Below are 64964 nucleotides of genomic sequence, written 5' to 3' on the forward strand. Positions count from 1 at the left end.
AGAGGTTGAAAACCACTGGTGTAGATTATATTGCCAATTCTATCTCTGCCTATAGAAACTTGTCTGCCCCTTCCAAAATGCCGTTGATATGGAACTTATGAAGCATGAAGCATGGCTTGAGTCGAATCTGTGTTGAAAGTGATCTGGGGGGCTGCCTCTGGTGTTGTAATTGTGAACATCCTTGGAGTTTTGGAAGTATTTTGTCAGATACATCTAAAGGCAGTTTTTAACAATGCAGATTCGGCCATGATTTGCCATTGAAAAGCGTCTTCTGCCGACAGGGAGCCATCGGGAGCTTGTCGGCAAGAGATGGTCGCCGTCGATAGGGCTGTCGGAGCCCGATGATGAAAAACTGAACCTGCTCAGTCTTTTGCCGTCTTTTGCAAGGAGTCGGTAGAATTGAGGCAACTTCTGTAGAGTGGACCTTTAGTTTGCTACTGCTGCAGAACCAAGCCTAAACAAGCAAGAGACATTTTCCCGTCGCACATTTTAACTAAATAGCATATTCTCAATCTCAACTCTCAATTCCTAAATCAATCGACTCCAAAGCAAAGCTAGTAAATAGTGTTGTGTTGTTTTGGTGAGAGAATCAGAGAAAACACTGCAGGGAGAGGAAAACTCACTCTACGGTTGTTAGATTCTGTGAGTGAAACAAGCGACTAGGTCTATGGAAACAAGCCCAAAAGAAGCGACCAGTTTCACCACTTGAGCTCTATTACTAAAATTCTATTTTCTAAAATAATGTTGAAAGCAAGGCCAAATAAGCAACTACCCTTCAGAAACAAGCCCAATTAAACAAAGGCAAACTGCAACTAGCAACATTATAGGAAAACAAGATCAAAGTCACGTATATTTAGTTATGATATTTAACTGGCCTCGATCGGACCCTCTCTGATTAATCCAGGACATTCGTTTTCTTGGGCAGGATTTATGTTGGTTGAAATCAGGTGATATTCTAGGCCAGATCTGACTAGTCATGGTTTGACTTGATCCCAAGTAGTAACGGCTGCAGCCTGCAGGAAGGGGTCTGCAGGGATTTCCCCACCCCCTCCTTGTTCTGGCCCCATTCGAGATGTCACTGATTGGTCCAGGTCCTGACCGTGCTTGCTGGGTAAGCTCAAATCACAATCAGGTTTGCTGGTTGTCTTCGCGTGAATCCCCAACCCACCAGGGTTCAGTTAGGTTCTTGTAAAGGAGCACTTGTTTTTGGTGGAGATGATGGAGGCGCGCTGTCTCAGGCGACCATGAGCCACGTGAGACACCGCCGAGCGAGCGGCTCACCGTGTTGAGCGTTGCGACGGTCAGAAGCTTCCGAGGGGCGGATCTTAACTGAAGCCTGGAGGGTATTAGATACACGCGTTGTCTTCACATACATTAGTATAGCCTACAGCAGTGTAGGTAGGCCTACTAGAAACTTTACTTGGTGGGTGGGTGCCTGGGTGGTGTAGAAATAAGAAATAAAAATAGCTTACAAAGTAGAAAAAACTTGAATAAAGAATGAGAATGTGATGACAGACAATGCATTCAATCAATCCATTCAGTCAAGTATTGTCTCTGTAGCCTAGGCTACTATAGGCCTATATGGGCCGATAATTGGCAGCGGAAAAGCCAATTTTGAGAAGACAGATGTGTAGAATAGAACACTGACTGATTGTAGCCTTAATGAATTAATAATCATTCATAAATAATTGACAAAGAATGATGTGCTGAACTTTGTAAGCCAATTAAAATGAAATACCATGCCATTTTCTGTTTCAAACAGGCGAAATAAAGGCTATTTGAAATGTATTTTCGATATGGGCAATCAGTGCAAACATGTATTGACACAACGTAGCGTGCTTCCTAAAAGGGGGGCAGTGATTGTTTTGATAAAAAATGGGTGACCGATACCTCCCTCGGCTCTCTCTGTACACAACCTGCCGACCCTTGGCACAGGCCTGAGCAAACACAGTCTGCACGCAATGCTGCATGGGGCCGCGGCACAATAGCCTATATTAACCCGTAGATAGCCATGTCCTCCTGTCCACCACACACACACACACACACACACACGCACACGCACACGCGCACACACACACACACACACACACACACACACACACACACACACACACACACACACGACACTGGAGAATGAAAGCGAGGCAAGTGGAAGAGGGGCGGCGAGGTTCATTTGTTTCACGCATGACTTGTTTTGCGCGTCAACCAACCATATCCAATCCATATTTCAATGTATCTTAAACACACACTTTTCTAACCTACGATGCACAGTGAGGAACAACTTCAAGTGAGGAGAAATGCTCCTGTCCTCCATGATATGACACCTTTCATATCCCGAAATTCCGAATAGAGAGAGTGTCAGAGAGAGAGAGGGGGAGAGAGGTATAGAGAGAGAAAGAGCGCGCACGCGAGAGAGAGAGAGAGAGAGAGAGAGAGAGAGAGAGAGAGAGAGAGAGAGAGAGAGAGAGGGGGGGCGTGTAGGTGACAGAAAGATGGATGGTCGAGATATTTCCGCACGCAACTATTGTTGTTGCATGCAGAGGGCAAGCGGCTTGCATTGTAAGGACTTTTGCGTGTCTGTGTGCGTGTGTGGCTGACTGACTGACTGTGTGTGGCGGGGGGGGGGAGGGGGGTAGGACGCAATTTAGCTCAGTTACTAATCTGCTATTCACGCCTGGCCTGGTCATGAGAGGAAGTGTGATGATACAATTGGCCCTGACCCATCCGAGTCGAGTCGACCATCCCTGTCTTTCCACATTGAGTTTTTTTTGCAATGCTGCAAAGCTACTTATCATCATCATCATCATCATCATCATCATCATCATCCGTCTGTTCACTATATTGCTATTTAAACCCAAGCATAAACCTATTCATGGTAGGCTGGATAATACCAACTTGACGTGCAGCCTATATTTCCAAAGGCACTCCCATGGCGAGTGTCACATTCTCTCCATCCCGGCCTCTTGAAGGGATGACCGACGATCGTGGGTCATTGGTCAATGGGGGGAGTTGCGTGTTGCTGAAAGATAACAAGAACAACTGCTCAGCTGGTCCTCTTGACCGACGATAGGCTATCTATTATCTACTGATTCTCACGCTAGGGCAGTTGACCGCATGCAATGCCGACCGTGGCTACTCTATGCTATAGCCTAATACATTGCCTATATACGCTACAGCCAATCAATCACCTATCTGTCTGGATGTTCATGTTCTATCAATCAACAACTTTCTTTATTTTTAATAACTTAATAATAACTTTCTATAGGCTAAATACCATTTATTTTTGCATTGTGTTTAATTTTTACGACTGTTTTTCTGGTGATATCCTCTGCATAGTAGGCTACTGTGTTCTATCTGTCTGTCATTCAATGTTATATGAGTTAAAAGAAATAGTGCTTTCTTGCGCGTATCTTTTTAGTTGACTTTGTACCAATGAACTGTACTGTCATGAAACTGTGCCTTTTCCTATGCAAACTTCTAATAAATTCTTCAATCAATCAATCAATCAATCAATCAATCAATCAATCAATCAAATTTAACTTGTATAGCACCTTTGAAGTGACCCGGTGCTAATAGTGCATACTGAGTCTCCTATTGACCCAGTTGTCAAATTATTGGCTCAGGAATGTGAAAAAAAGAAAGAAAATCAAGGCTTCATGGGGTGTGTAATTGTTGATAGAAAATAAATCCTTTTTTGGCTGAACTACTCCTTTAATTACGGTTTTATATTATGCTATGCCTATTGAATGCCTATTCTCAACTGTGACTGTTTTTTTGGCTAGTGCTTTGTGATCAAGGTGTGGTTGCCTATACTTGTCCGACTTTATTCCATCCATCCATCCATCCATCCATCTTTCCCGTCACTTTATTTTGCCGTGTTACTTCTCCCACAGTTTTGGTGGCACCGCTTGGGCCATATGTCAAATCGACCGGCTTCATCGGGAATCGATTCCTAGCATTTTGCTATAGGAGATATAGATATGTTGCATAGTTTAATTTATTGCGACTGTAGGGAGCATTTACTATCAAACCCGGCCGATCCTGGCCGTCAGTGAGTGAGTCAGTATGTAGGTAGGTAACGCCTCAATGTCTATAGCTAACCTGTGTTGTGACATCACATTGTTGACTCAATGACCAAGGCAGCTTAACGCCTCAATTAATGACATCACGTTGTTGACCCATATTTGGCAATGCCCATATATGGACACTCCATATGGCCAAGACAGAATTCATTTACAAATGCCTCAATGTCTATAGTTGACCTGCCCATTTATGGAGATCCCTGATGTCATCAATATTAAGCCCATAGCTTGGAATGCCCATGTATGGACATATTGTGACAGCAGTCTCACGTGGTCTATAACATAAGACATCTATGATGTCAGACGTCAGTCATAGGCCTATCCATATTTGGAACTCGAATCACACTTGAAAAATGAATTCCATCCTATGATAATTCCGTCCTGCGCAAGGTCGTTTTTCTTACTGTATAATATATACATTTATTTGTGAATACATTTTCTCCATTGACTTATTTAAAAATATATACCGTACTCCCAAATATGCAGATGACTGACATCGAGATGTCTGACATCATAGACCATAGATTGACACAGTATGTCCATATGTGGGCATTCCCAGATATGGGCTTAATATTGATGACATCAGGGATCTCCATATATGGGAACTCATTTGCAAGTGTGATTCGGGTCATGGCAACCACACTTGCAATTTCCAATTGCGTCTTTCTAGTTTTGTAATGCCCTGTTTGCCTGCCAAAATAGTTTTGAAGATTCAGAGGCTTCCCAAAGTGTATTTGAAGAGGTGAAGAGGTGTGTAATCTGCAACACAAGGGGGTCCCTGCATGTTTCATTTCTCACTCAGCTAAGGGGTCTTTGGCCTGAAAAACATTGAAGACCCCCGCTTTCGGCGCTAAATGTATGGGCATGTTTTTAGGGGACACTTTCACTTTTCAATCTAAATCAAACCCGGATGGCAGTAAAGTGACAATTTAAAGTATTTTAAGACTTTTTAAGACAAACTAAATAAAACCTGGTCAAACATTGGCCAAATTGTCAAATATACAGTAAGAGGCAACATTTTTGAAAGAAGCTGATCTACAAGCTTTGCAATGCAAGGTATTGTGAGCTTGTAGACCAGCCATTTTCACCGCATTTATCTGTGGAACCCAGTCAAACAAAACAAACTCCTACAATTCCAAGTACTTGCCAGGTTAAAATATGATTAGAGGTTGAGAATCACTGCTATACACTACTACACACAATTAACTTTGACAGTATAGGCCTACTTTAAGTAGATCTATTCATGAACACAATCTACACATCTCTTAAAGTTTAGAGCAGGGGTCTTCAACAGGGGGTCCGGGAACCCTAGGGGGTCCTCAGGGTTAAGGGGGTCCTCCAAATCTTTGTGTGATATAAACTTTTGTTCTCCTTTTTTATATTAACCACTTGAACCCTAGTGTCCATATTCTGAGAACTTTAGCCAAAAATAGCAGATCTACAAGCTCACTGTGAGCTTGTAGATCGGCTATTTTCGGCAAAGAGGTTTCGTGTAGAGGGGAAAAAGAGCAGACTAAGTACAGAGTGAAAGGTCAAGTTTATGAAGTATTGACAGTTCAAGTGGTTAAATATCTGAAGACACAAATTGACATGAATCCAAAATACACTGATGATCGCGCTGTCAAACAATGTAACTATATGGAATCTATGAACTGGTTGTGGGGGTCCCTGCTTCATCTCTCTCTCAACTAAGGGGTCCTTGGCATGAAAATGTCCCCTGGTTTAGAGCATAGACAGAATTCATTTACAAATGCCTCAATGTCTATAGTTGACCTGCCCATTTATGGAGATCCCTGATGTCATCAATATTAAGCCCATAGCTTGGAATGCCCATGTATGGACATATTGTGACAGCAGTCTCACGTGGTCTATAACATAAGACATCTATGATGTCAGACGTCAGTCATAGGCCTATCCATATTTGGAACTCGAATCACACTTGAAAAATGAATTCCATCCTATGATAATTCCGTCCTGCGCAAGGTCGTTTTTCTTACTGTATAATATATACATTTATTTGTGAATACATTTTCTCCATTGACTTATTTAAAAATATATACCGTACTCCCAAATATGCAGATGACTGACATCGAGATGTCTGACATCATAGACCATAGATTGACACAGTATGTCCATATGTGGGCATTCCCAGATATGGGCTTAATATTGATGACATCAGGGATCTCCATATATGGGAACTCATTTGCAAGTGTGATTCGGGTCATGGCAACCACACTTGCAATCCAAAATACACTGATGATCGCGCTGTCAAACAATGTAACTATATGGAATCTATGAACTGGTTGTGGGGGTCCCTGCTTCATCTCTCTCTCAACTAAGGGGTCCTTGGCATAAAAATGTCCCCTGGTTTAGAGCATATAAAGATGGGCAAAAACTCTCAAAGGGCTACACTTTCCCCAGTAGTATTTTGGCCACACTACAGTGAGTGGGACATGATTGCCTGAGTTCACAGGCAACATTCATATTAGGTGTCATGACTTGTAGCCCAGCTTAATCCTATTATGCTTGGCCCGATCAGTGCACACGCAAGCCCAGGAGTCAGTTCACTGCTGTCCTTAATTCTGATCAAGGCATCAATCTCCCTAGAGTAGGCCTACTAGTAGGACGCATCAGGGCGACAATTCTTGGCCATCTAGCCAGTGATGTATATCGGACCAGTTACCCACATATGGAGACCCCTGCATGATAGTCAACAATGTTATGTCAAAACATGCCCATATATGGGCATTATCAAATAAGGGCATTCCAGATGTGTCCTTAATATTGATGACATTGGGACAGGAATCTCCATATATGGGCATAAAATGTATGTTAATTAGTAAAGCCAAGCAGGGCCATGGCAAGTTAGGGCCTGGGTTTGATGCCTAGGGATCTCCATATACGTGCATAACAGGGCATAATAGGCCAGGGGCCAATTCTGATATCTTCACAAATTGGTACCACCCAAGGTGACCGTACATTTTTTACATTGTTGACTTCCTACATGTCTCTAGTTTACATTTTGGTATGATAACCCTTTCTGAGACCCAGCTTAATTGATGTTATCAGCCGCTAGAGTCGGTCTCCCATCGACTTTCTATACAGGAAAATTCCCAGAATTTTTTTTTTTCTAGGTATTTAAGTAGGATGTGAGGGGGTTTGTCATGATGCTGAATCCATTGCAAGCATTTGTTTTGCACAAAAAACATTCCTTGGGCTACAAATGGCCCCAGAAAACGCCCACAAAATTGATGAAACTGATGAAAAGTGATGACTGATGACTCATCACTTTTCATCACTAAACCATCGTTTTCTGGATGTTGTATGGAAAATGTATTATGGTACCTTTTGATGCATTTCTGGATTACTGATTTATGTATTTTTTGCATAATACGTACCGGTATGTATATACGTATATACTGCACACGCACATGCACACGCACACAAATATACCGGTACACATACATATACAGTACATATACATATACATATATACATATACATATACATATACATATACATATACATATACATATACATATCATATACATATACATATACATATACATATACATATACATACCGGTATACACACACACCACCACAAACTACCTAGTACCTATACCACCACCTATACCACCACTGCATAGTCTTGTGGTGCATCCAGCTTTGTTGAGCGTCTATAGTACTCTATACGAACACAACTGTCCCGTGTTCAGGGGAGGGAAGCCGGGCGGGGAAGGTGATATTTGTCACATATACTTCTATAGGCTGCATGGGGTGGGGTGGCACCTGCAGCAGGGAGGGTTGGGCGGGAGGAGTAGGACGGAGGCTCCTCCCGGTGGGGGCTCCTCACTGGCAGGTGCTGAGCCAGTAGGATACAACAGCAGTAATAACATAGAAATGTGTGTGGGGAGGAATTAGAATTTAGCCTGCATGGCATTGACAGACTGATCAAATTCCGTATCCGAAATGATCAGTCTGGCAGTGCCAGTCAAAATGTAAGTGGCATAATGACTAAATTGGGGAGAAAAGGGTGGTAAAAAAAGAAAGACGGGTCCATGATCCAATGTTGGGGAAACACTGGCGTGTTCAAACCCTATACTTACCGGAGTTCCCATGCAGGGATCTATACACGGCCCTCTGCTGCTGTTTTTGCTCTACACAAAATATATATTTATAGATCTACAAGCTCACAATTTGTCGTATTGCGACCCGTTGTGAGCTTGTAGATCGTCTGTTTTCGCAAAATGTTGGACAACAGGGTTTCATGTGGTTAATTAATGTCACCCTTCTTCAGAAAGCTGCTCCCCCTCAGATGTTATTGTTAAGGCTGATCAAATTGCTTGGATGATATAACCTGGCATCACCTCAACCAGCTGCTCACAACCACTTGAAATCATCAACACTCATAAGGTTCACATTCAGAATCTCACATCAATAAACAGTCAGGAACCTTTTGTGCCATTGGTGAGGAGGACATCATGTGTCACGTATGCCTTGCACAAAGGGACAGTGCAAGGCATACTGTGGACAACAGAGCATACATTCCATACATAGGGGCACACTGTTGGCCCAGTATTCTCATACCACACACATGCACACAGACCTAATTGCAATGGCATGAGTTTGGATTCAGCTCATGTAGTACACGCACAGTGTATGTCATCGCCTCAATTATCTAGCTGCTATTCTCAGTTGTTCCATCCAGTACGAGATGCCATGAAGATAATCTTTGTATAAGACATGCTTCCACACAGACAACTCAAGCACTAGGCTACAGTGCATCATATAGAATCAGAAACACTTCACTTTGGTAAAACATTTCTTGCCAGGTTTGATTGAAGACTTTATTAGAAGTTTGCGTAGGAAAAGTTACAGTTTCATGACAGTACAGTTCACTGGTACAGGGTCAACTAAAAGGATGAACACCTCAAGAAAGCTTTTGGGCTTGTTTCGGGGGTCCTTTTAAACACTGTTTCGGGGGTCCTAACACTGAATGACAGACAAAGGGGTAACACTGAATGACAGACAAAGGGGTAACAGTATAGGCCTGCCCTACGTGGCATATAAAGCCTACCACCATGACTGTAATACATTCATACAGCTCAGTAATGTGTTATAACTACGTATAGCCTATACTTCCATTAGTCAGGGAAAATTAGCAGAATACCTGTCAAATCTGGGAATAAATTCCTTACCAAACAATTTCTTCACCAATGTGTTCGTAAAGGTGTCTAGTAACATATCTAACAAAGATTGAAATTCAATAGAGTAATTCTGGGTCTCATGCACTTATACAGTATATAAGGGGAAAAAATCACACCCAAAAATATGCTTTAAGTGGGATGTGAGGGGTCTAACTAGGTGTTTTTAATTATTCTGAATCCATTGCAAGCATTTGTTTTGCACAAAAAACATTCCTTGGGCCAAAAATGGACCCCATACATGCACCTTCTCTTTTTTGGTACTGTACTGCTCTTGTTTTTACTCTTATCTATTTTTTCCTACTTCTCTGTAACTTTGTAAATAACTGTATACTGCTGTGCTACAACTGGACAACTAAATTTCCCCCTTGGGATAATAAAGGTATCTATCTATCTATCTACACCTTGTGAAAAGTGATGACTCATCACTAAACCATAGTTTTCTTGCGTCTGTTTTTGGCCCAATGAATGTTTTTTGTGCAAAACAAATGCTTGCAATGGATTCAGAATAATTAAAAACACCTAGTTAGACCCCTAACATGCTACTTAAAGCATATTTTTGGGAGTGATTTTTTTTCCCTTATAGTGTATAGTAAGTGAATGAGACCCGGAATTATAGGCCTAGCTGTCAAACATTTTGCTAGGGATGTTGAATTTCAATCTTTGTTAGATATGTTACTAGACACCTTTAAGAACACATTGGTGAAGAAATTGTTTGGTAAGGAATTTATTCCCAGGGTTTTATTAAAATTCCCTGACTACATGGGTGGCATACTGTTTAGCTACTTTATTAGGTGGGTTTTTCACTAGCCGACTCCAGCTCAGCCGTTTGCATGCTTGCAGGATGCCTGAGTGGCAGATTGCATGACTCAAAAGCTCGAGATCCTCGCATTTACCGAAGCAACAGCGCGCAAATATGCACCTCCGTGCCCAACGAGAAAAATGGTCTCACGTCTTGCACTTCTCTTTGTTCTGCTAGTTTAAGACCCTTGTGTCTTTCCAGAGGCCGTTGCCTTCGCGTGACTGACCAAGCAGATTTAGGATTGTCCCGAAGACCGAGCCCAGCCCACCCCTCTGTGCCGGAGCTCCACTTTCTCACGCGAACTGCAGGAGCAGCGGCGCACCGCGCCGAGCGGAGCGGAGTGGTCGAAGGGGTCCGGGGTGACTCAACAATTCAGGCTTGTCAACTCTCCTGGATTTCTCAGGAGTCTCCTGGATTTTGAACCCCTCTCCTGGGAGTCTCCTGGATTTCTCCTGGATTTGGTATCAAACTCCCAAAATTCACCAGAACACAGGACATGACATCTACTATGTTAAAAATGTTCTGGGGGAGGACCCCCAGACCCCCCGCTTTAGGGGTGGGGGCAATGCATGCAAGAAAGATCATACAGATATTCACTTAAGTAATGACTTAAAGATGAGAAATCATTATTAAAGATAAAGATTAAAGTCCTTTTGCTTCAGTCATCAAATCTGTACACCAACATTTGGCATTTTAAGGCTGAAATTGTACCCATGCATGCTAGTAAAGCAAGCCTGATAAAAGTATCAAACGTGCACAAAATTCACCAGAACACAGGAGATTATCTCTACTAGGCTATGTTAAAAATGTTCTGGGGGAGGACCCGCTTTAGGGGTGGGGGCAATGCATGCAAGATCATATAGATATTCACTTAAGTAATGACTTACAGATGAGACGTCATTATTAAAGATGTCTTACTTTGCTTCTGTCATCAGATCTGTAGATCTGATTTGGCATATTAGGCTGAAATTGTACACATGCTAGTAAAGTAAGCCTGATACATGTAGGCCTATCAAACATGCACAAAATTCAACAGAACACAGGAAAATATATCTATTAATAAGTTTTGGGGAGACGACCCCCCCCAGACCCCGGTTGGGGAGTTCCGCGCACCCCCCAAAAATAAATCTCCTGGATTCTGACAGTCCAATGTTGACAACCCTGCTCAACATGCAACTCCAATGAACAGCCTACGGAGAGAGCGACCGCGCAGCATTACAGTATACACAGAATAAACAAATAGTGCTGAGTCTGCTAACAATCATCTTATTAGCTGGTTGATAACGCCATATAACTTCTAACTGGAGTTTGAGATGCGATTGCATCGTGAACCTTTCAAAGTAGCGTATATCTGATAGCAACCTGCGCTGGCCACACGAATAGCCACGGATCATAGATTATAGTATGGCTATGCCATAAAAAAAAAAAAAAAAAAAAAAAAAAAGTCTAGAACGCCACTGATTTTTAATCAAGTCACATTCATTCATATCATATTCATAATAAAGTGGCCTTTGATTGATTGATTGGTTGATTGATTGATTGATTGATTGATTGATTGAATACTTTATTAGAAGTTTGGATAGGAAAAGGTAGAGGACAGTTCACTGATACAAGGTCAACTAAAGACCAAGAAAGCTGTTGGGCTTGTTTAAATTGGGGTCACTTTTTCTCATTTATACAAACAAACTCACGAAGTTTTGGACATGTCATTCTGTGTGTGGAAAAATATAAACCAAACAGGTTTGGCTTATGCAGATCGGGCAAAAAGAAAGAATAGGCCTATCTGATTGACAATGATTCATCATCAGTTGGTAATTGGTAGGCCTACATGTCAACAAGCAGCAGTGGCCAGTGTTAATTAGCCTAATATGCTGATAATATTGCAGGGTGCGTTTTATTATTTTGAATATAAATAATATTGAATCCTTATAAATTAGACTATAATAGCCTATCTCTTGGCGGTCCGACAAGTGTAATTAATTGGCTAATAATAGGCTATAGGCTATTACCTATATGCATGCCTTCATATAAACCTTGTGATATTTATTGATAGGTCAAATCACTTGGCTTGGCTGTGTGATACACTAAACCAACTGAAAGCAGCCCTCAGCTGCCTTGCATGCATGACAACGTGTCGCTCTAGCTTTATTAAATAATAAAATTCCTCTACCCTGGCCAGAAGACTCCTCACACTCAGCAGCAGCAGCACCACTGAGGGAGCCTTGAGTGACCGAGCTCGTCTTTTGAGCCGTTTGTTTAGTTTATTCCGGATGACCGGATCCATTTAACACATTTTTCATTGTCCGTTAACTTATCCTTCATATTTCTTTCTCAGAGTGGATTTGCCAAAAGTTGTACTATATGCTATGTTTCTTTGTCATCATGTCACTGTCTACTTTGGTGACGTTTGGGATACGTTTTATAGACACGTCTGATATAGAGGCTGAGAATATGTATTGGTCTGGATTGAAATTGATGGTGGCTTTCGTGCGTAAAATGCCGTGCGTAAAATCCCCTGGTGGAGTTAGGAGTAGGCCTATAGCCTTCACACAGGGATATCATTAACTATACATCATCATTACATCATTACACTACAAGTGCAATGTTCACAGCATAATTATCTTCATGGTTGTTGTGCCTTGATAAGAGCTTTATTTATTGTAATTCAGCTTGCAAAGCCATCTGGAAAGTAAAGCCCTGTCCGCTTGATTGAGCAGCTTCTCGTTACAAAGCATATCACGCATAATGAACAGTTCTCCCAAAAGGTAATGAACTCATCTGCCATCCATGGACTCCTGCAGCGTTGGAGCACCCCCCCCCCCTCCCCTCCCCTCCTACCCCCCCTCCCCTCCTCCCCTCCCATCCTCTTCAAAGAGCTGCGTGAGGGAGGCGAGGTCTCGATCACTTCGCTCTCACGCAACGTGGTCAATCTTTAACCCAAGTTGGAGAGTCAACAGGTACAAGCACGCCATGGCGGCATTTGACTTTTTATCGGGACTTAAATCTGACTGCACTTGTAAACTCATTAGCCTATAATTCAAACCGTCGTTGGCAATGCAATTGCATATAGACAAAACAGTGATGTAAGTAGGCCTAGTGCAGTTTTGACTTTGAGGTATTTGTAGCCTACTTTACTGGAGTAGCCTACTTCCAATTTCCAATACTTTTTACTTCTACTCCATTATATCTCGGATGCAAATACTGTAGGTCTACTTTTACTCGACATTTATTTGCAAACTTTAGTTAGGCAACTTGTAGATTTTGATTTATTACAAAACATATATAGCCTATATATTAACATTTCAGCCCTATATATATTTTGGCCACTTGAAAATAACCGATAACGCCTGACCCTTTGTGAGCTTGTAGCCTAGCCCATATCTGCTATTTTTTAAATATTTTGATACTGTATACATTTGAAAACTTTAAATGGGACATAATGAGTAATTTTACCTTTTGGTAGGCCTACTTTAGCCTACATTTTGATGCCAATACTTTTGTACTTTTACTTATAAGTATTTAGGTTACATTTTGAATTCCAAACTTTTACTTGTAGAGTAGCTATTTATACATTGCAGTGTTGATACTTTTACTCAAGTAAAACATGTGAGACTGTGGGTAGGCCTATAGCCTACCTTTTCCACCACTGTATCTAAAACATCGCAAATGGCCTGCATTTTAACACTTGATTAATAATAGACCAGAGGGCAATGAATCAATTAACACGTACGGTGTTTCTTGATTTGAGAAAGACATGATAGGTTGTTTAATTGAAAATAGGCTACACGTCCCCTAAATCCGACAAATAGGCTAGCCTATATCATTATGCATAGGCCTATCTATATCTATATCTATATCATAATTCTGACTGTCGCATTTTTGTGCTGTAATTAAAACATCATAAAGAAAACGTAAAAAAATAAATAAATAAATACAATAACTTAATAAAGATATAAGAGAATAAAAATGAAACGCCTACATCAATAATAAATGGAATATCTAAAGCCACACAGCCACGTGGTGCATCTTGGCAATATTAAACGACTATTTTATAAAATGCGATTAACATCAATACGCCTATAAGTTAACACATGCCTACACATGAACCCCAAATAGCCATTCTAATAAACATCAAGCCTCGAGAGACTTCTCCTTTATTAATTTTAAGGAGCTTGGCTGGGGACCTTCAAACTGTCATGTTTCTAATTTCTCATAAAATGCAATTTGACAAAAACCTTGGTATTTTTATTTATTTTCTGTGTTATTTCAGATAGTTCTAACTATGACTATGTCCTAGGTCTTTTTACATTTTAACTATCATTCGTTCAAATAGGATACATTTTACTCCTCCCTCTCTTCTGTAGTAAATTGTCTTCGCTTTGAAATATTTTTATGGCACCTCTTTCAACTATACCGCAGAGTGAGATGCGTGCGTGCGTGACACTGCCGCTGCGTGTGTATATGAGAGAGAGAGAGAGAGAGAGAGAGAGAGAGAGAGAGAGAGAGAGAGAGAGAGAGAGAGAGAGAGTTACGTCATAGACAACAACCAATGAAACCAAGGAAGGCTGTATATAAGAAGTGCCCATTCTCTGTTTTAGAGACAGAAAGAGAGTTAACTGGGACAATACTTAGCTAATATTGTTATTAACTTGGCATACCTCTGTTCACCTGAAAGGATTACACATTTTTCCTCCTTTAAGGTAGGTTGTGCAAATCATAGCTGAATGCTTTATACTACAGAATGTGGAAATGCATTTTAGGAGAGTTGTGAAAATGTGAAAATAGTTGTTTATAAGAGGCTACTTCTTGCAGTTGGATGTTTAGCTCACAATATGTTATCAGTGTCTTTACGTGGTGTAGGAGTAAACTACAATGGTTTGCATTATTGTAAGGTTACAATCTGTTTTTCAACATGCAATATAGTCAAATGATTACTAAAACCTGCAGGGGAATTCTTGAATAGACTGTTTGCTTCTAATTTATAGCAAGAGTTATTCTCTCTCACTTTGACCACAGTAACGTCCCACCTGTCTACTTCCAGGTTGTATTGAAGGTGAAAATCATCATGGCACTCATGATCCTGCCCTTCATCGGTGCAGTGTCTGTGTATGAGAGTTTGGTGGCAACGGCAACTGTTTGTCTGGTTTACCTGATGCTCAAGTGCTTCCATACGGAGATCCCCAAGGGGCTCCGTCGGCTCCCAGGACCCAAACCCCTGCCCATCATCGGAAACGTGCTGGAAGTGGGCAGCAAACCCTACCTCAGCCTCACTGCCATGAGCAAGCGCTTCGGCCCCGTCTTCCAGATACAAATCGGCATGCGTCCAGTGGTGGTCCTGAGTGGGAGTGAGACAGTGCGGCAAGCTCTCATCAAACAAGGGGAAGACTTTGCCGGCAGGCCAGACCTGTACAGCTTCCAGTTCATCAATGACGGAAAGAGTCTCGCATTCAGCACCGACCAGGCTGGTGTGTGGCGTGCCCGCCGCAAGTTGGCCATGAGTGCCCTGCGTTCCTTCTCCAGCCTTGAGGGCACGACCCCGGAGTACTCCTGCATGTTGGAGGAGCATGTCTGCAAAGAAGGAGAGTACCTTATCAAGCAGCTACACAACGTCATGAAGACCGATGGCAGCTTTGACCCCTTCCGTCACATCGTGGTGTCTGTTGCCAATGTCATCTGTGGAATGTGCTTTGGACGGCGCTACGACCACAATGACCAGGAGCTGGTCAGTTTGGTCAACATGAGTGATGAGTTTGGGCAGGTGGTCGGCAGCGGAAATCCTGCCGACTTTATGCCCATTCTGCGCTTCCTCCCGAGCAGTACCATGAAGAAGTTTGTAGCTATCAATGACCGTTTCAACACCTTTGTGCAGAAGATCGTCACTGAGCACTATGCTACTCATGATAAGGTACACATTTAAACTATATTTTACATTAAAGAATAGTGCTATAAAACATGGTTGACAAAGCCGTCTCATAACATACATTAGCTTATTACTAAGCTTAGCTGACATTCAGAACTTACCAATGGTCTTTTTTCACTTTTCAGAACAATATTCGTGACATCACAGATTCCCTCATTGATCACTGTGAGGACAGGAAGTTGGATGAAAACTCCAATATCCAGATGTCTGATGAGAAGATTGTCGGCATAGTCAATGACTTGTTCGGAGCTGGTAAGTTCCAGTCCTCCACTTGTGAATGATCATACACAAACATGACAAAATAGAAAGAAAAAAGATAAGGTGGCATCATAGCGGTTCTGTTTCTTTTACAGGTTTTGACACAATCAGTACTGCATTGTCTTGGTCTGTAATGTACCTGGTGGCTTATCCAGAGATCCAAGAAAGGCTTTACCAAGAACTGAGTAAGTGTAACTGTATTTTACTCAAGACTGAAGGAAACATCAATAGGATTGATGATATATTAGTCACCTATTCAACCAAACTGTCATTGGGGTCTCAACCCCTCCATTATGGACTATAAGATAAGAAATTGTGGCATGTGTTAACCGTGATATACTGCATGCATTTCTGACATGAAAGCTATTCTACACATATGTATGTGCGGCAATTGACAAACATTAATCTAAATAGACAATTTAAATTCATTTATAGTATATACTTTATAGAGCTCAAATGAAGGACATAATATGTGTCCTAATAGCTTAATATACAGTAGAGGTTTACTATTTAATTGATAATAAATGGCAAAATCATAGCACTGTGCAATGCATTTCCCACCCTGCCTGATGATAATCACTGTTATCTCATTGTTTCTCAACAGAGGATAAAGTTGGATTGAATCGCAGTCCTCGTATCTCTGACAGACCGGGCTTGCCTCTCGTGGATGCATTTATCCTTGAAACCTTCCGACACTCTTCCTTCCTACCTTTCACCATCCCACACTGGTAAATTTAAGTTACACTATAAAACAGGTGTGGTCTTTTTGATCTGCCAGGTGATCAGATTGAGTTGATCAAAAACAACCCAGATAGTCAGAAGTTATTATATCTTTTTATATATTAAATTATTGACTTTTTAGGTTTATTGTGTGCTTATTATTAACCACTTATGCCCTATATACTGTACTTCACTGTAGCACAAACAATGGAAATAGCCAGTCTACAAGCTCACAATGCATTGCATTGCTATTTTTGAAATATTTAGAAGATTTAGATCTAAATGACAGTAGGGCCACCAGGATATGTGTGGTTACATTTTTGACTTATTCTAATTAGCAGCCTATAATAAGATGTAAAAGCAAAGGTGGTTTTCACTGTCTGGCACTGAGTGATCACGGCAGTGTTGAAAAACGGACCAAAAAGGTTGCCCACCGCTGAAGTTATCAGAAATATATGCAAAATATGACATATATGACAGAAAATGCTCTTCCTTGTATTTTCAGCACCACTAAAGACACATCCCTCAATGGCTATTTCATCCCCAAAGATACTTGTGTCTTCATCAACCAGTGGCAGATCAATCAGGACCCGTAAGTTTGATGTCTAGTACAGAGCTTCTAAACTCCTCAGTTTCTCAGAAACTTGAGCTTGTTTTGTAGTGGGATCCAAACTTTATGTTAATCACAGTTCAGACTGGACATGATAAAAAAAATGATTACGGAACCTATAGAAGTGATATTTGGTGAATTTGTTGTACTGTAGCTCAGGAAATGGAACACAGTACTTCTCCAACTGGATCCTGCACTGCATGTCACTGTTCTTTGGTAAAATACCACTTAGATGCAGTCTGTCACTCGATGTCATTTACTATTGAATGGTCATGTCTGGTCTGAACACAACTTAAGTCTTGACAAAATTATTAATTTAATAATAACACAATAACACATAATTACAACAATGCCTCTTTTAGAGCTTCTGTGACCCTGTCAGAACATTTCATGATCCAATGCTGAGTGTCGACCCCACCAATTAAGAAATCTTGATGTATCATGGTGACAGTCTCGAGTCTGTGACTCTCTCATTTCTCGAGCTTACCTTAGTTATCTCATTCTTCACAGAGAGCTGTGGAAAGACCCATCCTCTTTCGATCCAGGCCGTTTCCTGAGCGCCGACGGCACAGAACTCAACAAGCTGGAGGGCGAGAAGGTGATGGTGTTCGGCATGGGCAAGCGGCGCTGCATCGGGGAGATGATCGCACGGAATGAATGCTACCTCTTCTTGGCCATACTCGTCCAGAGGATCCGCTTCTATGCTCTGCCTGGACAACCGCTGGACATGACCCCTGAATATGGTCTCACTATGAAACACAAACGCTGCCACCTGAGAGCCACCCTACGACCAAGGAATGAGGAATGATACTATTGTTCCACACTATGTTTGTAGGTGGTTTATGTTGACTCTGATGATATGAGTCCAGTTGTGATTAAAAAGCCGGGACGATGCTTCCTTCACAGACGGAGGATATTTATTTATAAAGCCGCTGTGGCACTGAGGCTATTGCATGGACGGGCATGTTTAGGAATGGCAAACATGAGAATCATGTTGAGAAGTTCACATGAGAGCTTTCCATGTTTCAGTTCCTACGGGTAGCTGGTGTTTCTACCAGCAGAGGCTAGACACAGATGATTAGCTTTCCTGTCCACTAGTTAATTGCTTCCACTCAGTATTAAGTCCCAGCTCATGTAACACATCCTCTTGGCTCAATACCACTCAGTAGCCGTTTTAAAACACTTAGCACCCGGGACGGGAGACTTGCTGTTGGCTCTGTGTCGGGGATGTCATATGATCTGCACATAACAGGCATGTTTGTTCCAACATGATCTGCACATAACAGGCATGTTTGTTCCAACAAATTTGACAGTTTTGTATAAAAAAAGAAAGCTAAAAGAAATGTGCCTAAAGCTGTCAATCAGGTGATACTGGAAACTGATTCCACTTCTAAGCTAACTATATTTTATTTCACTGTATTTTGTAAGACACTGAAGCTATGTTTTTATCCCAAAATGTGACCTTTTTGTGTTTTTAAATTTTGTAAAGTCATTTTTATGTTCCTAAAATGTGTATATATTTGTGATGATATGATTTTAACGTGCAGCTGTATGATTTATCAGAATACCAAAAGAGTTTTACTGAATATAGCAGTGAAGTTTTTTTTTCTTTTGTAAAATATAATGGCGTAGCATTGATTTTGTAACATGCAATGAAGGACTTGTGTACAGTGCATCATTTAGTCCTTCACAGGAATAAAAGAAGTGTGACACATTACCTGCTGTTTCTGTTGTTTTCTTGCTTCAGACATTTCTGGGGATAGTGTGGCCTTGGCCACTATTTCATTCATACACACACGCATACACATTAGGGTAATTGGAATGTACAGTATGTCATAGGAATTAATAACCAAAATGAATGAATTGATTGAGAAAAATACATACAATATTGCAGACTATTAAAGCAGTAAATCATTTAAATATAATCTATAATTGTTTCACAATATTTTACAATACCTAATAAAGAAAAAAAAGAAACATTTGAAGAGAAGAAAACAACCTTACAGAATGAGATACTGTATACTAGACCTAATGTATGTTTCAATACACATTTAGGCCCTACTGCCCACACATAGGACTGCAACCTTATTTATTGATATGACGTCATAGACGGTTATCTGCGGATAACCGCCCACAGTCCAAAGGTTAAACATTTACCAATAATGGCCCAAATGCTCATCCCTATGCAGTATGCACTACTCACACACACACACACACACACACGCACGCACGCACGCACGCACGCACGCACCCACGCACGCACCCACGCACGCACGCGCGCACGCGCGCACGCGCGCACACACACACACACACACACACACACACACACACACACACACACACACACACACACACACACACACACACACACACTAAGAAAGGTGGAAAAAGTACTCTAATCCTTAAGTTAAATAAAATTACCAATACAGCAATGATAAAAGTCAAGTAAAAGTATTTTTTTATCCCATGATTTTTGTAACCCATTCTTTCACCCAGTGCCAATGCCTAAACTGTAATCCTGGGCACTACTCTCCCTCTGCCAACCTGGGGAGGAACAGACTGAGTTGGTGCTTCCTTCAATGCACAAGGATTCCAAGCTGCTTCTTTTCACCTGAAAGGTGGGATTTTCCCCTGTAGGACGTAGCGTGTGGAAGGAACACGTTAGTTACTCCAACCAGTTCTTTTCCCCTCCATCACGACGACTGCGCTACCGACTGCGCCACTGTCCCCCAAACCATGAATACTGTATGTAATGTAAACTTGACCTTTGGCGTACTAGCCGATGTACAATTGACGCGTTGTGAGCTTGTAGATCGGCTATTTCCGGCCAATGTTCGCCCCAGAAGACCAAGGAGCCACTAGCAGGTCCCGGACCCCTGTTGAAGACTCTGATAAGCAGTACAATAAAATGGCCCTGTGATAAGGTGTATATGTTGGTAAAAACAACACTTATTTAAAAATAGAGGATAGTGAACACAAACGTTCAGAAGACATGCTGCTCCCAATTACCTGTCACTTTACACCTTCCTCCATCCCATCCCATCTCTTCCCTTCATTTTTATGGAATTGAAGAATTGTCAAAAGGAGGAGATACTGATAAAAGGCAGTGTTGAGATAACTATTTTGGATACACACACTTATTCAATGGGTAATGGGTTTGATTATTGATTTTGATATGGGTGTCAAATACTGTAATGGAGTTCCTGTCCTGTGAGAGTTCATCTTTATCTGATAATTGAGGGATTTACAGTAAGAACTGCACTTTATGATGGGTTAACCGTCCCTTGAAAAAAAAAAGGAATCATTCCTTTTGGAAACTATAACTATATGTGTTACTTATACACATATAATAATATATATTTTATTATACAAAATATAATAATAAACACATTTTGGGAATATCTGATGATCAACAGTTCAGTTAACTAAACCCCAGCCCTGTTTATTATGTTCTCATTATTGCAAGGAAGCTTCTTATACAAATAAGGAAAAAATATAGGCTACACTAACCACAAAAATGTGTCCCAGTGACCTTATAGACACATTACATCTTGAAAGGATTAGGTTTACCCTTTATTCATCTTGGGGACAAACTCTCATATTTTGATATAGTATTATGTGGTCGCCTCTCATAGAACACCTTACATATCTGAACAGGGCTTTTAAGTTTGGTTGGATAGATATGTGTCACTGGCAGTAGATAGGGTGTCTCTCAGACATATTTGTAAAGGGGAGAATGAAGAGACAATTGGTTCATATTATATCATTCCTTTATTTGATAGATACATATCGGGACCATGACTTGTATGTTTTGTGTATTTCTAATATGATTTCTTTTTTATATAATGTGCAAAAAACTAAACACTGTTCCAATGTTCCAGCTACATATTATATACAGTTGTATTACGGCATGTCATTAAATTTGCAAAGAATGATTTTAAATAATAAATGAATAAATGAAACCAACATATAATAAAAAGGAAATTATCTATGATTTGACATTTATTTTTAAAGTAAAGCACAAGAAGGCTACCTTAAAACATTGGTTCTCGTGATGCTCCTTAATGTCTAGAAAGACTGGTAGGCGAGGTTATATGTCAGGTGAAAAGAAGATGGTGGCATGATGGATCGGGTATCGGAGGAGACCCGTTGTTGTCTTTACCCTCCCAATGAGTACTATGGGGATTAGCAGGGATGGGTCTAGCGTAGAGTATGGGGAATGGGGGAATTGGCTTAACACTAAATTGGGTATATGGAGGGGAGAAAATGTTTTCTTTTATTATCTTCTATGGGCAGGGTTTCTTTTTTTATACTACATGTGTACGTACCGTGATGGCCTCAGATCTCGTGCTAACTTATATCAATGACTACTGTGATGGGAATGGGACTTGGGATGTCATCAATATGTGTATGTACCTGCCTCATTATGACACTGTACTTTAATAAAAAAGATTAAAAAAACAAAACAAACATTGGTTCTCAAAGTGGGGTCCGGGGACCCCCAGGGGTCCTTGAGGGAGTTCCAGGGGGTCCTCAGCTAAATGATATAGGAACCAAATGTACCCTTATGTGTATGAGAGTTGAATTAATATAATCTGGGGTCTCAGAGATAGACATACCATTAAATGGGGTCTGAAGCCTAATATAATGTAAAATTTGGGGGTCCTTGACATGAAAATGTCTGAGAACCACTGCCTTAAAATCACCAACATTGACAACCTCCCCCTCCCCCCCCCTACCCCTCCCCCTCCCCCTCTCCCACCCTCTCCCTCTCCAGACTTCACTACAAACAAACCCACGTGAGTCACAGTCACCGGAAGTGACGTTCAACCCGGAAAACAACAAATAATCCCACTGCTCATCAGGCTAAATTGGAAGCAGATTGTTTTGGATTTGATTTCCTCATTAACTGGGTGACTATTGTTGTTGGCATGGTTGTTGGTCTTTTGTCTGCGCCAGGTTGAATTTGTGCCGTCTCTTTTTCGTTCGAAAGAAACGGTTAACGCCTGCAACAGGTCAGTAACGCGGTGCATAGTAGAAGGAATCAGCTAGCTAAAATAGTGTTAGCGGTATGTTGTTAACCCAGGTTATTATTATGATGGTGGCTGCTATACTGTTTTATCAGCGATACGGAGCACTAACGTTTTGTGTGACTTTCTTTAACATGTTCTTATTTACAGCTACATTTTCTAACGAAGCTTGTGCGCAGTGGTTCTCAAACATGTTCATGTCAAGGTCAATGACCCCCAAATTGACACTTATTAGCCCCCAGTTTGACATGCATTTAGGCTACTACCGACCCCATTTAAATGCATTTATAACTACGGTAGCTATCAGCTGGGGTCCCCCTGGAACTCCCTCAAGAACCACTGGGGGTCCCCGGACTCCACCTTGAGAACTAATCCAAGAGTATCAACATTGGACCATTCACACAGATGACACTGACAGGTCATTATGTTTACTGACGGGTCATTATGTTTACTAGTAGTATACAATATATGAAGACAAGGGAACATAGGGGTCAAATGCACCAGGAGGAATTCTGTATTGTGGTAATCTTTTATCAATATTAATTTGTAAAATATGGCGTAGCATTGATTTTGTAACATGCAATGAAGGACTTGTGTACAGTGCATCAAATCATTTATTATTTTAGACTCTTAATAGGTTCATATAAAAGACATACAGGTTTTTTTTAAGATAAAAGAGGTACATCTACAAAACATATATACCCCTCCCTCTCCAATGTCTCCAAAAACTAGACGAATACCCAGTGCTGCTCTTATTAGGCATGGTTAAGGCTTCAGTATAAACTAAAGCCATTATAATCGTTTCCCCTCATTCAACGTTGTTATAAAACTATCAGATTTCTGAGGACAGCATCTAGAGTGGGAACATCACCACTGGGAGCCTCAGCAAGATTCTGAAAGCATCATTACATCCTATGGCACATTGGCACATTATGTTTTAACATCTTTATTGTGTGTGTGTGTGTGTGTGTGTGTGTGTGTGTGTGTGTGTGTGTGTGTGTGTGTGTGCTTTTTTTTTTGTGTGTGTGCTTTTTGTTTTGTTTTCATGGTGTAGTCATTGTGAAGAAATGGCCTCTGCAGACTGGCTGGGTAGTGTGGTGTCTATATACTGCGGGCCAACCCTGGGAGTTTACCAGGGAGAAGTGTCCAGTGTGGACCAGTCCAAACAGACCATCTCTCTGAGGGAAGCGTTCCACAATGGGGTGAAGTGTGCTGTTCCTGAGATCACCTTCAAGTAAGGACTTATTAATGACTATTCAAAATTTGAGACACAGACAGATACAGACACCCACCACCCCAGTGGGTAAATTCATGGTTGTTAACCTTTTTGGGCCGCAATTGATAAGCACTTGAAATTGTATCCGTTGAGGCCTTACATTTAGTTTGACTCGGTTCCCTGGACTTTTTTGTGTTATCCTTTTAGGCCGGCTTTACACTGCCACTGAAATCTAGCCTGAATCATATCTGAGTCACATCAAAAGAGAGAGAAAACACGTGAGCTAAATAGATAAAACCAGTGAGAAGAGCGAAACACAAGAGTAAAGAAAAGAAGAGAGAAAAAACAATATTTTAACGTGTTTGTTTTTGTTGTTGTCGCATTTCCTGAATGTAATCAACTAGCGCCAACGTTGAGACTTAACGTCATGACGCCTACATCGTTACCACGGTAACCAAAGCAGATATGTCGCCGCAGGGCAGCTTTGGGCTGACGCTGTTAAAATCAGTCTGAACACACAGATCAGATCTGTGTCACTTGCAAATGCAGTGTGAAAAGTCGGGCCAAAAGATCGGATTTGAGAACCAAATCGGATTTGGGATGGATTTGACTGCAGTCTAAATCCGGCCTTAGTCTAAATGTCTGACTTTACCTATTCTATTAAATCAATCCATAGATACATATTGTGAAAATGGCAGATCTACAAGCGTCGTAAGCAGGGGTCAACAATATGTCCGTACACGGATGAATGTGTCCGTGGCAAGACTTGGAAAGGAAAGGAAAAACGCCTCGACAGCAACATTGTACAATATCATTATTTACTTAATTGTAGGAGCACTTGAGTTCAAAACCGTTGTTCCAGGATCATTTAGTCACTGATAGGCACAATTATTACATAATCGCCTAATTGCAATTATTTGAGATATTTTTTTTTTGCATAATCATTTCCATGTTGAAAAATGTTAATATATTCAAACATTTTCAAAAAGAATGGAAATGGGGGGCACTGTGGCGCAGTCAGTAGTGCTGTCGCCTCACAGCTAGAAGGTCCTGGGTTTGATTCCCGCCGGGGGACACTGTGGGTGCTGGGGGCGTGTTCCCTCCTCCGCGTCATCAGTGCCCACACCCTAGGTGGGGTTGGCAAAAGGGCCTTTCTGTGTGGAGTTTGCATGTTCTCCCCGTGTCTCCTAGGGTAGATACCCTCACAAAAACATGCAGTAATCCTGGTCTCTATAAAGCCTCCCCCTGGCCAGCCGGGGCGCCTGATGGAGGGGAATGGAACGGGTTGGAATAACGTGTTCCTTCCACGCGCTACGTCCAACCGGGGAAGCTCCCCCTGTCAGGTGATAAGAAGCGGCCTGCTCACTCCTCATGCATTGAAGGAAGCATGAGATCAGTTCGGGGCCCTCCCCAGGTTGGCAGAGGGAGAGTAGAGCCCAGGATCACAGCTTAGGCAATTGACACCGGATGAAAAAATGGGTTACAAAAATCGTGGGATAAAAATTAGGAAAAAAAAAAGAATGGAAATGGCAGATCTACAAGCTGAAAACGCATTACATCGTGATGCAATAGCTAAAATGCAGTTGTTGTGTACCTTATTTTGTTTCTCAATTCATACATACCTGCAGCTTATTTTTTTATTGCATATTTGTTTTGTGTGTTCTTTAGTTTTTTTTTTATTAATTATGAATGTTCAATCACACTTATGTCCAAAATGCATATATCTGACACCCCATGGGGAATATGCAAAAAATATACTAAAAAGATTATAAAGTTATTTATCATATCTGCTCTTTGTGCCTTTTGTTTTCAAAGCCTAAAAGCCAAACAGATGTAACTTTTATTCATAATGCTCCAATGTTCCAACGACAAAAGCACAATTAAATCATTAATTGCAATTATTTGAGCAACAATTAATCGCCAAGTAATATTTCATAATTGTGACAGGCCTAGGAACTGACCAACATCTTTTAGACAGCTGGTTGCTCTGGGTCAATGTTTTTTTACACGTATTGTGCTTTGTACCAAAGCCCACCTAAAGGTCAAGATCTCAAGACACACCTGTATTCATATCCGTGGAAATTGGCCTCTAACACGTGTTATCATTCTGTTCCTTATGCAATACCAAATAAAAAGTGTAACCGCTGAAACCCTATATCATACTTTAACAAATGCAGTTTAAGAAAATTGCTAAAATAAGCATTTACTCTGACAACATGTCGTTGAACCATTTGCGCTTTGAGCTTGTAGATCTGATTTAAGGCAATCCTGCAGTGACATACTGTATATTGTACACTAATTGGGAACCACAGCTAGCATGTTGCAGACATTTCTTAATTTGTCAGTTTTCAGACTTATATCCTATTTTGGAAAGCAGGTCAAATCATCTTATGTGTCTTCTTGATGTAGTGCCATGGACATTAAGGAGCTAAAGTTCCTAGACGAGAGTAGTGCCAACAGGACCAATGATGTTTCCCAGCCAGCTACAACAGAACCTGGCCCCACATACTCCGCACCTGCTGGCCAGAGCAACAGGACCAGTCACTCTGCCAACAACACTCCCAGTGCTCCAGTTGCCAGCCAACGTAAAGGTGAGTGGAAGGGAAACTTGGAGCAGTGGATATGAAAATAGCCAAATTATTCGATACCCTAACCCTGTGGGTGAATGTCATAATTTGGTAATTTTTGCTGATAATAGAAAAATCTAAACGGTCCACACACTGGATCAGTGGACCGTGCTTAGTTTGAATAAATAACCTAGTTGCGTGATGTTTTAAGCATTTTGGCTCTTCCTCATAGGACAAAACCTATTTTCTTTTGTTTGTAAAACTCAATATGGGAGCATATTTAATCCAGTGGTTGGACTCTATTCTAGCTTGTTCTTCTGTCTAGCACCTGGGATTTAATCTTTCCAATGTGCGTGCTTTGTTAACTTTTGTACCTACCAAATCATACTGTATCAGTACTGCTGAGCAGTAAAAAGAATGTTCACTTCTGACAGATGTGTCATATCAGTACTTAATAACGGTTGAACCCCTCAGGGATAGTAAAGCTCAAGAAATAACAAATGTAAATGGTGTAGGCCTATTTGTGGCATTGGATATCATTGCTGTCGGGCAGAACCTGTAACTAAATAGTTGATCTGTTTATTCAAAATGAATGCCCCATTATATACTTCCATCGTATGACTGTCACACACACATAGCGAAAAATAACTAGTCTCTATTGGCACTTTCGCTACTGGCATTTGCCAATGCCAGTTATCACAGAGAAGACTGTAGTGTGAAACTGGGTAGTGGGTGACTATTTGCCCAGTCATGGTCATAACAGCTGTCATCTGTTGACCAAGCAAAACATTTATATTGTTCTGTGGTATACTGTTCCAAGAGGAAAGTTACTGTTACCTAATAGTTGTCACATATTATCTAACGCTCTTCCTCGTTCCATGTCCCTGCACATTATGCAAATGCCACTGTGAACCTAAAGATGCACTGACATACGACGTACGCACAGACTGGGCAACAGTAATCACTCAGAATCACACTATCCGATATAGATGATGAACATTGTGGCACATGTAGGTTACTGTAAAGGTAGTCTCACACAGCCAGACAAATAATCCTCAATCTCCAATGCTATATATATATAGTCTGGCACTACACCGTTCCGTTCACAAAAATATATTTTAAAATATCTTTAAAATCTATTTTTTAATTTCAATTTCTGCTAAGCAGCAAGCTACTGTATATATGTCACGTTTTTTTTGCGTCTCAGAGAATTAGAGAAACGGAGCGCTTGCCGTGCCGCACAGGGCGGAACAAGCGGTCGCCACAACAACGTCCTCCAGGCGGAGCCACTCGATTGTCCACGACATTGCAAGCGGCGCGAAGGCCAGCAGGCGCTCGGGGGCGAAGAGCGGGCCAGGGCCGGCCGCGCGAGTTACGAAGCCGTGGTGAATGCAATCTTTACGGCCTGGGCAAGCCCACGATAAACGCCCTGTCCAAGTGACTACAATGGAGCTAATGGCTAAGCTAGGCTAGGCTAGGCTAGTAAATAAAGAAAGGCAGTCGCAAACGAGTGACGTCAGCGCCTTCACTATTGAATGGCTGCGTCGCCATCTGGTGGTGATTAGTGTGTGGTGAACTACAAAACGAGCGCTCTTACCACAGTCTCCCTGAGTTACCCAAAATGACTGTAACATATATATGCTTGGATGAATTTGATTTATATTAGGATATGTTTGTGTGACTGTAAAGCTGAAACTAAGTGGGGAGGAGGCGTCACATCTGCTTTATCGCTTGTTCATGATCAGGGCTTTCGTCCTCCAGACTGTATGACCGGAAGGAAGCATTTGAAAATTGTGGGAGGCAACAATCTGGCCACGCGAGACTACAGTAAAAGCAACAAGTTATGGAGCACCTGTGTCCTAATTTGTAGATCACATTGTAGTCTCCACGATCATGACATTTTACTTAACAGTTCATTTTCAAACAAATAATGGTGATTAATAATTTTAACCTATTTTAATGATCTTAACTCACTTAGCGCCGAGCGACTTTCGGGGCGACTAACTAATGATGGCGTTTAGTGCCGAGCGACTCGGAGCGACTTTTATATAAAAGCATTGTTTAAGCTTTTAATTTGGGTTGATAGACGGAGCGGAACGGTTAGCTTACCTTCGACTAGCATACAGATGAAAACCGTGAAAAAAAAGGATACGATTATGACGTCACCTTTAAGCCATAGCTTCCTGTTTACGTAGGCCTCTGTTAGCCGCTAGGCTCAATGCAAACCATCCGACCCTCACGTAGCTTCACTAGGTCGGATTTTGATTCGGAAACTTTCTGTGTGGCATCTATATACGTTCCGATGCCCATACCAATGGTGGTTTGAGACGATCAAGCACGAATTGAGCAGTATTGAGCTCAAATGGCGGCCCGCGGCCTGTCCATTGAATGTCAATGGAGAGCATGTCATTGTACCATCCTGTTATGTCCTGAACCTCGTTTTTTATTCTGACTTAACATGGGACCACTCTAGTGGTCATCTTGTGGCATTCGCAGGCACGTGTACCTGGTTATGTAATGTGATTTTGGGGATTCAATATAGCTATTTCCTGGCGTTATAAGCGCAGATTCATATTGAAATCTGGCTCGCTCGGCGCTAAGTGAGTTAAGACCTGAGGCCGATAGTATAAATCTTCTAAATCAGTTTAGAGGACAGTTTTCAGAAAAACCTATGTTGCTATGTCAATGGTTCTCAAATCATTTCATGCCAAGGCCGCTCAAAATATTTTGTGCTTGGAACCGCCAGATCTTTTTCAAAAGATTTGCACAAATGTTCACAAACTCATTTAGCATGAAGTGACGTGCTATGAGCTTTTATATCTGCAATTTGTGAAGAATCGTGACACGTGTGTTTGTGTGTGTTGGTGTACAACATACTGTATATAAACTTGCCACAAAAAGTCTGGAAATCTAACTTTGGTCGATTATATCTCCCCTTTAATAAACCCAAATGGTATTGTATTTTTATATCATTTTTATCGTTGATTTGTCACCTTTACAACGAAGTACAGCTTGTAAGCATCGGGCATTCGAGGCATGAGCTACACAGCCAAACGTGTGGGTAGCGCCGACCAGAATTTTGCCAAAATGGCTTGCAATATACTGTTCTGCTGGCATTTACTCTCGTTTTGGGCTTCCCTGACACTGAGCTTAACATTAACAAAGTGTAAAAATTGACAATATGTGTTGTTTTTTTCGTTTCCTTATTACTGTGAGAGAGTGCAATCATTCAATGCCCCAAGTAACAAAGGTGAACACCAAAAGAACAGTATTGCAGGCCTGCCAGGTCATTTTTGGAGGGGCGCTACGCCGCTACCCACACGTTTGGCTGTGTTGCTCATTCCACGAATGCCAGTTCCTGACAAGCTGTACCTCATTGTAAAGGTGACGAATCAACGATAACAATTATATCAAACACAATACCATTTGGCACAATTAAAGGGGGGATATAATGGACAGAAAGTTGGCAAATCTTGGGTCGGCGCTACCCACACGCTTGGCTGTGTAGCTCATGCCTCGAATGCCCAATGCTTACAAGCTGTACCTCGTTGTAAAGGTGACAAATCAACGATGAAAATGATATAAAACACAATACCATTTGGGTTTATTAAAGGGGAGATATAATCGACCTAAGTTAGATTTCCGAACTTTTTGTGGCAGGTTAGATGTAAAATGACAAGACACTTTCCCGGTTTTAATGGATTAATTGTGTTTTGTGATTTCAGCTTTGGGAGATTTTATTTTATAATTCTGTTGACCTTTTAGGCTTTGTAAGGAAATATTGCAGACAAATTGAAAATGTAATACTTTTAAAATATAAATGTATATATTTATTTTGCTGAAATAGCTAATCTCTAAAGGTGGGTAACATTCTTTCAACATGGAAACGACTGATGATTATGCCTTATTTAACTAGACAGCAGTGTAATGGCAGCATATTGACAGTATAATACTGTATCAGCATATTTTCCCAGTCGTGAGAAAATATACAGTTAATTTGCCCATTTAATTTGTATTCTTCTTATTATAACGTACATATACATTCTACAAATTGGGCAGTAATATATATTGATTTTCAATTAAGTCTTATTATAGTTGTCTTGACACTTTTCATGTACTGTATGTATGTAGATGGTTACATACTGTGATATAAGACTAGGTGTCGTTGGAGTAGTGTGCCAAGGCTTACACAGACGGGGAGTAGTCCAAGATTGTGCAAATAACACTTGAGTGGTAATAAATAGCACGCTAACGGCCAGTAACAGTCATAACATGTATTCCTCCCTTGTGTCACCAGTTCCTGATAACAAACCAGAGCAGGGCCACTGTTTGCTATGACTTCCCTGATATTCCCATAGCGTGCTAAAGGGTTGTACCAAAGTTCCTCTTTACAATATGTGTGTGACTAAGATCAATAAACAACACTCCCCCCCCCCCCCACACACACACCCACCACCACACACCCATCATACACCACTCCGTCTCTGCTCCTAGAGAGGTTATGTAAAGGCTGGCTTATGTGCAATAGTGCCCTGGTTCTCCCCCCTCTCTCGTCTCTTCCCCTGCTCCCTCCCTCCGTCCCTCACTGCTTCGTAGCACAGGAAACCCCCCCATCCCCAGGAAGCTGTGTTGTGTCCCAGTGCGCTTGGAATGCCGAGGCGATATCAAATGTGGAAGGACTGTTTACCTTGTGATTTGGGAAAAGTCTTTCTCTTTCTCTTGGGCCACTGGCCCAGGAGCTGAAACAAAAATTGCAAAGGGGCCAAAGTGCTGAGTGGTGTGGGCTGGGCTGACCCCTTTCACACGCAATGCCATGCATGCATCCTCTGGCCACAAAGCCTGTGGAGATGAGGACACTTGAATGAAATTGCAGACTGCACAAGTTTGGCCTGATTTGCCTGATTATCTGACAGTATTTGGAAATGAGAGAGCTTTCATGAATGACGTGGCTAATTGGAGCCAACAACCCATGGACCCAAAATGCCTCATTAATGATGACACTTTTGGTGAAGGACCTCCTCATCTGCCCTTTTGAAAATAGTTCTCATTGACCGCTGTAGCAGATTCACAGGCATTTGGACACAGGAGCCCAGTCAACGGTTAACCACTTTGTAGCCCTATTTTATGTTTTTTGGAATATAGCCGATCTACAGCCTCATAATGCTTTATGCATTGTGATTTTTGATATTGTTTGCCTATAACAGCAAGCTATTCAGTGCAACATACTGAACAAAGTTTGTGGTAGCCATCGAACCAATCTGGCAAGCCATCGTCAAAGAAAAGGGAACGACCACTCAGTTTGTCACTCTTCCAGACTCTGTCTCGAGAGAATGCCATCAAACTGATGGCCCTTGATATGGTGTTCATAGGAGTTGATTTTCAATTCAAAGTATGTCATTTTTGTAGATCAACAGTCTCCATGTGACAAAGTATAAATGAAAGTATGAATGACTTTAAACACAACTTCCCTATTTTGGACAAGTCATTACAAACTGTGTGTGTGTGTGTGTGTGTGTGTGTGTGTGTGTGTGTGTGTGTGTGTGTGTGTGTGTGTGTGTGTGTGTGTGTGTGTGTGTGTGTGTGTGTGTGTGTGTGTGTGTGTGTGTGTGTGTGTGTGTGTGTGTGTGTGTGTGTGTGTGTGTGTGGAGATATGTGCCCATATATGGAGATCTCTGTATCTCTCAGTCCTTGTCCCCTTTTATGAGCATATTGGTTCTACTGAAAAATGTTGTTTTGTACATCATGCAAGTACAGTAACGGCAGGGGAAGTAGCTAAGAACGTAGGCAAAGATCTGAACTATCTGCGTGTCTGTAGAACCAACCATGTGCTGTGAGACCTATTTCATGTGATTCGGGCCAATTCGGCCTGGCCTTCAATTAGTAGTCAGGATCCCCTTTTATGGGCATATTGTTTGGATTGGCGGTTCTACTGAAAAATAAGTACAGTAACGGCAGGGGAAGTAGCTAAGAACGTAGGCAATGATCGGAGCTATTTGCATGCGAAAGTTGCAAACCAACCATGTGCTGTGAGACCTCTTTCATGCCATTAGGGCCAATTCGACATCAATTAGTAGTCAGGATAACAAATGTAATGTTGGCTATGTATCGGGGATCGCATCCTGGTGAAATATCTGGCAGTGTGTAATCCCTTGTCGGCGATCAATCTTATAGTGTGAAAACCACAACAATATTTGACAGCCGATTTCAAGAAGACTCCTATAGTGTGAAATACGTACTTAAACGATAAGATGAGTCTGACACTTCCGAATCGTACAGTGTGTTCGAGCCTTAAGACATAAGGCCCCTGCTCTATCCCTCAACTCATACAGCTGTTTATGACCTGTCACTGTGCTTCCCTTTAGCTTCCTCTCCTAGATTAGACGTCACAGAGATTTTCCTCTGGTTTTTGCCTTGCATGTGAACACATTTCCCCCCAGGGCCATGTGATGACAGCCCTCACACACCATCTCAATGTCCTGTTACTCCGGCCATGCCTCCTGTTTCTCACCATCACTTTGTCCCTCTGAGACTTGAGGGTAAGGTCAAGAATGCCAAGCCACGTCAGGCAGATCTTCAGACTAGGACATTTATAGAACTAGAAAGGTCCAATTCTGGGGAAATTGCAAGTGTGGTACCAATGTCCCCCCCTAATGTGTGCCTGTGTGTGCAGTCTGTGCAGTGTGCACGGCTCTGGAATGTGCAGAGCAGAGAAAATCCACGTAGCGCACCCCTTGACAGACACCAAAAGAAAGATTTTTGTGTTGCATTTCTTAGTTGCCGCCTGGTTTGATTAATTTTGTTACTCTGCCTGCACCTCGGGACCTACCCTCGCTTTCCATAGACTACAGGTTTCTACGTCATTACACACACACACACACACACACACACACACACACTCTAGTTTTGTAGTACTCGAGTCAATGACTCGTCTCGAGTCAGGACTCAAGTCCAATTTTTCATTGACTCTGTCTCGCCCTTAATTTGACTTGGACTTGACACAGTCTCGGACCAAGGGACTCGGGACTCGCCCCTCACTGAGTCCACTCGAGTCGAGTCACTACAATGCAATGGAATAAAATAAATGTATTGTATCCGTATGAGGAGCCCATTACATGTTAACATTAAGAGAGCTGTCTTGTTAAACAACGGAGCGTATCTGATGCGCATCTGACCCACCATTTGTTGTATATCCTTATCCTCGCAACAGAAAATTAGACATAGATAATTGTCGGCTTGCCATGTTGACAAACTATCTTGTAAAAGATGGAGTATCGTCCGGTTTACTAAAGACGCATCCCGTAATGAACTAATACAATATGAATTACAGGGCAATTTATTTGAGAAATGACAGTGATTCTACAGTAGTGCTCCTACTTTTCCCGTCTGGCCGTCTATTCAGACACACACACAGTTTGTGAGTGTGTGACAGTCACAGTCTTGTGTCTAGAAGAAAAACCCTCGGCTTGTTGTGGCCGGCGGCTCTTTGGCTAATGTACCCATAACACGACCAATGAGAGCTATAGATGCGTAATAGAACCCATAGCCTAGAGTGCTGCCTCTCACACACCCCCTCCATTCTAGCTATGCACATACTGAGACGTCATGCTCTAGTCTAGGGTGACATTTACAGCGCGAAATGTTCCAAGCATGGTTCTGAGCCCGGCCCGGCCCTAGGCCCATTGGTGAGATATAGAAACGGCCCGAGCCTGACTCGTTTTGGCGGGCCGAGCCGTGGTCGGGTCCCGTCGGGCTTGAAGGACTCTAATATATCATCGGTCTCTACTGTATATATGGGTAACTTGTCCAATATACATCACTGGCCAGATGGCCAAGACATGGCGCGACCTTGCCCTTAGGCGTTTTAATGGTTATTTATTCTGGAATATTAATTATATCATTGATGTCAGTTCATCATTGATGTTGTCAATTATATAGAGCTGCATGCTAAAATAAAAGGGTGCTTTGCAAACTAAGGAGAAGGCTTTCCTTGATAAGCTGCATTGGCTAGTAAAAATACTTTACAGTTTAGCTAGTTATTATTTATACTGCTGTATCCCCAGTGACCCAATTGCCAGAGAAGAAACCTTACTGTTGTACATTTATGCAAACCACTGACACATTGGTGGCTGCAACGTTGAACATTGAAATGCAATGCTGTTAAATGTGGGGTTAGGATTGGTTATGTACTTTGAATTAAAACATATATAATCTAGGATTGAGTCAACATGGTCCAGATCTAGGCACGTTCTTCAGCAATAAACACTTTTTGTGCTTTGCAGCAACATACTGTGACAATGTTTTCTCTGGCATCAAGACTGATCCTCAGTGTCCTCATAAATCTCACTACTTTATTACTGCTATTCACTAGTTTGCTTGACTTGGAAAGCTGCCCAGTTCATTCAGACGTCTGGTTCAACCATTGACAAAAAGGTTTTGTTGATGAATAGCCACATAGTCCTCCCATTTAAAAAAAGAAGGAAAAAGGACCTAGCTTTTGATGTGTGTATGTGTGGAGGGTTCGTTTCGCTTCCACATCAGTACTAAATTGTTCTTTGGATTGTTTATGATAATAAAGAAAATGATCTCTAAACGAAACAATAAAATATTAATTTGATTTCATTTCATAACTATTAATTGCAAAAATGTGTAGCTGCTCTATATGTTGTTCAACTCTCTTCTGAATGAACACAAGAGATCATGGATCAGTTGTCTGTCATTTAAGACCGGTAGTAATGTAAGGTCAGGTTATTGTTATTGTGTAGTCGTGACACAGTGGCAGGTTATAGATGGCTGTCTGATTCGCTAGCGCCTTTTGTATGAATGGCAGTCTATTTTGACTGAGCGTCCCGGTGTCTTGCGTGACAGGGCCGAGAGTACCTTAGCTGTCACTGTGACATTAGCGTGCGACCGTGGCTTTCTTGTCTGTAGCTTAGCGTGAGAGCTCAGGCACTGCGGCCTGTGTTGAATGCCAGGTTTTTCCAGTTTTGTCCTTTTTTTTTGTGTGTGTTCCCATCTTGGTTCATTTTGTTTTATTTTGTTTGTGCATGCATGTATGTAAACTGTGAAAATGTTGAGTGGCACGCAGATAGATAATTGATTTGTGTTTGTTTGCGGCTATAGTGATTTCTCCTGCGTCTGTGTACAAGCTAGCTTTGAAGAAGTAAATGGCTTTATCAGTGAAAGTCACACAGGAGTTAGAAATATATTAGTAATTTGAACCTTACAGCTGCTGTTTTAGGTAGTTTATCCCATTCGTAATCCTTGAGGTATGATGGAATGCATAACTCTTTCTTGGAAGGAAGGTGATTACTTGGACTGGCTCAATGGCTTTCCAGGAAATGTTCATCTTTTGTGCTTGATATGACCGCCAAGATGAGAAATAAAATGCAACCAAGATGCCAAGTGGGGGGATCCAAAGGAATAAGAGGCAGTTTAGGTGGCTCACTGCAGCTTTAGAAAACACTTTCCTCCTACATATGTTAAATCTTATTTACAAGGATTAGAATTAAGTCAACCATAAAAGCGCATATCATTTCCAAATACAACTTGTCTTGTCGTTTCTCTTTTTTTGTGATTTATTTTTTATATTAATTACTTTTTTGATTAGCAGAGCGGATGCCACTTCTTCCTTAAGATATCCACAGGCGTATTGGGGTCAAAGGTTAATGGTCGCCGACTCACCGTTAAGACGTCTGGGGATGTCTTACCTGGTTACCAGGTAAACGGAACCTGCGGTAGCGGCTGTTGAGCAAAAAAATACTACATATCCCATCATGCAACTTGGCCACAAGCATCATGGAGCGTCTATTCTCCATAGACTCCGGGTCTATGCTAATGCAAAGAAACGGCTTTATTTCGGAATCTACTTTCAGAACGCCAAGAAGGCAGGGAGCCGCCCTTTTTCACGGCGACACTGGGCCTTGACGATAAGCCGCGGTTAGGATTTTAGTTTTGCAACCAAATGCAAACAGTCTGATGTCCATTTTAAAACCGTCAGATTACACAGCATGCACACGCACGTGGCTTCTAGGGCTCTTTTGGGCTCTTCAAAATAAAGCGTAAGTGAATGATGGCACTCTATAGCCAAATAATTGGGGTTAGATGGCTCCAATGTGTTAATAACAAACTAATAATTGAGAAGCATGTTTCAACTTGTTTATATATCAAGGAATCGGAAACCAAAAAATGTGAACACCTCAGTGTATGGTTTCTTTCATGCAGGTTCCTCTACTGGCCGAGGAACGGCGGCACAGCAGGCTACGGCAAAGAAGAACGGTGTGAGGAACGGCGGCGGCACCCACGCAAGGCCCAAGAACTACGAGTGCTTCGGAGACACCGTGTTTGAGGACCTGGACGAGGACTTTGACTTTGAGGGGAACCTCGCCCTGTTCGACAAAGCCGCCGTGTTCTCAGAGATCGAAGAGGCGGATCAGAACTGCAACGGGGCGCGCACGCGCAGCATGCCAAACGAGCGGACCCCTGCCCGTTACCGCCACGACGAGAACATCCTGGCAGCCAAACCTGTCGTCTATCGCCAGATTACTGTGCCCCAGCACAGAGGCAAGGAGTACTGCACAGGTAAGGAGGATACACTCACATGTTGTACACATGCACATTTCACACACAAAAAAGTTCATGTGTGTGTGTGCACACTAAGGCAATGCAGTTATATTTCTATAGCACATGTCAACAACACGGCAATTCAATGTGTTTTACATAGAACAACAAGCAAAGGTAACACAATTGTACGATAAAAGTAATGCAGTTACAAGGGCAGAAGCTTTGAAAAAAATCTAAGGCAGCGGCAAAGATAAATAAGAATAGAGAGAACTTCTATAAACATCATTCAATATGCTGTGAGGTTCTGGTTTTATTTTGATGGTAACTGTATAATTTCAATATACACCTGTCACCTGTTTTATTGAATGACGCCGTCTTTTTGTGGAGCTCTAGCCTAATAGACTGACCCATAAAGGTAGAAACATTTTCACTTTTAGAGTTGGTTAAATTGTCCCTCAGGATTTTACAGTGAAAAATTGGAACTTTTACACTATTGCAACTGGATTCTTACAGTGTTGAGGTGCTGGCCCTTATGAAAATCACTGGAATTTTAAAAAGACCCTTCAATCCAATCTGAATGCAAAATGACTGCCTCTATGCGACGACCCTTGTTCTTTGAGTAGGCGTGAGCCTGCGGACATTGCTCACAATCCAATGATAGATCGCTGAACAAACAGAGTGATTGCCATAGTAATCAAACTGTAGATATTTTCAGCGATGCCCATCTCCGTCTATGATGAGAGATACAGGGTCGCTCAACACAGGCCCAGGCAAGATTTGAGAGGTATAGCCTCACCCTTTTCCTTCTAATCGCAGCTACCCTCTCCCTAAGGTCAGACACACCCATCATGTCCTGCTAGCCCACAGGGACAGCAGTGTGTAGACCAGGGGTTTTCAAAGTGGGTGACGGGGCACCCTGGGGTGCCGTGACGGCAGTCCAGAGGTGCCGCGAGATAATTTGATAATATTTGGAATTTATTTGGACGCTTGAAAAAATATTTAGCATCATTTTAAACTTGAAGTACAAAGTTATTTTCAGTCAGTTCTAACCAAAATGGCTATTATCTCAATGTTTTCCTCACAACATAATTACTAAAATATCGTCACTGTCAGGTAGAAACCTCTTATCTCCTGCTTCATCATACAAGACTGTCGCACAAAACTAGTGAAAACAGCCGATCTACAAGCACACAACGCCTGTGCTTGTAGATCTGCTGTTTTCACTAGATTAGTTCATTTTATAGATGATAAATACAAAACAGACGGTTTTGGACATACAAGGTTTCCACGACAACATGCTATAAATATAAGGTGCTGTGAGTGAAAATTATAATTATAATAATAGGGGTACCTCGGATTAGAAAAAATATTTATGGGGTGCCCTGAAACAAAAAAGTTTGGGAACCCCTGGTGTAGACCACCTCCATTCACGTACTCTTAGTGTTGTTGCCTCAGCTAAACAGTGTTTCTGCAATACATTTGTAGCATTTGTATAGGGGCACCACTAATGAAATCGCTGTTTTGGCTCTGAGTTCTGTAGAAGTCCCTCATATTAATGTGGGTCGACTGGAGGATGCGTTCATGAGATTTTGGCCACTTCCACTTAGCCTGACACCCTTACCAGGGTATAGGCCATCGACAAGGGACCTCCAGAGTTCTCGGTGACCAGGTGCATCCCAGTTCTGCCTGGAGATCTCGCCGCCAGGTGTTTTTGGGCCGGCCTCCCTTTCTCTGCCCTTGAGCTTCCAAATCAGAGCATATTCGTTTTTGTCATTCTTTGCTCCACCGCAAGACTGAGTTTTGGGTGCAGTGTATTCCTTGGCCTTGTGGCAGCGTCCACGAAAGATTGGCACTGATCGGTCCAGCGATTTCCTTGACAAAGTAAGGCACAGACAGACACAGATACACGGATAGGGGCTAAAATATAATTGTGCCTCCTGGCCTGGTGGAGATAATAAGAACATGGAAGAAAGAAAACAATATAAAAGGTACTGTAAGTCACATTTGGACAATCCAAAAAACGGTACATTATTAAATTAAACATTTAGAGCAGTAGAGCTTTGATTGAGCTTAGTATATAAAAGTGTGTTGAAATGGTTGAAGGGTGTGATGAACCAAGGTTGTTTTGTGAAGTTATTCCAACTACTTATCGATTAATTCATTAATTGATAGAAAGGCCCTTGAATGATGGAATATGATTAAGGATTACAGTGATTATGTTATGCTCACATTTGAAATCACACACACCATTAGGCAAAAAAAAGTTTCTAAAAAATATTGTTCATTATAAAAAAAGGTTACTTATAATCGTTTAATCTAATAATTTCTTAAGGCAATTCATCGATTTCAGATTAATTGTTAACATCCCTACTGTAAAGTATGTGTAGTGCATTAAAAGATCGGTTATGGAAATTGGTGCTGTACTGCTTAACTTTGACAGTTGAAGGGGGGGGGGGGCACCCTGTTACTGTTTAGCACAGCACTGACCTTTGTTCTTCAGGTCCTTTAATGCAACTCAGCAAACGGCCCTCAACGGGGAAGGCCCTGAGCCCGTTCCCTCTGCATACTTCAAGAGCAAGTATTACATAACTGGTTAAAACGGCACAAGATAAGGGAATGGCACGCTAGTATGGCTACTGGAGTCTGGGGGTATGAGAACAATAAGTCAGCCTTTAGGTCTTTAAACCGCTCCTGGGGTGGGGTGTGTGTGTCTTATGGAAAGTAATTACAGTTTTGTGAAGGTGCTCGTTAGGCAGTCAAGTTGAGTCTGTGAATTCATATTAACTGCATTCTGTATTTATATTTGACTCATGCTGTTCTCCACAAAGAATCCCAACAGGGTCAGTGTCTAGAGTGAGTCACAAATGTTACGTTAACAGTAGTTGAGATCAAACGTGCGAGCTTTATTATCATCAAAGGATGATCGCTGTAACCATGAGGCCTTGCCTGACACCTTCTTGCCCATGTCGAAAGCACAGGAATGTAGGTTAAGTTACTTACTAAACCAGTTGACCGCCTTGGACCATACATAACCAGCCTTTTATTGTTACCACAATGATATGGGAAGCAGGTCTTTATGACTTGTTACGTACCTGCGCTTTGGCAGTTTTATTTTTTATTGATTGAATACTTTATTTGTCAGAAATGTAATAGGCACGTGGTAGAGTAAGACATTGTGGTCCTGATGCTACTTGTACCTGAGGACAACACTGTTTATTGATTGATAGATCTCAGTGATGTTACTAGGTTTTCAATGTAATGGGTCCCGGGACCCACAGGTGGTCATTCAAATGGGTCCCAGAAAAGTTTTATGAGTCCTCAATACAATGTTTTTGAGCGCTGTGAGCTTGTAGATCGGCTATTTTCAAAATGTTTGCCTATTTCTTATATTTATTTTACAATTTGGCAAATGTTTGAACTTAGAACTACTAAAACATGTGCCCCTAATGAATTCGAGCGCGCAAAATGGCGTCAGACGTCGGTGGAATCAAAACATTGACGTTTCTATTGCCTGTTTAAGACGTTCTACGTGGATTTTATTTGTATTAACGTAGGTAGGGTAAAGTAGGATGCTTTCACCCATGAACAATGGTGGTGTCTGTGGCATTTTAAAATGTTTTTCTTTTACCGCGACCCGGTAAATTATTTTAACATGGACTCCAATGGAGGCGCATCCCCGGGACCACAGGACCATGACAAGAATGAGTCCCTGGGTGACTTGAATGATGCGGGATGCGCACGTAATGACATCACTGGATCTATTATCCTGCGGGGGACGTTCTGTCACCCAGAGGCAGCACAGCAGTTAAGGTTACTGTTGTGTACAGCAATACAAGGCAAAAAGAAGCATCAACCATTCAGAGCAACGGTAAGCGGAGGTAAAAATAAGTGTCTCACTGCCAATCAAAGGTCAGTTAGGTCAATTAGGTCAGTGCAATTTGTGAGAAGTGATGAAGAATGTATTAATTTAGAATTAAATGTAATCAAATGGAAGGGAATTGTGTCAAACGGTACCAACCAACCCAGGTACTACATACCCCCTTTACGAGGCCAGCTGCTTGCCTTTGCAGAAGCATTCATTCACCACCCCTCCTACTGGGATGGGTAGATCTGCTTCTCATGGGTTGTCATCTTAATCCTCATCCTGTGTACTCTGTAATTAACATGCCGCTCTGCAGCCTTTACATAAACATCACCTCTAGCAGCAGAACACTCCGCAGCAGCACTGCTAACCTAGAAAACCTTGCCTGGAAACGCATACAACAACTCCAGACACCAGAACAGTGCAACAACAACAACAGAAGGGGAGGGGGAGGCATACATGAGCTATAGTTTATCTTTGGAAGTTGACGCTATTGTGGAGTTGTTTCTGCCATTGTTTTCCTACAGTTTGATTGGCACCAGTGGTGTGTACTCAAATCTCCTCTGTGCAAACAACCTGGGGCGCACCATGAATCAAAGCCAAGTTTGTAGTCGTTATGGGAGCTAAGAACAATGTATGTAAATGACAATGAGCATGTATGTTGCGAGTATTGTTGGAAATAATTATGCCTGTTGATGAGTTCCATCTCTAAGCAGTATACCTAGTTCACAATGACATATGTTCCAGATTAAGTCAGTGTGATTATGGCGTAACAGAAGCCAAAGTGTATGTTTTCATGCACACTTTTATTGGTCCTTCCAACATTTTCACAACATCAAGTCACTTGTCCTTCATTCATGAGCTACGGCAGTAACCTAACCACTTTTTATATTTGTGTTCGTCCACATTATGTATTGTGCAGCACAAACTTGCATGCGTCTCATTGCGACGCGTTCTATGCCTATATTGGCTTGCCTATAATATATAATGGCATTCCCAAAATGGGGTTGCCAGGTTGAAAGTGGTTAACATTTGACTTATTTTCTATCAATTACACGCCCCATGAAGCCTTATTGTATTATTCCTAAGAAAATAATTCGATGACCGGCAGAGTCTCTGCCATCGGAGACAAAAAAAAAAACCAAGACAATCTCCATGAATTCAAGGCTACATGGGTGTGTAATTGATAGGAGAGTAACGAATGATTCCTAGCAGAGGCAGCAAAAAATGAATTTTATTTACAACCGAATAGTGGGGGGCTGGTGGCAACCCTGTGTGTGTGTGTGTGTGTGTAAAAACACAGTACATGTGCTGCACAATGAACCTGAGACCTTTGGAGGTGATACAATGGGCCTTTGGGCTGCAGCAGCACAGCCTCTGCTAGCCCCCCCAACACCCCCACCCCCTGCAGACACACATGGCCCGCATCCAGCCAGCGTGTATTGGTTTCTGCCCTGTGGTTCCCCTCGTCATGCTTGAGGGATTGCTTCCACTTCAGTTTATTTTACTGCCGCTGCACGCTCCTCCTGGCTACCCAGTTGAGCAAGTTATGTTGCGTGTGTGTGAGTGTATAACACTGTGGCGTGTGTGTGTGTATGTGACAGAACAAACAGTGAAGGGTTTGAGTGGGCCAGTAGCTGCCGTTTCAGTGAGCTATCAGTTATTAAAACCGTTGCACCTGGTGTGATGGTTGAAAAGCAATTAGTGCATAACTTGTTCAACTCCCCACTTCCTCCCAGCTTGGTACTTTAGGCAGCAGGTTGCATGACAAGAGGCAGTTGACTTTGCAGCGCTTATCGCTTTGCGTGATTGGATGCGGACCGGCACGTCCTGGGTTTCTCTCACCCCACTGTAACATATTATCTGTCTTTGCACAGTGCCAACAAAATAATGGTGGGAGGGGAATTAGACCCAGCCAAAAGATAAGGAGCATTTCAGTTCAGGCACAACATCAATCACTGTCTGTTTGCATGAATCACTGTGCTAGTTGCGTGTGTGTGTGTTTGTGTGTGGTGGGGCTGGGGGGGTTTATTGCATCTACTGTATACACATGCATGCGTGTGAATGTGTGTATCCCCACTGAGGCCACTGTGTACTTCATTTCCAGGCCAGATATCTGTAGGAGACCATTAAGGACTTAAGTGCCTCTCGGTAGCTTTATTTGTCAAAGGGACCCTGAGCCCTGCTGTTCCCCCTGCTTGACTTTGATCCCCCCCTACCCCTAGGTCTCTCTCTCTCTGTCGCTTTCTCCGTCTGTCTCTCTCCCTGTCTCTGTCTCTCTCTCTCCCTGTCTTTCTCTCTCTCTCTCTCTCTCTGTCTGTCTCTGTCTCTCTCTACTTCCGGTAACGGCCGACGATTAGTCTTTTCTTTCACCCAGAAAATAAATAGTATAACCGCGGCCTGTCATCCTTAGAAAAGGTCTTGATTTGACTAAGAACGTGATTTGGAGATTCTGAGATAACATCCTGAAAATCATTACACTGTTCCTATCCTATTTCCTGATCAAGTAATCTTCCAAAGGATTATGGAAATTAGAGTTTTTTTTATCAGTGCCGGGTGCCAAAGACCCCATGCTACGGTTTACAATAGGAAACATTATAACCCGACTGTTGATCCGGGTTAAGCAGTAAACTGTTGGATTTGAAAACCCGACTTTAGTCGGGTTTGGCAGTAACTGTTAAGTGTTGTGCTACTGAAAAGGCCTCCCATGGCATATCTGAACACAACCCAAAAGTATTGATTGAGGTGACCTCAAACCGGGACCCTTAATGAACTGTATGTTCATGCACAAAATGCACATGTATGCACACGTACTGTATGCATAGTATGCCGGATAGGCTAGGAATCTAGGATGCAGGACAATAGATGCCTTAATGGTCCGCGTCACACTGATATGCGCGCGCAGGATGGCACCAGATGAACCCCACCGCCCATGATAAGTGGTCTCTGCACTCACATTTAAAAAAGCATTCCATCCAACTTTCAGATGCTGTTTTTCTCCCAGTGTGGAGGAAGAATGTTTAGGATTTTTATTGTGGTTTCTCACTCTTGAAATACCATATGTAATCCTTGGTTTCTGTTAATTATAAACAATAATGGCGATTCAAAACAGTTGTTCTTCAAACCCCACCTCCATTCGCTGTCATCAGAACTGGAGGAGCGCCCCTCAATCATGATCATCGCACCAGAGCTGCTACTGCTCGCCCAGTTGCAGTCCATGAAGCCAAAATTTTGCTCCGTCCTGCGACAGTGTCGCGCGCAGACCTCCAAGCTCAGAACGGTTGCATTGTTGACGCAATGTGAGTTGTATATCAGCTACTCTTGACGCGTAATACCGTTATGCAATGAAGTATACTGTATATGTCTCGATAAGGGCGCTGGTGTTAATTTGACAGGAAATTCTGATTTAGTCTTGTTTTGAATAACACCATTTAGTTTTAGTCCTATTTTAGTCATCTGAAATTGTCTTAGTCGACTAAATAACATATTTTTAGTCTTAGTCAAGAAAATTAACACTGCTAGTGACTGCACCTTTCAGCACCATGGAAGGTGGTTGGGACAAAACATGATAAACGTCTGTGATTGGAAGTGAAGGTTTAAAACCAGGATATTTTCTCCAGATTGTTTTGCGACTCAAACACAAACCGGGATAATCCCGGTCAAACTGGGACACCTGTTCACTGTTAACTGCAGTAGATGCACAGATACTGTATAGCTCACTGTAAGTGCATTTAATCACAGGTCAGGCCCTGAATCCATTGGCCTGCGTAAGGACACACTCCACTCTTGCACATGAAGCCACATTTTCGGGTCTTGGTGGAAAGAAACACGTGTTCCACACGTTTATTCTCATATTTCTGTGGGCTATCACAGATATGGTCATGAAATCTTGTGTAGAACCAGCCAAGACCTTTAGTAAGTCGTTTATCAATGGCAGATCAATGGCATACTAGCCTACTGTCATTCAAAATATATTCTGAACTGATGTGTAAAGTTACAGTAGGCCCACCTTGTCAGCTACAATTGGCCTAATCATGTTCTTTCATTAACCTGTTGAAAAGCTGCATGCACGCAATAAAGACCTGTGTGCAGATATGCTCATGTGATGGGTTCAGTGCAGGTTTACCTGCAGCACAGGCTTAAGGATCAGTGCCTTGCTCAATGGGGTTGTATGTGTAGTGTACACACACACACACACACACACACACACACACACACACACACACACACACACACACACACACACACACACACACACACACACACACCTCTAACCCCTAGCCACTAGAATACAGGCACAGGTGTTTGTCCCCCATTTGTCATGCCAACTTGTGTTTTGACTTGAGGTGGTGGGCGTCGTGGGGGGCCCCGGAGCCAGCCCTCAGCCCCGGAGCTCTGGATCCACAGGGTTGACCGGGGCAGTGGCATGATATGGTGCGTGTGAACGCAGGGCCCGCGGGGAGTAGGAGGCTTAACCGTGTCCGTCTCATGTTTGTCATGTTTTGTAAAGGCTGCCAATCTCGTCTTTTGTTACCCCGAGTCGGACAACGGTGTCAAGAGGACAGATACGGGAGAAGAAATAATAAGAATCTTCTGTGATGAGAAAGATCAGGTTGTAGGAAAGAGAGAGGCGGGGGGAGTCTGCGTTTCCCAGGGGAACTAGTTCCTCGCGTGAGGATGTGTGTTGCTTATACATAAACTACCGTCTCCTGAGAGAGACTCTTTGCGTGCGTTTGGAGGCTTGTGTTTGTCCTTATGCTGGAGGTCGGAGCTTCGCACTGTATTTTTACTGCCGCTCCTTTAGACTCCTATTTTTTGCCCCCGAGGAGGTTCCGCTCCAATGAAGATATACTGCAGAAAGATATACTGCCGATGAGGATCTCTTTATTGAATTCAGCTGTATTTTGACATCCGACATATTTTATTTGTGAGCTCATTTCTGGAACTTATCAAACCATTGAAAAGGCTTTTCATGGGCATTTTAGGGAGAGCAGATAGTCTTTAATGATGGCTCCTTTTCCTCTTTATTACCAAAACTTTGCATTAAAATTTAGAAGTTTGTAAGCTGTGGTAGTGTGTGGGATTCCTTTATGTCTCTGTCGGGAAGAAACCTTGTATGTCAAACGGTTACTTTTCAGCAAATGGGGAAATAAGTATCTGTTCCAATGGATCCAATGTAGTTCCTATTTAGTCACAACTTGTTAATACTTTGCATTGGTTAATATTTATGAAACCCCACAGGCATCCCTGTTCTGTGCATGTCATGATTGTTGAAAATGTCAAAACATTTACAATTTCAAATCAGTTTAAAATAGCAGATCTACAAGCTCATGTGGTGTGACACGTTGTGAGCTTTAACTATTCTGAACCTTTAGTGCACTTTTAACGGTGGAAAGCGTCTCTTGCCGACAGGGAGCTCATCGGCAGGTTTTTGGCAGCGGTCGGGAACGCTATCGACGGAAAACTGGAAGACTGGACTTGCTCAGTTTTGCGGAAAGCGTCTGTTGCCGACAGGGAGCTCATCGGCAGGTTTTCGGCAGCGGTCGGGAACGCTATCGACGGAAAACTGGAAGACTGGACTTGCTCAGTTTTGTTGAGTCGCCCCTGGCCGTCGGTAGGATTGAGGGAGTTGTAGAATGGACCATTAGTTTCCTACTGCTGCAAAACCAAGCCAAAATAAGACATTTCTCCGTCGCACATTTTTACTATAGCATATTCACAATCTCAACTCTCAATTTCCTATACTAATCAACTCCAAAGCAACGCTAGTAATAGTGCTGACTGTTGTTTTGGTGAGAGCGCTGCAGGAAAACACACCGCAGGAGTAAACATCTCCGCCTCCGGTTGCCAGATTCTGTGAGTGAAACAAGCGGCCAGGTCTATGAAAATAAGCACAGGAATAGCGACCAGTTTCACCTATTGAGCTCTATTACATTAGCTATTTTCTAAAAGAATGTTGAAAGCAAGGCCAAATAAGCAACTACACTTCAGAAACAAGCCCAAACTAAAGTAACCCACAACTAACCTCGCATCACCAAGCTTTCCGCTGGGGGAAAGCCTGGTCTTCGTTTACTAAACGGGCCGTTTGATCCGGTCGGGAGCGGAAGGGCTCCTACGTTTTTCTGTAGTCCAAAACGGACTACACTTTGGCCGGAAACAACGACCGGAAACAGTTTCAACCCAGTTAGCGCATGCGCAAGTACCGGTTAAAACTGTTTCCGGTCGTTGTTTCCGGCCAAAGTGTAGTCCGTTTTGGACTACAGAAAAACGTAGGAGCCCTTCCGCTCCCGACCGGATCAAAAGCCCGAAATTGGAAGCCAGCCCAGGCTAACCCACAACTAGCAACATTATAGGAAAACGGGATCAAAGTAGCTTATAACGAGCAGACCTGGCAACACAGTGCACATGCGCACAACTGCGTACATTAACTACAATCGGTGTACAGTCGGCTGGAGAACAATGTGCTCAATCTTTTGCAGTTCTTTGCAGTCTGTGAACAGTTAGAAAGAGTCTCCTGTAGTATTTTCGGTGTGGAGGCACCTTAAAGGTCTTTCTGGCTCAATGTTGCTTGTACGTAGATAGATAAAATGTTTCATAGTGGTATCCCCCGCCCCCCCCATCTTGGAGTTTTGTTCAAAAATAAAAGCTGCACTCTGTGGTTTTGCAGCATCTTGTACTTTCCTGAACACTTACTGTACATGGTTGTATGCTATTCTCACAATGAACTTTTATTTCTCCTGTCTTTTATTTTATTTTATTTTCATTTACCTTTTTTCTTTTTTTTAGATAATTATTGTTTTCTTCTAGTACATATCCAGAAATGATATGCATTTGCTGAACAAATCGAATGCATCCAAACACACACAAACAGAACCAACAGAAAATGTCAACTTCTCTGGACAACAATGCTCTACTTTATTCACTCTTTATAAACCCATGGATTTAAGTTCTCAGTCGCCACAACTGATTTCAGTCATTTGGATTCCATAGCCAGCATGTCTTCTATGGAAGCATGCTGATTTTGAGGTCGTCAAACTAGCAATATCTTTAGAAGGATTTTCCATGAAACCCTAACAGTCTCGGAAATTTCATAAAAGTAAAGGTAAAAGCCTCAATCTGTGATTTCTTCACCTGGTTTGCAGTATGTAATGCAGCAGAAACAATATTACTAAAACATAATTTCATATATTTGTTGTTTAGGAAACGGCACTAGTGTGGGAGGCTCCTTTCACATGGTTTTACAAATCGCATAATAGGACACATTGTTTTCAGTCGTAAGATTTTATTTTGTTTTAAATCCATGTAAATCACACCACCCTCCACTTCGCTCCATGTTTTCTCCTCAGACTCGGGGCTGGTGGTTCCAAGTGTGTCCTATGAGCTCCACAAGCGTGTGCTGGCAGCAGCGGAGCGCCATGGCCTGTCGTTGGAGCGCAGACTAGAGATGACGGGGGTGTGTGCGAGTCAGATGGCTCTCACACTGCTGGGTGGGCCCAACAGGTGAGTGGGGCTGCCTTAGGCCTCGTTTTATAAAGATAACGTATTGTGGTGCATGAAGGGAACAGGAAGAGTGGGCCCCTTTATATAAATTGGTCCAAAAATGTAAGAACATGATTGAACATTTAACAATTAAGGTCTTAATTCAAACACAGACACAAACACAGAGTGAGAGTTAGGAAGCAGAGAAAAATACGATTCTGTTATTATTATTATGGACCTACAGTAGGACAAATTAACAAGATTTCTCATCTTTGGCAGAGAAATAGTCAATATTTCTGCTATTGCTGCAAAACCTGCATGTCCAATCATTTTCGGCATCAACAAGAAGGTGAAGGGTCAATTTAAGTCTGATGCTGTTTTGCTGTGCATGTTCAAATCATTTATAGTGTGTGCCAGCGACTACGTCATTGTAGTCCTTAGCGGCCATTTCTTGGGTCAAAACACAGGTGTTTCAATTGTTTGATTGCATAAAACTAATGCTATAGTCTAATCAGAACACCTGTGTAAGGCTGTGTTGACCCAAGAAATGGCCGCTCTTAGAACTACATTTGGCACACCCTATTGAGGCATCAATAATTTGACATTGAGGTGCCCTCTCTTCCTTAGTGCCCACTGCCCAGTCTGACCACTCTTCTTTTCATCATGCATGAATTCTGTGCTTATGGTGAAATTTAAGAATACTTTTCTTTGGTGGCAAAAACATATTTTTCATTCCATTTTTAAGCGGATATATCCTTTTTATGGTGAAAATGTTTTTGACACATCAGCTTGTAGTAGATATGCTAACAGTGGAAGGCATAAGTACTCACTGTTGCATGGCAGGTCAAGGATGTCTTAAGTAAGATGATTGTTCCTTTTGTGTGGGATTTCCAAAGCATTAGTTGTGTGTAATGTGAGCTAGGGCTGCACAATTAATCAAGTGTTTCAAGTTTCACAATGATCTAAACGTCTAACTTTGCAATTAAAGGGGAAGTATACTTCACTTGTTGTGAGTATGAGAAAATCAGACACTCGGAACACTTTCCGTTGTGTTCTGTGTGCAGATAGCTTGAGCTGGAAAATTCGCCACCAACCTACGTAAAAGCTCATCGACAAATGTCGCTTTACATAGGCTGGAGGAGATTTTCCAATGCAGTAAGACATAACCCTTCATTGCATGACCGTGTCACTCGGGAACATTTTCAACTGAAAAAATAAAAAATGTTTTGACGCAGGTTTACTACACTTTTTAGCCGTAGAGCAAATTACAGTAACAATTGCTTGAATTGTGTTTTATTTACTAACGACTGACTACTGTGTAACATTGCTCAATTGATCAAGTAATGATGCGTTAAAGGAGAGCGGTCCCTCTGGTAGTAATGCCATGTTTAAATGTGTTCGTTAACTCTCCTACTGCCAGATTATTTATTTATTTATTGGGTCTGGTGCCATCAAAAAGCGGCTTACCTTTGCGACGTTATAGTAGATAGACAGACATTTATTTATTTTTTATTTTATTTTTTTGATTGTGCAATAGTGCACTTTGGTCTGCCAGGCAGCAGAGGGCGGCGTCATGCGAGAATGAATGTGAATTTGCCTGTTATGTGTTGCCGTACATTCAGACCAGTCACTGGCCACAGAGCCTTACAGCCAGAGGAAATCAACAAGGAAGTGAATTGGTCTCCGTTGATGTTAACGCATAATGGATTTTTTACACCATCACCGCGGAAAATGTGTTTACAGTACACGGCGGCGCGACCCCTCATCAGCTTCAACAAGGTAAACGAACGAACGAACGAACGCGAACGAGCGCCATATTGGCGCGGAGGTCTCTTGAGAATTGGGGCGAACAGGAACGTCCAAAGCAGTATAAGAGTTAAAAAACATCTATACAATTTAAAATGTTAGCATTGGCTATTCAAAAATGTCAGATATATACAAGGTCACAGTGTGCCACTTAGTGCCACGCAGCAAGCTTCAAGTACAGTACATCTGCTATTTTTGAACATTTTTGAAAAATGTTTAGTGTTTGAAAAATGTTGTCAAAAAAATGTCAGTCAAAATGTCCTTGACATTAAAAACTTTGAGTACCACAGATAAAGAAACATAAGTTTTTCAGAAAACCCTTAATGTCTTAATGGGTTAATGACAGACACTTCTTACTCAACGGTTCAATTTTCCCAGACTGAACATCACAACACAATATGTGTCGGTCGGTGTATGAGTATTTAGGAGACAAAATATATTTTTTACAAGATAGTCCTCTGTACGCACTGAATTTTATGTTTGTAATGCTTACACTGACATGTCGTCTGCAGTCAAGCACAAACCATTGACCCTAATCGGAGTGCTGATATAGACAGATTTAGATTGTTTAAATCCACCTTTTGGAGTTGGGCAGTGTAGTTTTCTGAGATCAAAGCACCCTAGCACCCAGTGTCGTATAACAAACAGGTTTATTGTCCTCACAGTTACACCGCTGTGATCCTGCTATCAAAGCCCAGTGCCGTAGTGCTTCACTGTCTCCGTTATTAAAGGGACATTTCACTTTCAAACATGTTTTGTGTGCACCACAAACAGTTAAGTTGCTTGATTCAATATTTAGAAATGGGATATTAATTTTGTTAGACACGCCCCCTTCCTATATAAACCTATTGTAACTTCAATCTCCATTTTAACTGTTAGATTCATTGAAAACCCCTGACCTTGGTTCTGTTGACTGATATTGGCCTTCTAATACACGAGGGGCTGTGTTTTTTCAATTACTGCTTTACCATTTCCCTTTCAGCTGTTCAATGATTAGCATATTCCTTTGAAGTTATGATTGGTTGCCAATTTCATAAAGCATGGAAGATCCCCATTTGTCCACCGCACTATCATTGGCACTTGCGCACATCATACTTCACCAGGTATGGAAGGGGGTCCATACATTGCACACTTTATAGAACACCCTGCTTGGGAGGAGTGCTGATGGCCTAGTGGTTAAGGCCATATACTGTATAGGCTCTGACGGTGAGTCCCGGGTTAGATTCCTGAGGCAGACAGATCTAATGACCTATGCTGTGTGTCCCTAGCCCGTCTTTCCCCGTTTCCTGCCAAACTATGTGCCATCAATAAAGTCAGAAAACATAAGCCCACCCCCAAAACACTTAATGGAAGGTATACTGTATACTGTCACTATTAATCCCAGTTATGGGTAATAGGCAGTCTGTGGAATGCATTGAGTCTCTCAGACTGCTTAAATCTAGTTTCCATATCGGGTTGTCAACTTATCCTGCCGATTCAGGGCCTTTGCGAACCTCTAATAGGCATTTAGACTGTCGAGGACCGTTAAAAAGATAAATGGTTGTCTACTTGGCTATCAGACAAACCCTGGAGGCCGCTGGCTGTCTTGGAAGTGACCTTTTTGGGTGTTGGCCTAACATTTTTTAAACCAGATGTTGTGGTACTTCTAGCTTTACTGGTGACCTCTGTCACTGACACATAAGTCAAACTGTGGGACGCTTCCAGGCCCAGAACACTTGACGTGGATGTAAGAGATGATGACGTACACAATCTTAATACACACTACACAGAACAACAAAAGTGTCTTTAGTAAGATATTGGTCCTACTGGAGGGATGGAACACCATTGTTACAAAAGATATTCCTTCAGTGCTGTCTAACACGTCACGCATGTTATCTTCAATATTTATTTATAAGTTCTCCTCAAAACGCGATTCAACTCCTACATACTTACACCTGGAAACACCATTCAAACTGTAATGTTATGTGTTCAATTTACTGTGGACATGTGTGCAAGTACATTTACTCAAGTACTATACAAGTATTTGTACCTACAGTACAATTTTGAGGTACCTTTACTTTACTTTTTTGTTACTTATACTCCACTACAATTACAGTATTTGACAGCTTCAGTTACTTGTTACTTTGCAAATTTTATTATTAATACAAAACATAGATGAACCACTTAATATTAATTGTAAGAAGCTGATCTACAATGTGCAGTGTTGTGAGCTTGTAGATCTGCTGTTTATGAAAAAGCTTGTCATTGGCTATTTATCTGGTTCTCAAAGTGTGGTTCAGGGAACCCCGGGGGTCCTTGAGGGGTTTACAGGGGTCCAATGCTGGTTTCCAAAGTGTGGTTCAGGGACCCCTGAGGATCCTTGAGGGGTTTCCAGCGGATCGATTGCTGGTTCCAAAAGTGTGGTTCAAGGACCCCTGAGGGTCCGTGATGTGTTTCCAGGGGGTCCATTGCTGGTTCTCAAAGTGTATACACGCACAGTCGCACACGGGTACCTCCTCTGTCTTCCTATTGGCTGGTCTTTAAACAGCCGTAACTCAAGTTCACAGCATGGTACCGCTTCAAAACTCGGTTACTGGACTTAGACCACCAATAGAGACGGACTGTAATTGCTGAAGCCCCGCCCCCTCTTTCTTCCAATTGCCTGGTTTTTAAACAGCCATAACTTCAATTCCCAACATGCTACTGGTCTTGAACTTGTGTTGTGTTGTTTGTTTACCCGTCAACATTATGTTTTAATTTGATTTTGATTTAATAATCATATCGTTAAGTTCATGTAATAACACTGCTTGTCTGCATTGTAGTTCCATTACCATTTTGCATCTGTAAAATGAAAGAGCATTGCCTGGGACCTTGACACTTTTTACTATTATTTTTTGGGTGGAAGCGAGCCCACACTGTTTCGAAGGAACTAGTTTGAGTTGAGATCTGGTGACTGCCCAGGCTATAGCATATGCTTAACATGACTCATTTTCATACTCTCCAAACCATTTAGTGCAATGTTTCCCAACGTTTTAGCTCAAAACCCAAAAGAGAAATTGAACGTTTGCCTGGGACCCAAACTAGAGAAAATAGCAGTTTATTATTACCACATCACGTTGTGAGCTTGTAGATCTGCTATTTTCACTACTATTAAAAACGTAACAGAAAAATATATTTACTCGCGACCCATCAAAATTTGTACGCGACCCAAAGATGTGTCCCGACACACTGTCTGCTCCTTGGCTGCCAAACCACAACCTCCACCCCTCATTTCTCACATGCCCCCCTTCTAGCGCCACCATGAGGCAGATTCTTGCAACTTCAGGCACTGTTTTCCTATTGACCAGTTGAGCAGTGTACATGTGACAGAAGCTCCTGCCATCCATGCTCTAATAATGAACCCTCTTTCAAGTCACTTAGATATTTTCCTCTTTGCCATCTTGATCCAAATTTGAGGTCAATTGGGCCTGCTGAGAGCATAATAGCATTGTGAGACTGTCGTCTATTGATAATGATCATTTCAGAATGTTTTTGAACAATGTTCAAACAATGTTTATCTTTTCTTTAGGAAAGGTTTAAATGGATATTTACAGTACTGGTGAAAACGGGTCTGTGATCAAATGTTTGGGGAACGCTGCTTTAGCAGAACCCTCACCTATTTACTGTATGTAAGTCACTGTGGACAAGGGTGTCGGCTAAATATTTGAATGTGAATGTCCTTCTCACTGCCCTCCCAATTATCACCACAACCTATTGAGTTCTCTGTCCCTGCTCTAAACTATCATTACAGGATTTGTAAATGGATACCTGTTTATTTCGCACAGTGACTAAGGTGTCTCTTTAAAAAAAAAAACTTGTCCGCAGGCTCACCCCTAAGAATGTGCACCAGAAGCCCACAGTAGCTCTGCTGTGCGGGCCACACATCCAGGGAGCCCAGGGCATCAGCTGTGGGCGACACCTGGCCAATCGAGAGGTGGAGGTCATTCTGTTCCTGCCCAACTATATCAAGATACAGGATCCTGTCACCAGTGAGCTCAGCCTCTACAGCCAGACCAGTGGCAAGCAAGTGGCCAATGTCAAAGGTAACACTTATCCAAAAGGCATACTATGATTAGTTGGTCTGAATGAGTAACTCTCTTCTCACCAACTCTGATACCAGTTCTAACATCTATGCACTGCCTTCCCAGTGATTCGCAGAATTTATTTTAGAATACCGTGGCTTAAGTCACTCAATGCTGGCCAAAATTCATCTCTGACTTGCTTTTTCGAATATGACCCTTTAGACATGTGGGGTCATCTGGGACCTGATCACACACTGTTCCCAGAGTGGTGAGGTAGCGTTTATCCAGAGGATCTGAGACTTTCTCCAAATCTGATTACTTTTAAATCCAGGCTAAAAACATTTGTTATCCACTTTTATTAAAATGGTCTACTACTTAAAATTCCACTTTGACCTTTATTCTTTCTATGCTGTTTTATTTCCCTTTAAAGTATGTTTACATTTATTATTTCTACTCTTATAGCATTTTGAAGTGTCACTGTGTATGAATGTCAGTGTGTCAGTGTGTTGTGGATTATTGGAAGAGTTGCACAATGAGACAACCCTGCCCTCTACTGGAGATAAAACCACCGTCTCACAGCAGGAAAGGTCCTGGCTTTGAGGCTTCATGGGGCCTTTCTGCATCATGTTCTCCCCTGTTCATCTGGGACCTCTCTGGGTGCTGGGGTTACCAGACCAATATCGGTTTGACCAATATATCAACCATCATTTGAGTTTTAGGATGACCTCTCTATCTGCAATTATGCAGCTAAGATTGTTTGTTTTCTTGCCACTTAGAACCTGGCATCCCTATTATGGGCATTATAGGAAAACATTTTTCAAAGGTCTACAAGCTTACAACACGTTGTGTGACGACTTGTGAGCTTGTATTGAAAACTTTTGGAAAGACTTAAATATAGTTATTTGTGTTTATTTCTAAGTTAAATGGAAACTTTAATCAAATCTAAGACTTTCAAATTTGATTAGAAGATTTTGTGCTTTTTGACAGAATAATGGTCAAATCATCGGTTATCAGTGGTCTAGGAATGTAGTTCTCAGTGGGGTCCGGTGACCCCAAGGGGTCCTTGAGGGGGTCTCCAGCAAAATCCATTTTATACGTTGGCTATTCAAAAATAGGAGATCTACAAGTTCACAGCACATATGTGCTGTGCTGTGAGCTTCTATGTCTGCTATTTTTGTAAAATCTTGAAAGTGTTTGCAAAATGTTTCATAATTTAACATAAATCTTCTCTTCTGGGGCTCCCTGGCACAAAACATTGTCAGATGGAGGTCCACGGTGCCACACAGACACATTTCCAAAATCGGGATTGGCAACCATACCGTTGTGTTTATGTTACTTTGTTCCAAATCTGCCTAGTTGTCCTATTACACTTATAAACCTTTAACACTTAGTTGACCGGGGTCCCACCCGGCTCTATACTTGGGTCTGCTCCTTTTTTCCCTTCTACACAAATAAAATATTCTTTTTGCAGAATGTTTTCCACAGAATAAGGATGCTGGGGTTCAGGAGGTTAATTGTATTATTTTAGTGCCTGGCTGTTATGACATCCATCCATGGTAGTGGTACAGTTCCCTAGTGTGAGGCATTTAAAAAACGGACAACCATCAAATGTATGTTCTTGTTCTTCTCTTGTCCTCTCCCCTAGAACTGCCTACAAGTCCTGTGGATCTAGTCATCAACTGTCTGGACTGCCATGAGAACCCCCTGCTGAGAGAGCAGAGCTGGTACCAGAGCGCTGCCCAGTGGGCCAACAGGAACCGAGCCCCGGTTCTCAGCATCGACCCTCCTCCGGACGGAGAGCAGCAGCCGGCCGTCCAGGCCAAGTGGACACTCTCCCTGGGCCTGCCCCTGCCTCTGGCCCCGGGCGAGGGCAGAGTTTACCTCTGTGACATCGGAATCCCCAAGCTGGTGTTCCAAGAAGTGGGCATCGACTACCACTCTCCCTTCGCAAGCAAATTTGTCATCCCACTTCACTCTGCATAGCAGGAGGGTTGGGTCACTGGCTCCAGAAGGCCACAGTGTAGCCCTGTTTATACCTAGTTACTCATCAGTGTCACTCGTCATTCTACATGCTCAATGCACACTGTGAGGGTGCTATTTTCGGCGTGCGACACTAGCTTGCTGCCAAGTACAATTCAGGCTTATGAGGCACGTATAGACTTGGATTTTGATACACAAAGGGACAATGGAAGGGGAATGGTTTGTTTCCACAAGGGGTGTACCAGGCGCCCCGGCGCAATAGTTCAAGAGCAACAGCACGGTCCAAAACAAAGGCAAATGAGGGGGAAAGCGTTGCAGCCGCTGGGCACACAGTAAAGTCTGAGTGTTCATTTAACTCTTGGAGTGTGCAAATGGTCAGTCTGGTAAACCAGTGCAGCTTTACAGACACCATCCCAAACAAGTCATTGTGCGGGTGCTGTATGTTTTCCTATGTGTTTTTCTTCTAACTACAAATCCCCCAGGGGGTCTTTAGTTTTTACATGTTGCGTGCGATAGCTGTTGTTTTTTTGAAAGGGAAAAGCTTCCTGTTCTTTGGGGTGTTTTGATAAGGGCTCTGCGTTGCCCTCTCTCTCACCCACAGTGTGTAAGAATGCTTATAAATGCTGACCGCTGTGACTCTCTATCTGTGACCTCTAACCCAGAGGCACACTTCCTGTTTCCTCCTTTAGATTGTGCATGGAGCCTGAGCCTAACCTATGAACCATGCACAGCATAGCTCAGCTCAAAGCTTCTAGTTGGGGGCCTTAGGGAGATATAATGGTCATTTCATGCGAATCAATCTAAAAGCGCCAAATTTTGCACAGATGTAGCCCAGGGCTTGCTCTAATGATTTAGCTAGGGCGCCCGGGTTGGCAACCTTCGGGGTCGCTACAGCGGCCAAATCAAGTTGGGCTCCCATAGACTTTAGCACGAAAAATCCCTAAGGCCTCCGACTATTCATCCTATTGGAGGAGAATGACCGTCCTAAATCTGTCACTCATCTGCCCCCATAGTGGCTTGGTCATCCCCCACGTAAAAACGAATTACTAGCCCAGTGGTTCTCAGAATATTTTTTTCTTTTTCTGAGTTACAGACCTGTAAGGTTGGAAATCCCCTCAAGGAACCTTCCTCTTTGGCCAAGTTAGTATTGATAGTAGCAATAATTGTAGCAAAAACATAAATATCAATGCAAAAATGTATATTTTCAAATTTCTCTGCCAGTTGCTCAGGTAAAACTTCATTTTCACCAAGTAGCCCATTGAAAACAGAGGTCATGTACAACACTCCACTAAAGCCCTGTTGTCAAATATTGAATTGTAAAGGAAATGATAATAAAAAGATAGGAAATATCAGATCTACAAGCTCACTTGACATGACCAAAATAGGGATGCCAGGTTGAAAGTTAAGATCTGTACATTTTTTTCAAAACTTTGATATCGTCTGTTGGGTGGCAACCTCAATATCAAATAAAAAGAACTGCAAAAGTAGCAGATCTACAAGCACTCAAGCTTGTGGATCTGCTACTTTTATGTGACGCTGTATGATCGTTTCCCCAAGTATTTCAGAACCGTGCTTCTCAAACTTTTTCATCTCCAAAAAGTGTATTATTTGGCCCCTGGGGGTTCCCCCCAGACCCCACTTTGAGAACCACTGTTTGTTTCAGAAGAAATGCACCCTTTCTTCAACCCAGACAGAATCAAGCATTAGGGAGAAAATATGTTACTGATAGTTGTAATCATGGGTGTTCTCACCACAACATAATTTTGGGTTTGGAATAATTGATTCCTTTCCGAACATGATTGCAAGAAGAAGCGCAACTTCCTCACAATTCAAAAATGGACTTTGGATTTCATTGTGGGAGACTCACCTATAAACAAACACAGATCTGTGATTGATAATCTTTTTTTTCTTTTCTTTTTTCTCAACATTTGACATTTTTATTTTCTACCCAAACCCACTGAGTTGACGTTTTGAATTTTTATTTATTTTTGTGTTTATTTTTGGGGTAATAAGTATGTCATGGGTTTTACCCCCCCCCCCCCCATTGGTCAGGCTCTGATTTGTTGGCGTTTTATTCTAACCTGGGGTAAAACCCACAAATGATTAAACCCTGTTTCATAATGAGCCATTCACCATTTTGAAAGATGTGCATATGTAAAGCTACTTTATGTTTAGTTTTTAAGTTTAAAGAAGCTTTTACTAGGTGGCTGTTACCATTAAAGGAACATTTTTACTGTTGCTGTCATCTTCAGCTACATTGAGCCCTCAAAACTGTGTAATAAAGTGTTGTACAGGTTGAGCAATGAACATTTTTAAATCAAACATCAAAACATGAGTGAAAACCTTGTTGGCCATTTGCCTGAACTTGAAACATCAAAAGGTACGATTTAGACACTTGAGCCTGGTTGTCAAACATTCACAGCGACGCACTTTTGGGGACTTTTTAGTTGTTGACCATTTTAACCTATAATGACATACCCAAACTTGGGGGCACCAGGTTGTACTTAATTATTAGTAAAAAAAAAAACAGCCAGCACTCAATATACGTCTTTTCATTGATTTTATTGCCTCCCCAACGGAGGTGCTTCGACCTAATCGATTACGGTTTCTGATGGATTGCCGTGTCAAAACGCGTCTGTTGCTTTTCTAGATGAGGCAAATAAAATACGTACATTTGTTGATTGCTGGCTGTTTTCTTTCTCTCATATTGGGCCTGTGCACGGTCATTCTGTTTTCTCATAATTGTGTGTTCAACCTAGAAAGTCATTACTGTAATGTGTTCTGTTGGCACTGTGCCATGTTGCTCTGTAGTACTGTGCAGACAGACATTTTCACACTTTGCTCCCATAGACTTCATTTGATCTTGTGGATATTTCAAAGGTTTGCAGTAGAGGAAATCGATAACTTTTGCCTCTCGTTTTCTAGTTGACTTGGTCAATTTTTCATGAGCCTAGGCTGTATTGAGTATTGGTAATACGGCACTATAATGGCCGATGATGAGCTAGGTCAGCATGGTATTATATTTCAATATACCATGTGATGCGTTTTTTTGTGGTTAACCACTTAACCCCTATTTTATACTCTTTCATAAGATGGTGTCGCATGGTCCGAGTAGGTGGACTGTAAGCTCACAACGTTGGTTTATAGATTTATTTTCTTTTATTTTTACATTTCCACCTACAATATGACATGCCAAAAGTGGGGACCTCCCTGTGGAAAGTGGTTAACTGCTTTTATGCATTTCATGTTACCTTTTTTATATTGTGTGTGTGTGTGGATGCACTCTTTTTCTGGGCTCAATTCTGAAGGTATCTAGAGCAGAATGTGCCTTATGTTGACAAAGCATGAATAAGCAATCCATCTTTATCAAAACGTAATCATTTGTAGGATATTGAATGCACCTCAAACCTGTTGGCAAAAGGTAATCTACATCTGGTTTCACTTTAGGACTCGTCTTATGATGTTGACCATGTATACAAGACCTACATACATTCGATGACACAGAACCCGGTTTCTGCGCCAAGTACTGACGTTTTTACCATTGAGCTAATAGAGCCTGCCTGCTTGCTCGGGTCTAGATCATCAGGTCAAGATTTGTGTCCAGTCCAGAGTCCTGTTTCTAGGTGAGACATGACACGATCTAGATGTCTCAATAGAAGAGCAGGGAGACATACAACCACCCCAATTGCATAAGTTATATTGTATTAACATACTCTACCATACAGATTGGAGAAAATGTCATTTAATGTCTCGCAACCAACTTCTGGTTGTCACCCAGTGTTTGGGGAACAAAACAGTCTGTGGCCTAGATTGTATACATCCCCTGTTTGTAAGTAGGCTACTGTATACATCAGATCTGTCAACAATAAGCACACTGTTCATGCACAAATGCACATAATGTTTTAAAAGTTGGAACTTTGAGGTAGAATAAAACTACTGCAGCATTTGAAGTTGCAGTTGGAGAGTAGTAGTTACAGAGATTGTCCACCATGTGGCACTGTCTCCTGTCCTCCACATACAAGTCCAGAAGTTTGAATACATTTGATAATTTCCAGCTTTTGGAACAGCTTAAAGTCTACAAAGGAGTAAATAGGTGTGATGTGTGGTTCCCGATACACATGACATGTTTTGCACTTAAAACGTGCTGTCTGTCCACCCAGGACTGGGGGACTTTACTTCCCTTCCAAAAATATGTCTAGTCTAATAATAGGGGATCATAAGACATTTTAAAATGGAGTAATGATTAAAATGTAAAATATCTTGGTTGTGTGTGTATGGTCAACCTGCCCACACTAGTGTGGTGAAGACCATGTTTTATATGCACATAACACCACAAGGTACAAAGGGAATTTAAGTACTTCGATACATTATGCTTTGAACTGCAACTGTATTGTCATGTTCTTTTCATTGTTTACATTTCTATCCCAAGTAATTTGTATTAAGATGTCAATGTAAATAAATACAGTACCAGTACTGGCATTTATTGTAAGATATTTTACCTATTGCAGTAGGTTTTGATAAAGAGTGTGCCCTACAGTGAATAGCGTAAATAGCACATCTACAAGCAACACGATGTGAGCTTGTAGATTGCCTATTTTAGCTAAAAGTTTGGCCTATAGTGACATGCCCAAAATGGGTATGCCAGGGTGAAAGCGTTTAATTGAATGTACTTATTACTCAGAACAGCTGTATATTCTATTCTTATACCATATACAGCTTTATCACTGTTGCCAGATGTTGAGAGGGGGAGGGGGGGGGGGGGGGGAGTGTTAACATAAATCTGGCTTGGCAGTCCCTGTCACAATTTATAATTTCAGATGGGTGTCCTAGGCGGCACCTGTCATCAGGGATTGTTGGGCGGTAGGAGTAGGTAGGACGGAGGCCCCACCTCCCCTGGTGGGGGCTCCTCACTGGCAGGTAAGCCAGTACGTTACAACAACAAACTAATATTTGTGGGGAGGAATTAATTGGCATAACGACTAAATTGTACAGAAAATATAAAATCGGTACATTTGAAAAAATAAAATAAAAAAGGGAATTCTGATGAGTCCATATCTGTGCAGACCAGTCAAGCTCAGGGCTCTTGGATGCAGTGGTTCTCGTGGTCCTGATGACCCAAACTACTATAGTCTCTGTCTGGTGGAAACCATTTTGTCCAAAAACGTACTTTTTAAGATTCAAATTCAAAACTCACAAAAGAGGCACATCTCAAGCTCAAAATGCGTTGTTTCAAAATGCGTTTCGAGCTTGTGCATCTGCTACTTTTGTGTGACGCTGTAGTATGATCAAGTAGGGTGTTCATTTGTGAGAAAACAAACATTTTGAATATTGAGATGAGCGGTGTCCGCCCAACAACAGCGTTTTTTACTTTTCAATTCTACCAGCTAATTAACTTGTCTGTCTGGTCCTGAAACTACTAGTTAATTGGGTTCTCCCTCCCTGGACATTAACCACCTAACCCACCTAAGTCATATGGTTGACTGGAGTCTCTCAGGGCTCTATACTAGTGTATTTTCTGTTATTGTGGGGCTTTTGCTGAAAATAGCACATTGACAAGCTCCGAACAGCTATTTTCGGGGAAAGCCTTCACCACAATAAGGATGCTGGGCTTTAAGTGGTTAACTACTCTATTCTCCCAGGTCCAAATTATCTTTCTAAATACACTGTAAAATCCAGTGTTAATAAAAACCCGGGAGTGTAGAAATGGAACCAAATGGAGCTGTTCATTTGGTTTGTATACACTTGGTGAGTGTATTGTTATGTTCTTACAGTGATAATCCCATCAGATGTATAAGCTGTGGTTATAAAGTATGGAGAATAAATGCTTCAAAAGAATATCTTGCCTTTATGTCATTACTCTGTGCCACGGACACCAGAAGAGAAGATTTATGTACAAGCTTGCAGTGCTGCACGAAGTGACAAGCTGTGAGCTTGTACTTCTGCCAACGTATAAATGGATAAAGTGGTTAAAATTATTGTGACGATACGTTAACACATTTTGCTGGGGACCCCCTGGAATCCAACCCATGACACACAACCCCCCAAGGACCTCCACCCAGAATCACATTTAAAAGCTTTATTTAAATGTAAATGTAACAAATTGTCACACTAACAACCACTAACGGTGGTAAAATATCAACATATTCTTAACAGAATCAAAACAATGTGTCTTCAGAACCGACACGATTCTTAACAAGACAAGCTGCCCCCCCCCACCCCACGCTCGCTGATCACACTCTTCATCTCCCCACTTTTTTGTTTTCGAACACCCTCAATTAATAATCAAGTAACAAACAAACAACCCTCAATTAATAATCAAGTAACAAACAAACAATTATTATCTAAAACATGAAGCATATCGTTGGAGATATCGTCCGCTCTCCTCTTCAGTAGGAGTCGGAGGACAATTCCGTCTCCATCCAATCCTTTCCTCCCTCTTGGTCTCCGTCACTCCACTCCTCCGTCAGCGGGCTCTCATATGGTGCTACAGGGTCAAAGATAACAGGTACTTCAATACCTTGGCTTATATGTGGCTACAGGGTCCAAGATCACAGGTATTTCAATACCTCATATGATGCTCATGGAATAACTTAAAATAAAATCTCATGACAAACATTTTGCCCCAATCTGTTATGTGTGAGACAGCATGTTATGTAGACAGATGCCAGGTTCATTTGTTGACCAGGCATCCTATAGTTTGTATACTGTAGTTTCAACGTACAGATTAAAAAATCGCACCCGTGCGAAGTGAGCGGTGCAAACTAATTCCTGCAAGGGCGCCTGCGCGAATCAGTGTTGATAGGCATGCATGGCAATATTCTTTTTGTTGTGTATGATGTCAGTCTGGAGGTCTGCTCAGACTATATAAGGTTTTTGTGTGTGCTGACCTTTACACGGGCTCAAATTGAACACCAACCAGGATTTGAAACAGCAATCATAGTTTGCAGGGGTAATGTAGCGTGGTCGCTGTCTTGAATCCTGGGTGGTCGTAGATTTGCGCCAGAAAGTTCCAGAATATGCGGTTGGTCAGACTTTTTATGTCGGTTACACCATCAGGAGTATATTATGCGCAACATACCAGCCAGGTTTGTTAGTATCCTTGACCAGACCAAATAACAATTTATCGTGCACATTCATGTGCACATTTATATGTCACCAGAAACTCCATTTGGAGTAGCCTCTTAAATGTCGCTGTCTGAAAACAGATAGAGCCAAATAGAGCTTCTTGTGGGTTATAAAGCAAGGGGGAGACAGAGGGAGAACAGACAGGAGGTCAGACAAACAGCCTGGCCATTAACAGCTTGGTGGCAGTCAAAGAGTGAATAGAAGAGAAAAATAATATGCAGTCCAGACCAGAAGCTCAAACAAAACAGACAGAGGGCAGAACGGAGAGGGGATCAGACAGACAGAAAGATGGAAGGACCTTTCCTGAACTTTAAACCGGCACAAATCTTTCCTAAACTTTAAACTGGCAGATCGAACACCACCCAGGATTCGAAACAGCAACCATAGTCTGCAAGGGTAATGTAGCGTGGTCGCTGTCTCGAATCATTGGTGGTGTTCGATCTTCCAGTTTAAAGTTTAGGAAAGGTCCAGGATATGGGTTTGGTCAGACTTTTCCCTCTAACTTTGACTGACGGCCAACGCCAAGAAGTGCTGAATTTCCTGATCTAAATTGACATGAACAATACAGCATTTGATTGGTCTGTTCTGTTTGGCTAACAAATGTCGTCATGGGTAGAACAGTTTCTGATTGGTCGATTCTAATGTTTAGTTACTCAACTAGCCAATCGATGAAGAATGAAAGAATCGTCCCGTGCTAATATGTTTTAACTAAATAAACCGAAAGTGAAATATAGGAGCGGTTTGCACCGCTCAAAAAATATATATACAGTATATATAATAATGTTCATATTGACTGATGATGGGTTCATGACTTTCTATGCATTTGATGTATTACATTGTGTTTACCTTACTTACTGCAAGTCGGGCACGCAGAACATTTGCTGTATGTCACTGAAACTAGCGATAAGTAAGCATTGCGGAGCCTTGAGGCCTATAGGGCAGGAGCCTATCTCCTGTTTCCTTTGCGTGATGCAGCTTGATGTGCAAGTACACTCTGGACATGACACTAGTATGTATGTCGCAGGGACTTGCCCCAATCTAACCCTTTATGCTCTGGTATGGTATCTTTGGTATGACCCGGCAAGGGATCAAACCCGACCTCCCAGTCTTAGGGTGGACACTAACCACAAGGCCACTGAGCTGGTCGGAACTAGCAATAAAGGCAAGAAGAGCCCAAACAAAAACCTCCATTGTCTAAATAGCTGGCATAGTAATGTGTTTGCTCTATTCTGAATACAGCAATCTGTTCTTTTTTTTGTGTTTTTTTTGTTGAATTTCCAGACATCTGACAGTGAAACAAGTCTGATTAACCACGTAAACCCCAGCATTCATATTACAGAAAACATAAAAGACACTTGCATAGAGCCCTGATGGACTCTACTCAACCATATAGGGTTTAAGTGGTTAACTACATACCAGCTTATTCTGAGTGCTCCAATGACTCTGTGAAGCCTCAACCAGTCACAATCTTTTCTCTCCTGAAACTTCCTGATCCCATGATCTAAATGTAGATAAAACATGTTCTCACCGTTAGCTTGAAGTGTGGTGACTGATGATGTTTAGAGTGGTGACAGGTTCTTCGTTTACCTATGATTCTAGTTGACTATTTGACGTGGTTGGGAAAATGTGACAACTCCCATTCAAGTTTTATTCTCTCGGAAACCGTAAGGGCTACAGTTTGCTAGTTTGGGACGGCTCAG

General features: G+C 41.9%; 2 protein-coding genes across 3 annotated transcripts; both read left to right on the forward strand.

Moving 5' to 3' along the window:
• Nucleotides 1-14696: 14696 nt before the first annotated feature.
• On the forward strand, nt 14697-18930 carry cyp1a (cytochrome P450, family 1, subfamily A). Its single transcript, XM_080729786.1, has 7 exons — nt 14697-14791; nt 15133-15996; nt 16137-16263; nt 16365-16454; nt 16874-16997; nt 17495-17581; nt 18110-18930. Exons 2-7 carry the CDS (start codon nt 15157-15159, stop codon nt 18405-18407), a joined length of 1566 nt encoding a protein of 521 aa, XP_080585912.1. The 5' UTR covers nt 14697-14791; nt 15133-15156; the 3' UTR covers nt 18408-18930.
• A 3519-nt stretch (nt 18931-22449) lies between these two features.
• On the forward strand, nt 22450-60493 carry LOC308288139 (enhancer of mRNA-decapping protein 3-like). Of its 2 annotated transcripts, none has more exons than XM_080729488.1 (7): nt 22450-22512; nt 23684-23863; nt 26255-26436; nt 36634-36990; nt 48181-48334; nt 53963-54180; nt 55805-60493. In XM_080729488.1, the coding sequence occupies exons 2-7, from the start codon at nt 23697-23699 to the stop codon at nt 56140-56142; spliced, it is 1416 nt and encodes a 471-aa protein (XP_080585614.1). In that variant the 5' UTR covers nt 22450-22512; nt 23684-23696; the 3' UTR covers nt 56143-60493. The 2 variants fall into 2 exon arrangements, with proteins under 2 accessions (XP_080585614.1, XP_080585613.1); XM_080729487.1 differs by lacking the exon at nt 22450-22512 and adding an exon at nt 22527-22614.
• The last annotated feature ends 4471 nt before the right edge of the window (nt 60494-64964 follow it).

The sequence above is a fragment of the Nannobrachium achirus genome, assembly GCF_963921795.1.
Source record: "Nannobrachium achirus genome assembly, chromosome: 7".
In the NCBI taxonomy this organism is placed as follows: domain Eukaryota; kingdom Metazoa; phylum Chordata; class Actinopteri; order Myctophiformes; family Myctophidae; genus Nannobrachium; species Nannobrachium achirus.

Excerpts from the sequence above, each read along its gene's own strand:
- LOC308288139 (XM_080729488.1), top strand. The coding sequence starts at position 23,697 with ATGGCCTCTGCAGACTGGCTGGGTAGTGTGGTGTCTATATACTGCGGG. Across the intron at positions 23,864-26,254 it reads GTTCCTGAGATCACCTTCAA|TGCCATGGACATTAAGGAGC; the intron begins GTAAGGACTTAT and ends TTCTTGATGTAG. Across the intron at positions 48,335-53,962 it reads CTGCTGGGTGGGCCCAACAG|GCTCACCCCTAAGAATGTGC; the intron begins GTGAGTGGGGCT and ends ACTTGTCCGCAG.
- cyp1a (XM_080729786.1), top strand. The coding sequence starts at position 15,157 with ATGGCACTCATGATCCTGCCCTTCATCGGTGCAGTGTCTGTGTATGAG. Across the intron at positions 15,997-16,136 it reads ACTATGCTACTCATGATAAG|AACAATATTCGTGACATCAC; the intron begins GTACACATTTAA and ends TTCACTTTTCAG. Across the intron at positions 16,455-16,873 it reads AAGGCTTTACCAAGAACTGA|AGGATAAAGTTGGATTGAAT; the intron begins GTAAGTGTAACT and ends GTTTCTCAACAG.